The sequence below is a fragment of the Abrus precatorius genome, unplaced genomic scaffold (assembly GCF_003935025.1).
Source record: "Abrus precatorius isolate BTA unplaced genomic scaffold, Abrus_2018 Scaffold7, whole genome shotgun sequence".
NCBI lineage: Eukaryota > Viridiplantae > Streptophyta > Magnoliopsida > Fabales > Fabaceae > Abrus > Abrus precatorius.
Window position 1 is genome coordinate 27959050 of NW_020874417.1, and position 72089 is coordinate 28031138.

Consider the following 72089-nt stretch of genomic DNA (forward strand, 5'->3'; position numbering starts at 1 on the left):
TATCTCACCAATGGCGATTTTTGAAACGCCATATTCAAGTAAATTCACCAAAAATATCATATTTTCTGTATATTATTTATATTTTACTATATTTAAATTATTTTACCTGTTTATGAGGTACTGCTTCGGGATTTATGAAACAAGTGCAACGAAATTTTAATGAGGGTGGAAAAAAACAAGTTCAACTCTAGGAAATTTTGAAGATAAGTTTATTGATTTTTTAAAAATATTCTATATAAGATAATTTTTATTAATTAAATTACTAAAAATAGTATTTAAATAAGAATTAATAATAAATATTTTAAATAATAAATCATCTCAAATGTTTTAGCGTAATGTATTAAATACTTAAAAAAAATTGCCTCCAATAATAATCTAATCTATTTGAATAAGATTATAGTAGGTGAATAATTAAAAAAAAATTCAAATTTTAAATATAAAATGAAACATAATATTAAAACAATTCTCTGGCATCACGCTGTAGACCATCTAAACTTTCCATGAGGTCTCTAAATTTAAGTAGTTGTCAATACAACTCTTATTAATAATTTACTAAACTTTTGCAAATATAAATTTAAATAGAATTGATTTTACATAATTAATATTGCTTAAAATAAATTCAAACATTATAATTTATAATTTCTACTAAAACTTAAATTTAAAGGTTGTGAGTTCATGATCATTACAAATTTCAAACATTATAATTCAATAAAGCCAAATTCTATACCATAAAATCAGACCCAAAAAAGAAAAGTTGTGAGTTCATGATCAAATACCTTGCGAAACAGCAAGCGTGGCACACATAAGAAACTGACTGTGAAGACAACCTTCAAGAAATCAAATCAAATTGTCATTCAAATTGCAGAGCAAAAATTGAAATGTGAAGCTGTTTTGAGAACGTGAATTCCCGGCTTTCATAACCGTTCGCTAAAGTATATTTACAATTTTCAAGTTTTCCGCCGTTGCATGTGTCCGTTTTTTCAGCTTTTTTATTTAAATAATACATTTTTAAAAACAAATTCTTAAAATAAGGTTTTTGCTAAACTATTTCCGTGGCTGGGGCTTTTTTTTGCCAGGGTGGCAATAGTATCGCACATGCATAGACGATAGTAAATTTTTATTATTATTTAAATAGAGTATCGTTCCAAAATTACCGATACTATACTAGACTGCACGAGTATCGGACAAAGTGAAACGATAACATATTTTTATAATTATTTTAATATATTATCGTCGTCTAACATTCGAAACTCGTATTTTTTTAATCAATTTTAATACTATCGTTGCAGATTAACCGATACTCAATATTTCAAAACCAACGTAAAAGGACTTATAACTCAATTTTAGAGAACGGTTCAAATTGAACCGCTCTCATAAGTCACCTTTAGAGAGCGGTTCAGCTCTCATAAGTCATCTTTAGAGAGCGGTTCAAATTGAACCGCTCTCATAAGTCATTTTTTTTATTTAAATAATACTTTTTAAGGAACCGGTTGGCAGTGGTATCGGACTTTATAGGACGATAGTTTTGTCGCTGGTTATCGGTTTGAATGGAGCGATACTATCCCCCTATTTCTACCACCCACGCTCCCTTCAATTTCACTTTGTACATTTGTATTGGAGGAGCGGAAACAGAGAAGCAGGAAGCAAGGAGCAGGAAGCAAGAAGCAGGAAAAGCATATTCAAGGTTAGTAAATTTTGGTATTAGTTATATAAAATGTTTGTATTAATAATGTTAAAATTTTAGTATGAAATTATTAATTAAAATTAGTAAAATAGTAGAAGGATTTAAATATATTGAGTATCATGTTATTATATAAATTTATAGTATGAAATTTAAATTAATTTATTAATTAAAATTAGTAAAATAATGGAAAGATTTAAATATATTTAATATCATGTTTATGTAGATTTGTTGGAGAGTATGTATTTATATAATTTATTCTAATAAATTTATGGACAAAAATTAGGAAAAAATTGTGGTACACATGTAAAGTGTAAATTTTGTATTGAAAAATTTACTATATTGTAAATGTAGTTATTGTTGTAATTTTTAATTAAATTAAGAAATATTAATTTGATATTTAATACAATTTGAGAAGAATAAGTGTTAAAATTATGTAAATTAGGATGCACAAATAGGTAATAAGTCAATAAATATTATGTAGATTATATAAATATGAAAGTTTTAAAAATTTAAAAAGATGATTAATACAATAAAATGAAGTATAAGTGAATTATTAAAATATAGGAAAAAGTGTGAAATTTTGTAATTATAATTAGAATATGAATTAGGTTATTTACAATTAACATTTAAATTAATATATATGTTCTAATTGAGTATTATAATTTGTTGATGCAGGATGACTGATTTTGTGATAATTGTACATTGGAACGGTCGAATATTTTCAAGTAACGAATGTGTTACGTTTGAAGGAAATAATAAAATGATTAAGATTGAACGTGGAATAAGTTTGGAGACATTGAAAAGAAAAATTCATGCAAAACTGAAATTGTCTACTAGTCAGGTTATATCTAGGTTGATTTCACGATTTTTAGTAGACCCGATTGTTAGACAATACACAATGTTAGATATATGCGATAATGAAGATATTGATTGCATGTTAAGTGCTTTTCTTCAACAAAATCAGTGAAGTGCAATCGAAGTATATGCAGATATTGCGTCTGGTGAAAGTTCTTGTATTCAATTACAAGGTGTGGACTTAAATTTATCATGTTCACGTGAGAACATGTCTGAGGCAGATGCACTCCCTTTTGTATCAGGTGTTAGTAATTATATATTTTCTTATGACAATATATATATATATATATATATTTAATTTTATTGTATTTATGTTTACTTAACAATAATACTGTCATGGTTGTGTAGATTGTGAATATGAGAATGAGGATGATGATGACAATAACAGTGAATGGGGGGATCTTGAAAAAACTTCATCTGAATCTGATTTAGAGGGTGGATCTTATAGTAACTTGAATATAAGTGATAATGCAGGAGTCCAAGGTATTAAGTACATTTAAATGTTATAAAATACGTTTTCATATACATGTAAAATAAATTGGTGAATGATAATGCAATATGCAGGCTTGATTGAAACTCCTTTTTGGAATTCAAGTCCACATTATACCTATATTAACTGGGGTCATGCTGATGATGAAATGGAAAATATAGATGTTGATCCTGATCAAGCATGGAGGGAGGGTGATGCATTAGTTGTTGGTCAAATCTAAGTCAAATGCACAGTTTTTACATATACAAACTTTCACATTTTTCATTTCATACATATAATTACTAAAATCTGATACAAAATTTACAAAAAAAAGTTAAACTGCATTTGATATAGAATTTTAACCTTTAATGCCGGCAGCAACAACGACTATTCCAGTTCACCAATATCGGCTCCTAAATTACAGATTGAAATCGGTTATTATTTTTCAAATGAAACTCAATAAAATATCACAAATTCAACAAAATAATTTTTACCTTCCAATATTTCAGAGAATAATGCAAACGAAATGAAATTTTTACACAAGACTTTTGCAAACTCGCATAAAAAACCTTCAACGCCGGCGTTAATGGAGATTATGATGGAGGGGAAGAGAAGTAGAAGCTTGGGCGGCGTCAGTTCCAATATTCCAGGTGTCGTGGCCCCAACTAGTATCGCTCCAAAAGAAACGATAAGCCAGTCGACGTGTCAGAGACGATACACATACGATCTCGACACGTGGCACAATTTATCCCCGATCGTCCATCGCGAATGGTTATCGTCCCTATATTGTCGATACTACTTATTTAAGAGAGCGGTTCAGTTTGAACTGCTCTCTAAAGATGACTTATGAGAGCGGTTCAAATTTAACCGCTCTCTAAAGATGACTTATGAGAGCGGTTCAAAGTGAACCGCTCTCTAAATGTGACTTATGAGAGCGGTTCGAGAGCGGTTCAAAGTGAACCGCTCTCTAAAGGTGACTTATGAGAGCGGTTCAAAGTGAACTGCTCTCTAAAGGTGACTTACGAGAGCGGCTCAATTTGAACCGCTCTCTAAAATTGAGTTATAAGTCTTTTTACGTTGCTTTTGAAATATTGAGTAATCTGCAACGATAGTATTAAAATTGATTAAAAAAATATGAGTTTCGAATGCTGGACGACGATAATATATTAAAATAATTATAAAAATATGTTATCGTTTCACTTTGTTCGATACTCGTGCAGTCTAGTATAGTATCGGTAATTTTGGAACGATACTCTATTAAAATAATAATAAAAATTTACTATCGTCTATGCATGTGCGATACTACTGCCACCCTGGTAAAAAAAAGCTCCAGACACGGAAATAGTTTAGCAAAAACCTTATTTTAAGAATTTGTTTTTAAAAATGTATTATTTAAATAAAAAAGCCCTTTTTTCTTCTAACTAGGAATATTCATTATTAATGTTTTCAAAACTATAGCAGGGAAATTGTCGGTATATGATTTATTGGTTTAAATTTTTTTTTTATTAATGTTTGTGTACGATCATAATTTAATTATGGAAACAGATAATAATTAAATATATATTTTTAATATTATGTGATGCATTAAAACTTAGACTATTCTAAATTAATTAATATTTTTTTCTTCTTATAAATTAAGTAAAATTTAAAAGTAATGTAAAAAATCATAATTATCACTCTTATTTAAGTTATTTTTGTCTAAAATATCTTTTATTGTAATTATATTACTGTCTCTAGTATTTTTATAAGGCACATTCTAGAAATTTGTAATGATCCTGTTTCCATAAAATATTTATTATATATTTTTTCATTTGTCTTTAATAAATAGAGTATGTGATAACCTAAACTAAAATTAAGAAAGATAAAAGTTGGGACAAAATTTAGGTGTAGTTACTTATGTGTTGTTGGAGTATTACCTTAGTAATCAACAATAACATTAAAAATAAATATTTTATTAAAATAAAATTCTAATAGCAATAACGATTTATTTTAGTCGCTATCCTTTATTAATATTGGTAGCATCTAGAACGAATGAGTCATCGAGTGATACACAGATGTATCATAATTTTTTATCTTTTAAAATAAAAATAAACTAATGAATAGGATATAGGGAGTTGTCATGCATGAACATGGAGATGTGATTTATTGAAGCAATTGTCAATGAAAATTTTGACGAATTCGCAGTGTATTTGTAGAATGCTTGTTTGTTTGCAAAAGGAATAGTTGAGACGTAATGAAACTCTCAATTTGTTTTTAAAATTTAACGAGAAAAACAAATGGATATCTGTTTGCTGGATTTCTCGATCAATTTTTGTTACTTGGAATGGAAGTATCAAGTTTCTATTTATAGTTATTACTCTGTTTGTTTCTTATTTAGTTGTTGCAAATATTTTTTTTTAAAGAAAATGTATAGTTTTGATAAGAACTCTCAATTAAAATATATTTAATTAAATTAATAACTATATAATTTTTTATAATTTCTTTAAATTTAATTGATTCCATTTTTAAATATTACAGCTTAAAAAATAGTTTAAATATATTTAGTCGGTTACATTTTAAAATTAAAGTTCATGTGAATTTTTGTCATTTTAATGTGAAATATAAAGACAATGCAATGAATTTGAGAGAAAGATAATAAGATTAAGAGAAAAGTGAATGAAAAAAAAAATACTTACTTAAAATTACTGTTCATAAATTATGAATAATTAAGTTTCAAAAAAATTATTATAAATATTTAATAATTTGACATTTTTAACTGATAATATTATTGAGACTGGAAGACAACTATGATTAAGATCACTTAAACTTAAATCCTAATTAAAAGAGTACAGCGTAGTGCTTAGTGACTTACGACGTAAAGACAATGATAAAAATTTCAATTAAAGAGTAATACAAATACAGATATAAAAAACTAAAAAAAAAATTAAGTGGCATTGAAAGAATATCAAGTTCTAGGTATTAAAAAATGTTTTAGTAGATATTTTGCTTATTCATAAATAAGTCATGTAACATAATAATTCATGTTAGTTATCAATAGTAATAATTTTTTAGCTTATCCTTTAAAATTCATTTTATATCACAAAATTCTTTTTTTTTTTTTAAAGCCCAGAATATTAACAAGAAAACAACAAACTTATTTGGAAACATGTGTACTCTAACCTTAAAAAAGGACAAACTAAAGCGTTAGTAAAAAAGGGTTAAGCTAAGTATATGTGTTTTTCTTGGAAAACATTCCTCTTGAAATATTCCAAGTGTCTAACCTGATACAGTACTTGGTTACAATTTCCATCATTTGACGAATCAAACACCAAAACCAAATTGACCACTGCGACTCTCTTCTCTGCTTCTCCTGAACGTGCAACTCCATTACACACTCACAAAATGGGCTTCTCCTCCTTTCTGGGCCGTCTCCTTTTTGCTTCCCTCTTCATTCTCTCCGCATGGCAGATGTTAGTTCTCTCTCTCTCTCTTTCTCTCTCTAGATCCATTTTTTACATAACGTTTAGGTTGCTGCAAGAAACAAAAAAAACTCATTTTCCCATTATATTTTCGTTTTTGGGCATATGGGTTTTTATTCAGATTTGTATTTTCACTATAGAGACACGTAGATATAGTGTAAAGTGCAAACCCATGAATCCATGATGTTGTTTACTGGATATCTATCTGTTTTGATAATTGGGTTTTTTTAATGTAAATTATTGATTAATTAATTCTCTCAAGTTTGCCAGCATATGGGGATTCTTATGTTTTAAACATTGTTGACTGTTAGCAATAGCTACAGCCAATGCACTCCTGAAATTCGAAGTTGTACATCGAATATGGAATATGGGTTTAATGTTGTTTTTCCTTAAGTTGGTTTTTTCAAATCCTTGAGGATTTTCGTGTTTGTAATTAGTAATGAAAGTTTGATATCAAGTGAGGCACAGACTAAGAATTGATAGTTCAAATGACTCATTTAACATGGGTTGTGTAGAAGTCTGTGCTTAACATTATATAAAAGGAGCTACGAGACACTAAAATTGTGATGATTTGTTCTAAGTATTGGTAATTCTTTTGTTATTACTTGATATCGACAGTAATATTGATTTATCTTTTTCTACTTACTGTCCTTCTGAAAGTCCCCTTTTTTTGCTTATGGATTCTGTTTCCTTTAATGTCACATTTTGGCAAGATTGTGGGGGGGGGGGGGGGGGGGGGGGGGATGTGGAATGGGTGGATATTGAATATAAGGGCTTAATAGAAGCTTAGCTGTGTTAAGAAATCAACTGATAGAGTGAGACCCAGCTAGCTGGTTTTCCAATGTATTCGTAACATAAAAATTCAGGAATCCAAAACGTACCACATGCAATTTGTGCTGAGATTGCAACTTTATAAACTTTACATGGACCCAAAAGTACCAATTTCAATATGTCTTGGAGACTTATTGATTGGAATACATTTCTATAGTCAGCTGCAGCCTTTTATGCAGTTTTAACTCCAATTACTTCATTTTGTAACTAGCTTGGTGGTGGATTACCAGTTTGATGTTCATGAATGTGCTTAGCCTTTGTACCAAATACCTTGTTGATAAGATTTTAGCCAATCAAATGTCGAGTTGCTAAAGCAGTTTTAGTTTGCTAATAATACTATCGAATCAACATTTAGTACTTTTGTATTTATATAGAACGTATGTTGCTAGGTTTAATGAATTTGATGCCACTGGTGGACCCATTGCAAAGGAGTTGATTCCCAAGCTCAATGTTGTGAGGAGAAATTTATCCTTCAAACTGGGAGTAGAGATACCAGATATTAATGTAATGCCATCTTTTCTCATATTATCAGTTCTTTGGAATTGGAATTCAATTTCGACTTGCCTATGTCTTTCTGATCAAAATTTAAATACAGGTTCGGCAATTGATTACCACTATCATATTTCTAAAGGGGGTTGGAGGGATTCTATTTGTGTTTGGCAGCACATTTGGATCTTATCTTCTGGTAAGAGCGGTCTTCTCTCTTACCTTTGAAATGAATAGAAGTTGTCATTCTTAATTTATTTTATAAGTTTTAATCCTAAAACATTATAATCCAGTGTCCTAACTACCTTTTTCCCTCCTAGCTTTGGTATCTGGGGCTTACTACACCAATACTGTATGATTTCTATAACTATAGCCCTGATAAGCCTGAGTACAGTTTACTGCTAAATGATTTCATTCAGGTACGTGCTTCTGCAAACTATTGGTATTTCCTGTTTTTCTATTTAATGATTTTGTCTATGTGAGAACCTTATGTGTATTCACTTTTTTTTATGGCAGAGCACAGCACTTTTTGGTGCATTGTTATTTTTTATAGGGATGAAGTACTCGATTCCCAGAAAACAATTCAGGAAGAAGACCCCAAAAACAAAGACAGTTTAGAAATTAGGAAAAGAAAATGTATCTGTTTCCAGTGAAGAGTTTATTTAAATTGCATTGTTGCTGCGTTTTGGAATAGTTAAGTGAACCATTTTGCATATTGTTTTTGTAAGTTGGCACAGAATTTGATTATGAATAGTTTGAGCGTTCTTATTCAATTATGTTTTACTTGCTCTAAGAATAGCTATTAACAAAAACCTTTGGTTAGATTTGCTCGTCAATCAAGGTTTGATGGCTAAGATATTTTGGCACTAATTGTCTTCACAGATTAATTATCTCACAATTTTTAATCCAGTTGAAGTTGTTTTATTTTATTCTAAACTGGTATAATTCAAATACTATATAATATCCAAGATATAGTACATACAAAATATACACTTTCCAATTTGAGAGCCCTGGCACCTCAGTGAATGTTTGATTTTATTTATTTTAAAAATTTGTTTATTTATATTTTTTGAGAAAGTTTTTGAAAACTAAATAATTTAAACTTAATTGAACATGCTATTGACGTTGCCAAAACTTTGACAAGGCATGGAGTCCCTACTTTCTCGAGACACCACTTTTGGAATTAGTAGTCTCAAATATGAGAAAAACACGCCACATAAGCTTAACGGTTGACAGAAAACAAAAGAGTTTAATTGTTGTATGTAACCCTTACAATCATGTATGTGTTAATTAACTTAATCGCCCAGAATCAAATATTAAACAATTAGAGCAAAATAATTTTTATACATATTTAGCTTTGACTAACTTAAACAATATGGCTTAATTTGAGTACAGTCAAATTGATTCATACGTAAATTTACTTTTGTTTTTATCAGAGGAGAGTTATTTGTGCATTACTTATATGATTGAATATGTCGACTTTATTAAGCTATTCTACTTTTTAAGTGAAACCAATTTCATTGACCATTTGGTGGATAACTAGGTCCCTTAAATAAATATGTTGATAAAAGTTTTCATGCTTGACCGTGTGAATAAAAAAGGCTTTGTTGATAGAGATTATCCCACTTGGATGATCTTGCTGCCTCGAAGGGCCACATCATCCACCATCGATTGAAGAAAATCCATTACGTGCACGCAAAAATAAAATAAAAATTCATTGAAAAATAATTTGGCATCATATTGTGTTGCACTTCCTTTGTACTCTCCAATCCACTCTCTAAGTCTTTCTCTTCATCTCTACTTTTTTGCTGGTAAACGAAGGTGTAACAAGAAAGTGACGTTAAAAGAACTTTTTTCCAATTTCATTTGAGATATTACAACTGCCTTTTCTAGCAGCGACCTCCCCACCACATAAAGGTGTAATATCTTATTTTATGTCAACGTGTGTTTGGCAACATAATTCAGAAAAATAATCATTTATTTGTCAAGAAAAAGTTTCCTAGTTAACAAAAAAAGATATTTCTTAAAAATGAACTAATCCAAGCATGCACACTACTTATGCATTCCCTACCAACATGGTTCTCTTTTATTATAACTCAAAAAGTATAAAAGTTAGTGGAAGATACACACATGGAAGATATCTGCAGCCAAATGACTAATTAGCGACACCTTGTCCAAAGCCATAAAGATTGATACATAATATTTTATAAATGGCTTCCACGTAGAACAGGTAGACCAATTAGAGAGTGAAAGACAAATTTCACTAAATACAAGGATAGAAAAACTAGAGAGGAAAAAGAGAAGGGTACATTACAAAATGAAGAAAAAAGTGTAGGTAAAAATATTTCTAGTTTAGGAAGTATTAATTACTCAACCAGTTAATGATGTTCAAAAAGTGGTAAAAGTAATCATAATTGATCTGATTAACCACTTGAGCAGTTAACTATTCCTAAATTGAAAGTAGAAAAAATTTTGCTTCCTCCAAGTAGAAATTCTTCCTTCACCCGGGTGTTACATGACAAGTAAGTTTTATTCAATAAATGGATTAAACAATGAAGGGTAGATTCACACTTCAAATAACTTGTTCACGCAGCATAAAGTCCAGTCTGAATCATCCCTTGAAGCAACTAGACCACCTCCATCAGTGCTTATGAACTCAGCACCTGAACATGACATTAAAGCTGGAAAATTTTCTTTGCCAAAGCCATCAATTTCCAGTTCATTATCCTCACTTTCAGTGATTCCAGCATCATTGTTCAATTTTTTACCACCATCTATTTCAACATTGACTTGAGGACCTGACAAACTATTGATACCACGGTCATTGGTGATGTCTTCTTCATCTGACAAACACCTACAGCAATCAAACTCATCCAGTTCATAAAGTTGGCTCATTAACCCTTCCCTCCATGATATCCTCATTTGGGATTGCGAGGCATTCTCCGTTGTAGAACTAGATAACCAAGGATCCTGATCATCCAAAAGTCTTGGAAGTTTGCTGAGATCAATGGATTCAAAAGGCACAGTTAAACAATCAAACTGGAAACTTGAATTAACAGAATCCTCCAGTGGCATAGAATTATTGAGAAGGAAGTTCTCGTATAGAACTTTGCTGGATGAGGTAAGGTCAGGGTTAGAATTATCTTCCTTTCGATTGTCTGCATGCACCAATGACAATCCAACATGTAAATCCGAACTGGAATCTGACTTTGGAGTTTGAATAACATTTCCACTACTAAATGAATTCAGGGAGAAGGGAGAATTCTCATCAATGAGATTGTACTGATCATTGTTTCCTTTTCGTGAGCTACCTGTCCTACAAATAGACATGGAATTGGGAGAAAACAATAAGGATGGATAAGGCAATAATATGGAATCAGAAGGTGCTTGAAATTCAGCAAGTTTGCTTGGAGAATTTGAAGATCTCCTGATATCATTAGCACCACCAGACAAATCACTGCTATCACTTACATTCCAAAATGCTTTAGAACTGGATGATGGTGAAATACTGGAAACGAAAGTTGTGGATTCCGCCAATCCGTGAGTTTGATTTAACCCATTTTCATACTTCTGACTTGGAATTTTCTTTCCCTTGCTACGTGGAGAAGAAAGCCATTGCACTACGGCTTCAGTTGGCAAAGGTAACAAGGAAGTACTAGCGTTGTTATTAATATCCACTATTTTTTTCTCATCATCATCAAAACTATTAGCAGTTACTTTATCAAAGCCTGAATAGTTCTCTTCTACAGTGAGAATCCCTCTAGGCCTACATTTCCTCTTGTCAGCAACACCAGAAACAACATAGCCGGCACCATAACAAGCAGGTGTTGGTGTTTTGGGAACCAAAGAAGACCCACCACATTGTATCTCTGGGGAAACAGAGTTGTGAATTGGAGGTGTTCTACCGGTGCTTGTGCTTGGGTTCTCCACATCCTCATAAAATCTAATATCTTCCAAATCTGACCCAGTAACCTTTTTACTACTCAAAGGAGTCAAACTTGCATCAGTTTGACACGACGTCACGAGGGCATGCTCCCCAGCATTATCATTTATCCCTCCCTGGGTATCCTTCTTTTGCTTTAACTCCTCTGATGCAGATGGCAATCTAGATAAAAACTTGCCATGTTCATTCAAAGAAGAACAAGGCTTAGACTTTTGGCCAGTCCTGGAACCAGATTTCTTCCCAGACTGCCACTGGTAGAGGCATGGGGGATTCTTCCTATGCGCCCGGCCCTTATCCGACCCGAGTTTTTTCGTTTGCAGCCCAACATTACCCTTTGGAAGGTTCTCCTTGGAGGACTTAGATTTAGATTGTTTCAATGCTAGTGCATGAGGGACTGAGTTGGGAGTTTTGGTAAGATTCTTGGGTCTATAGACAGGGGTTTTAAAAGAAGAGGAAGACAAGAACTTCAGGCAGCCCTTTGAGGCTTCAGTGGACACACTAGAGGAAGCATAACTACTGTTGCTGCTACTGGAAATGCGGTTGATATCCTGCAAAGGGCTTCTAGGACTTTGATTCTTCTTTGCGCATGATGATGCAACTGTGATTGGTGTCGGTGGTGGGGGCAAAGAGGAAGATTTCTTTGATGCAAATCCTCTACTCATTTCGAGGCTTGCAGGATCTACATCACATTGAACTGATCTCAATACATTAATTAACATGACATTCAGCGTAAGAACAATAGTTTTTCAAAAACACGAGGAACCCCATGAAGGTAGATTAATCTTTAATTCTACCCAGCACACAAATATGATCCTACCAGTAAAAAGGAAGAATTTTTCCACGGACGGAAAATTTAATTTCTAAAAATGGGACATTCTTAAAAATTGCTTCGGAAACAGAAATTGGAAATGTGGTGAAAGATCAGAAAGCCAAAATAAACAGACAAATATAGGGAAAGTGGTGATTTTGACGTTACCTGTGAAATCAAAAGATGGGTGTGATAGATCTGAAGTACGATGTTGGAGTTGAGCAGTGTTTTTGAGCAAGAAAGAGTCTGAAACAAAAAATGAGATCAATTTCAACTGGAACAAACCAGCAATTGTGTGTGTGTGACTCGTTTACTTGCTTTCGTTGCATTTAAACTTTTCACTTTAAACTTTAAAATTAAAACAATTAAATGCATTATATAATTTGCTCTTTAAAGTTTAAACTTAAAATAAAGTTAAGAATAATGATGTTCATCGGTCAACTCCACGACTGTCGAACCATTTCAAATAAATAAATAACGTAAAACGAATGTTACAAGATAATTAATAATTATTTTGACATTCATAATTTGAACCAATAAAGGTTACGATATATTTAGTTACATGAGTTTTTTTTTTTTTCATCTGACAGAGTTAAGAGAATAATTTTTTTTCAAAATATTTATTTTATTAAAAATACTCATTTTTTTAAAATTTTTCTAAGTAACTAAAGATATATTTTATATTTTTTAAGTTTTAATAATTGTTAAAAATAATATTTATTATTCATAATGAATATTTTATCATGTTAAAATAATTAATTTAAAGGGATCAAGAAATACGTTATAAAAATTTGAATTAAAAGTAAATTTTATATAATAAAAATACTAAATACTAAATACTAAATATTAAAAAATTACATGACATAAAAAAATCATCCTTAAAAATTCTTACTGACAATAACTCTTTAAAAAGTTTTTAATAATAATAAAGACCCATATTTAATATATAATAATATTTAAAGTTTAACGTATTTTATTTTAAAAAAGAATTAAAGTACTTGAGTAAAATTGTTTAACTTTTGAATACGTTTGTTTTCTCTTCAAATAACAACAAACATATTTAAACAGAATTTATTTTTTTATTATTGAAATGTAATTTAAGTTATAAAAAAAATGCTTCAACTCTTGTAAAATAAGATCTAAAAGAAAAACTCTAGACTCTAGTAAAATAAGAAGTTAAGAATTTAAATATAAAGAATTGTTTTATTGATCTAAAATAGCATTTAGTTATATAATTAAAATGAAAAATATTTTAAATTAGTTTAAGCGATACACAATATGAACATAATTTTACTATTATCTATAACTATAATTTTTCCTAATTTTATTAACTATTTTTTTTTTCTGTTTCGATGCTTCATATCATCATCATCATTATAAGTAAACCAACAGTGTAATAATCCAAGAAATTGTTAGTCAATAATTGAATATCATAATAATTAATTAGTTAATATAGAAGATTTGAGAATAAAAACCTTTATCAAAGAAATTTGTGAGAGAAAGCATTTTTCCAGTTCCAAGTTCAAACTACGAAGAAACGCAGCAGAATAGGAACCTTTCTGACTCTAATCACTGCAACAACATCTTCTCTTTCAATGGTACAATTAATCTCTCTTTTTTTGTTACCGTTAATCTGTCCACAGTTTTGTTCTCATATGCATACGGTAATGCTCTCATGTCACAGGATTACCTTAAATCAGCGCTTCCTTCCCAAATAATGTCAGAACGAGGCTCCAATTTGGTTGTTATCAACCCTGGTATGCAAAATTTCCAATTTTGAGTACCACCCATTTGCTATCTTCTTCCCATGATCATTTAACTCGGTGTATAAACAACACCAGACACATAAATATTGTAACTTTGTTGATACCATACTCATTATTACTCAGGTTCTGCAAATATTAGGATTGGTTTGGCTTCACAAAATAACCCCCTTAATATTCCCCATTGTGTTGCTCGCCATACCAAACAAGTTCCTAAGAGGAATGTCATAGATCAGGTTTTTGTGATGATTTCATAATTTACTTCATATTACCCCCTTCTGCAGGCATGCATGATTTACTTCAGTTGTTGTTTGTTTTTGTTTTCTGCATTTAGATGCTCAATAGTCAGGTCACGACTGTACAGCACATGGAAAGGGAAAAGTCTTATGATGTTGTAAGTGATGACACATTGTGAAATTGTAAGTAGCATTCACTTTACAGTATGCTAATGTCGACTTTTTTTCCCCTTATGCGAAAAAAAAAAAAAAAGATTGCATCACTATTGAAGATACCATTTCTAGATGAAGAAGCTCCCAGTAACTCTTTCCCTCGTAAGGTACATGGAATGTTTTATTCAGTTTTCAAATGAACTCATCACTTTTGTTTGAATACATGTGCTTATCTTCTTGGTTGTGTTACTGTAGTTTTGTGATGTAAATAATGTTCGAACCTGCCTGGATTTTCTTTGGTACTAGTATTCTCCTTTCAAAACATTGTGTTTTAAGTAGTGTGGAATTCCTGGCAATTTTGTTGTACTTGCTATCATAAGGATTTTGATCTGAATATAAGTGATGAACTATAGAGCAAAAACAAGCTGCAAACAAATATATTATTCATGAAGGAAAGGACATTGTAATTTTATTGACCATTATGGGCATTTTTCTGTAAAGGTTATTTGGCCTTAATAAAAATAGAGCGTGTGATTTATATGCTTAACTGAGATTTTATATATTATATTATTTATATTTATACATGTATGATTTGAAGATATGTTAACTTCACATCCTTATAATCTCATTTCTGAAGTTTGTCACTTCGCCCATGCCAAACAAAAATTGCAAAATAACAGGTTATGTAGTGAGAGAATATGGCAATAGATCTGTTTTGCGGATCGTTGTTGTAGCAGATTATTCAATTAGTCTATGAACATTTTAACAAGGATGAATTTAAGATTTCTGAAAAATAACTTTTCTACTCTCAGGATCTGGTATAATGGAAATTATCTATTTGGAAAATTCTGTTAAGTATTTGGGCAGTTAATTGGTTTTTCCTTTCTAGGATTCCTACATCACCATAAAACTGCATTGTAAAAAACGTTTTTTTTTTAATTGATATTCATATTATGAATTTCAAAATACTCATCACTTAATGTGCAGATGGGACGTGTTGATGGACATAATCCACATATTCTCAGGAAAGATTTGCCGTTCACTTGGACTAACGTCTATGAGGAGGCCACTAATTCATCTTTGTCACTAGGTAAGAGAAAATTAACCTCATTGCATTTTACCTAGTACTTTCCTGAGCTCTTCAGTTGCATTTTTGGCTTTGGATGTGTTTATGACATTTTGCTTAGTATTTGATTTATCTCTGAGTCTCTTTTAACAATTACCTAATAGGATCTGGAAGTACCTTTTGTGAGTATTATGTTGAACAAAGGAATCCTAGAGCTGATGCCTTACCTATCTTGTTATGAAGTATTGCAATTATGTGAAAGGGCCTGGAGAGTCAGTTTAAGATAAATTTTTGTTCTTCTATTTTTGGTTGTATTTAATCGAAACATATTGTTGTCCTTTATTTTTGTTATTCTTATCTTATTTTTGTCATTTTTGTCGTTCTCAGCTTATTGTTACCCACAAAGAAAGAAACTAAAGAAATAGCTGTACTGCTAGAAGTTCTATGGAACAGCTGGCTGTTACTGATTGTTAAAAGGGAATATGTTTCACATAAACATGAACTGGGGTTGTGCTGAATTTTGCTAAAGCTTAATCTGACTTCAATCAATTTGTTGTGTGAAAGCTTTCTGATTCTTTGTCATCCATTATTAGCATTGTAGACTTACTTGAGATGAGAACATATGGAATTTAATTTTGCTTTTATTTTAAATTCTGTTACTTATATTAAGTAGCACTATATTATGTATTGTATACAAATTTGCACTTGTAGAGACTTCAAGTAAAGATGAACCTAGTGATTCTTTGGATCCAAAAGAAGGTACAGATTCAAAGGAACCTAATGCAAGTGAACAAAAATTCAGAGAGTTCATTTGTGGTGAGGAAGCATTAAGAATATCACCAACTGAACCATATTGTTTATGTCGTCCAATCCGCAGAGGACACCTGAATATTTCTCAACATTATTCCATGCAGCAGGTAATTTTCACTTTCACCAGAATTCAATCAGTGTAAGTTAGTAATTTTAGTTAGATGCCTACCATATACTTAATTAAGAAATCATATTATACCATAAAGTTAGTTGTTGCATCATAATGTTATGTCAAAACTTAAAGGTTGCTTTTAATTATGTATTATTTATGAATGCAGCATAACAATAATTTTCTTTTTTTTTAAATATTTTGTAACCTGCCTGCATTTTTCTTACAAAGTTATAACAGATGTTTTACTTTATAAAGCAATGAATTTGTATGCTTTGAATTTTTTGGAAATACATGATCTACTGGCTTCAATGAAAACAAGTAATTTGTGTTTGTATTATGTAAAGGCTTGTGTCTGTTTTCTCTTAAAAAGATTAATCACAGAAGAAACTAAAAGAGAAAAAGGTACTTGTAAAGCCTCTTGAGTCCTGATCACCTACTGCAGAATGAGGCAGTTTTAAATAAAGCCAATGTTAAAAGTTGTTGATGCTCCAATTGAGAAAATCAACAATATTGATTGCCACCTTTGGAGCTTTTAGACTTTGCAGACTGCAAGAATCTTGTAGCATTGAAATTTGGAAAAATCCCAATTTGTTGTTGGTTTTGCTTCTTCCTTCATCATGGCATCACCTATGGGCTTCTTTGCTGTGGTGATAAATTCATATTTTGATATATTTTATACTATTTACACTAATTATGCTATTAATTGTTGCAATTTAGCTAGAAGTTGTTATCAGTGCATTATAGAAATATTTTGAATAAAAATTAGATAATTTTAGCCCTTAGCCGTGCCATGTGAATCTGAGTTTGAATTTTGAATTTAAAATTTAAATTTAGATATGAAGATTTGAAGTAGTTTTCAGTTAAGATTCTGATTGTAAATAAAACCGATTTAAAAAGATAAAAACTCAACCGACCAGGAACTCAAGGCACATCCTATATAAAGAGGTTTTATGTTTTACACTTAACATTTCTCTACTTCATTCTACACTTTTTTATACCATTCTGTACACCTTTCTCTTTTTTAGTTTTGACTTACTTCATCGTTGAGAGTTATCGGAGATCATTAGTAAAGACGATAAACCCCTTCGGAGTTGGAGCAAGTGATTGAGCACCTCCTTGGAGAACGAGAATTTTTTTCATCTTTGTCCCTTTTGAGTTTCTCTTGTTTGCATTCTCCTTTGTGTTTTATAAATTGGTTCATTATGTTTTTCATTGTGTATTTCTTTATGAGTAACTAAATTCATAGTTAAAATTATGAGAGATCCTATTGCATAATTTGTGTGATTTTTACTTTTACTATCAGTATTAGTTTTTTTTTAATTTTTGGCTTTTATTCTATTGAATCATATTGTATATGTTAACAATTGATCACCCTTAGCATATCATAATTAGTTGCATTATAGGCTAACGTACCACGTGTAATTAATGGAACTATGGTTAGATTAATCACACTTAATTCCTCTCTTTCAACCGTTATTAAATTAACAAACTCATAGGATTTTTATGTTTTCTCAGTCATTTGTCTTGCATGATTATTAGGGATAATTGTTCAAAAAAAAAAATATTAACATTACATGATCAACTATAGGATAAAACAAGATAAAAAGTTAGGTTAATCACACTTAATTCCTCTCCTTCAACCATTATTGAATTAACAAACTCATAGGGTTTTTATGCTTTCTCAACTATTTGCCTTGTATGATTATTAAGAGTGATTGTTCAGGAAAAAGAATATTAACATTAAGTGATCATTAAGTGTTAATAGAACTAATATGAGTGGTTGTCAAATATTCAGATACCAATACTGAAGTTAAAATAATTAGAACATAAAGAAGTGTAATAAGTAAAATCATAAATCCTAGACTCATCTCATTCGATTTCTCTCATATGTTGCATTATTGTTCTCTTCAATTAATTGTTAACATTAAGTCTTGTTTTTAATTCATCACACTTCCTTTGCATTTAAACAATTGAATCAAGGTATTCTTGGTACTTGAAAATAATTTATGTGGGATGATAACTTAGAAACTCTTTTTAAAAATCTTTTTATTACTTTTCGACGGTACACTTGCCTATGAATGTTGCCTGTTGCATTTATAGGCTAGTTCCTCATTTTAAAAAATCAACAATAGGTATTCTTCATAATGGAAATTGGAAAAAAATGAAGAAGTGGAGGATGATATGTTCAATTATTAAAAAAATATTAGTTTATGATGTAATTGCGAATTGGTGGTTTAGGAAATTATCGTCAGTAATTTGGGAAATTATGGTTTGGCTGTTTGAGTTTGTTGCTATCTAATCCTTATTGAATTATATATTTATTTTGTTTTTTAGATTGGGATAACTTGGGTTTAAAGCTTGGGTTGCTTGTCCCAATAATTTAGATCCCATTGAGTTGCTTATATAAGCCATGTCTTGGAGATGTTTTATTCTTGCCTATTTTGCAGGTACTTGAGGATCTACATACTATTTGGGAGTGGATTTTAGTAGAGAAACTGCATATCCCTCGCAATGAAAGAAACATGTACTCTGCTATTCTTGTGATGCCAGAAACATTTGATAATCGTGGTATGTAGAATTTAGTTCATTTGAACTGTGGGATGTTTCACCTTTTTCTTGTAAGACATGTGATAAATAATTTGAAAACTATCATCCATTTATTTTGCATGTTGGAATTCCTTTAAATTTCTTATTATCACACCCCTGCTATATTCATTTTATGTTTTTCCTTTGCCATAAGCAGAAATAAAGGAAGTACTATCTTTAGTACTGAAAGAACTCTGCTTTGGCTCAGCAGTGGTTCACCAGGTATGACCTTTTATCTCACTATTAAGTTTGTACGATGAGTGCAGGTATAAATGAATCCAGTGAACTAAAGGCTATAGATGAATACCGGTATCATCAGCAAGCTCTAATAAGGGATCATAATCCTGATGGGTGGTGAAATTTAATTGTAGAATGCGGGTGGTGGATCAAACACTAGAGCGTTTGTTCCAATGGACTTTTAATGCATAAAGGAAAATTATTTTTCAGGATTTCTCCCTAGTTTCTGAATTTCATATGGAATTGTTTGAACAGGAAGGTCTTGCTGCTGTTTTCGGAAGTGGACTATCAACCGCATGTGTTGTGAATATTGGGGCTCAAGTGACATCACTTTTATGCATAGAGGTAAATGAAAATTCTGGATCTTTTATTTTACAATTGTTATTTTTATTATTTTTCAACACATCTTATTAGCACTTAATTTGGAATTTTCTTTTATGATATCTTGGAAGTTGGAATAACAAAACTATGTAACAGATTGTCATTGGATTTACTTTTCAACTTTAGTTAAACAGCTTGTATGCCAAAACAGCATCTAGTCTACTATGGTTTTGACACTAGTATAATTATTCTGAATGTAATTTTGCTTCTAGCTATAAATAGAGTCACTAATATAGGCAGCTAACTGCTTTTTTTGTTGTTCAGGACGGAGGTGCTCTGCCTTCAACTGGAAAGACATTACCTTTTGGTGGTGAGGTACAGAACAGCTTCATAATTCTACCCATTACTGATGTTTGGAAATAGTTTAAACTTTAAAGCTTAGAAAATATGCAGTTACTGACCTGGTTGTGCTTGGTATACTTATTATTAATTTTTTTACTGACCAAGCTTTTCTATGCTTTACGTTGGTTACTATGTCATTTTTTTTTTCACTTATACGTCATGTATAAAGCATAGTGGTCCAAAGAAATGGATTAATTAATTCTATGTACCATGTAGTTTATTGGTCCAAACAGAAGTCTTCAGCTAGCCTTGGCATTCAAAAAGACCTAAATGTTGAAAAACAAAAAATGGGCAAAATGGGTTAATAGTTATAATTCAAAAAAGGATTTACAGGTTTAAGAACTTGGGTTGACAGCGAAACACTGTCATCAGTGGCTAATATATTTAAAGAAAATAGTGCTTGTCAATTTGTGTATTGATTCTCTGTTGTGCAATATCACCATTTTTTATTTGTTTCTTGTCAAGATTTTCATATTATAATTCTTATAATTATTTAGCTGACCATATTTTGTGTTACAAATTTTATGATTTTGTGGTAGTATTTGATGTCATTGTCCAAATAACAACTTCATAATTTCAGGATATATCAAGGAGCCTTCTCTGGACCCAAAGGCATCACCAGACTTGGCCGCAAATTCGTACAGATGTTTTAACGAAGCCTATTGATATGTTAATGTTAAATCAACTGAAAGAGACATATTGTGAAATCAAAGTGAGTTCTACTCCTTTATCTCATTGCTGAAATGTTATTTGTTGTTACTTGTACTCTATTTCTAAGTTTGCAGACATTTCCTTAAGTTAGAGCTCAAGGTGGGGGTTACAAGTACACTGTGCACTGTACTTTACCTTGTTAAGTATATGGTATGTGGAGGTATATGTAGTTCGTATACCATTTGGGTTAGTGGTACATTTCAAATGTTAACAGGCATCATGTTATATTTTTAATATAACTTTTCAAAGAAAATTGAAAAATTACTTAAAATAATAAAATTTTAAGAAAAGCTAAGTTATGATATTTAAAATGATGTAAACATGAAAAATTCTAACACAAAACCAGCTTTAACATATCTAGTTTTTCTACATTCTTTTTTATGAGTTTTGTATTTCTCTAATAAGATTGTCTAACATTAATTTTATATATATATATAGAGACAAGATCTTCTCACACTAGTTTAAGTTTAGAAATTCTTATACTCGATTTAAATCTTTCATTTAATTTACATCTAATGATCAGTAAAGTAATAAATTATAACCTGTTAGATATAAGTTAAATGAAAGGCACAAATTGAGTACAAGAATTTTTAGACTTATTCTAGTATAAAAAGATTCTTCTCCATATATATATATATATAACTGCCCTTAAATGTACAAATAAGCCATAGCATATTGAACATGTGTGTGAATTTTCAAAAATGCATCTCATCACACACGAATAGTGCTGCTCCTTTAAGTATACATTTTTCCAAACTTGGATTCATTTTTGAATTATCTATTGTCCTGTCTATAGGATGGGGAACTTGATGCTGTTGCAGTAGTTCACTCATACGAGGACAGGGTACCAGCTGGATCTCATAAGACAAGGCTTACTGCTCTTAATGTATGTATCTTCTGTTGAATTCCTTCTTCATTGCTTGCATTTTGCCTTTGGACGATGCTATACTCGGACAGTGATAATGATTGTTTTATAGGTTCCTCCTATGGGATTGTTCTATCCAATGCTTTTAGTTCCTGATGTGTATCCTCCTCCACCTCGCACTTGGTTAGTGAATTCATAAATTTCTCCCTGTGGTGTGAGCTTATTTGTGATTTATATATTTACGCAACCCTGTTGGTTTCCATTGCTAGGTTCCATGACTATGAGGATATGCTTGAAGATACATGGCATATTGACTTTTCCCGGAAGTCTGACATGTCAGATACATTCTATCCCAATGTTAATGGGGGATTACCCATGTGGGAAAGCTATCCAGTTTTTTCAACTAAGCCAAAAAAGGAAGAAAAAGTTGGCCTTGCAGAAGCTATTACTAACTGCATTCTCTCAACTGGTCATTGTTTGTCCTTTTTTCTATTTTATATGCATGGTTCTGAACACGTGTGTAACTATTTGATGCTACATTCACAGGTCGCATAGACATCCAGAGAAAATTATTTTGTAGCATACAATTGGTGAGTTTTAAATGTTGAGCTCAGTGTATAATTTGTTAATATTACATGTTTATCAGAATGAATTGACACATTTATCTGGAATAGACTGGCGGGGTGGCATTGACAAATGGTTTAGTCGCTGCAGTCGAGGAAAGGTTTGTGTCAATTTTGATTTATCATATTTACCTACTTAACAAGAAGCTAATTGGCTTTTTCATTTTTCCTCACCTGTCATGAGTGATTTTGTTTATTATTTCATGATATTAAGCTCCTGGATTAATCCCGCTATTCTTTTTATGTCTCAGGGTTTTACATGCCATTCCTCCAAATGAAGCAATTGACACTGTGGAGGTTAGTTTTTAACCCTATAATTCAACTGTAGATATGTGCAAAATTTGCTCCAAGTGGCATTCTTGGCCATTAGGACGCAATATGATTGTCATATTGCTGTGTGAATAAGACATCCATAAACATTGATTAATAAAATGATTGGAAAAACGTTGAACCAATTAGGTGCCCAGTCCACTCAAACAACAAAGCAAAGAATAAAATCCAAAACTAGTGAAACCGGTGATAATTTGTCAATCTTTTTCTTTTTTAGTTAAACCAAAATCTTATCCTTAACATTCATCTTTATATATGTTGGAAGTTTGTATGTTCCGTTCACCATCCTATATGGGACTTGCAAGTGGAGTCTCCTCGTAACTTATATAGGCTGTATGTTTCGTTGATTCATTCACTGTCCAATGTGGACTTTGAAGCACTAAGCTACATGTAGATTATCCTTTTTGGATTTACTCAATTTGGCATTTGCTGGATGATTATCAAATAGCCTCTTATTCAGTTTGTTATCGTACTTAATATATTGTATAATATTAAAAAAAAAATTATATATATATATAATTATCACTACTTTAACCGCTGTTCAACCTAGGTCAGATCATTGAACTACAATAAACCAATACTATTGCCATTTTAATGACTACTGACTAGTCTAGTTTTGAAGTCATTGTCCATAAAATATATATCTTTCTGTTGTACTTATCTATATGTATATGTATGTTGTACTTGTTAAAACATCTATTGTCGGTTTAAGAAAGTTGTTGAGAAGATATATGTCGTCTGTGTGTGTGTGACCTACTATGCTTTTTGCTTGTTAATTGCTTGTTTTCTATTATTTTGTTTGTGATATCTTTTTTTACATGGTTCTTCAGGTTCTACAATCAAGGACAAATCCAACATTTGTGTCTTGGAAAGGCGGGGCGGTATGTTGAAGCACTTGTGACTATAACGCTTAACTTCTTACTTCATGAATTTCTTCTTCTTGATTATTATATGGTTCCTTTTGTCACTAATTATATTTTCCCATTCTGAGGATGTTATTGTTGAGTCTTTTGACGTGAACTCGATGGAAGATGTGGCATCAATTATTGGAAAAATGATTTTGTTACTTTCAAAATCATAAAACTCATGAATTTAGGGGTTAAAAGGGAAAATGAGGATGAGCTTGGGGAAGATTAATAAAAACGTTATCATTATGTTTAGTGCAATTTCAGATTCAGTGTTCACTGTTCCAGTTAGCTTGTGGACCTTTACTATTGAAATTATAATGGATAACAATTGTGGGTCCACTGCGATGCTACTTTAGATCAATTTAGTAATTTGCTGATTGCGAAAGCACACTTTTTGTGCATCAAGCAAGTGCTTGGGTTGGCAACAATCCTTTTTCTCATATTTTAATTAAGATAACAAAGAAGAATATATATATAGTCTGTTACACATATATATAGTCTGTCACATCCCTTGACTGGTGCTATCGTAACTTAGCTCACTTGCCTTTGCAGATTCTTGGAGTACTCGATTTAGGGAGGGATGCATGGATAAATCGGGAGGATTGGATTCACAACGGAGTTCACGTTGGGAGTAACAAAAAATACAAGGATTCGTATTATCTTCAAGCTCAAGCTATGTGTTACATGAATTCTTGAAAGGCTTGTGAGACACTACATTGAAAATAGAGAACGAGTGTGTTAAAAATGTATGAAATAGTTGCATTATTCGCTGACCCTGTTATGTTTTTGTTGTGCCATAGGACAAAGTTAATTCAAGTGGGTTTAAGCAGTTGTCTAGAATCTGAATGAAATTACTTGAAACTGTTGAGATTAATTAATCCTAGTGAGCGGGAATGAATGAACTTTGTAAATACATCCTGAAATGCATTCGTTTATGCTAAGTGTTGCATAGTAGTAGAGCCCACATCGAAGAGGTGAAGTAGAAGGAATGCCAATGAGCTCTTATAGATACAGCAGGAGAGCGGCTATGCAGATTTAAAAAGGGTCAGTTGGCTAAATATGCCACGTTCACCCTCGTTGGTGAATGCTGTATGGCTATCAAGACATATGGCTGACATAATTTCTGGAAACGAATAGGGTTGGCTCGCTTGGCCGACCCTCCATTTACACCTTCAACTCTTTTCTAATTATTCATTATTTTTTCTTTCTATGTATATTATTATCTGTGTCTTACTCTGATCTCTTATTTTACAATCGTTGTAACTTTCCCTTTTATGCATCTCAGGTGTTTTATTAAGAGTTGTGTTGAGTTAAATTATTTGCAAATAAATTTTTTGTATTAACGGTAAAATAAAATTTACTATTAATTATTTATTTTTTATTAATTCTAATCAGTAGATTCGGTGCAATTTGATAAATTTATTTATAATTTCTCTACTTTATATTTTAGGTATATATTAAAAAATTGACTAGTCTTTAAAATTTTGACGTCTAACTTTTAAATAATTATATATATAATAAAATAATTTTTAAAAATATTTTAATAATAAAAAATTATAAATATAATTATTAAGTATTTTTTTCTTTAAATTTAAGATAGAATTAACAAAATAATGGATATAAATAAACCAGTTACTGGAAGAGAGGGTAATTTATATATTATTTTTAATTAATTTTAATTTTAAATGAAAGAGAGTTCGATTAAAATTTTCATGTCTTAAATATTTTCATTTACAACATAAAGATTGATAAGTTTAATTTAATTTATATGGCAATAACGATTAAAATGAATTAATGTTAAGAGCTTAGACTCTGTAGGTATCTTCTGTTTTTAATTTTCTTTTAAGAGTACGAGTTTAAAGGAAAGGAAAAGTAACGGTAAGAAAAGATTGTTTTTTAAATAAAATATTAATTTATATAGTTTTAATAATGAAATATTAATTTAAACTGAAAAATTAGCATTCCCTCATCACTTTCTTCCAACCCGTCTATATATTTCCTTCTCTTTTTCATCAAAATACTCGGACAAATTTTTCGTACTAAAGCATTGCTTTCTTCTTTCTTCTTCTTTTTTTTTTTTTTCAAAAGCAACCCGTTCATATTGACCTCTTTTTATCGAGCAAAAAATGGTGTAACTTGAACTGCAAATAACAATTGATCACCACATACATAACAATAAGATGTACTTTGTGATTTGGATTTTAAAATATGGTTTGAGTGAAACATTTTTACCGTTTAACAGCTAAATGCTGTTAACATATAAGAATGGATTGCTTTTCTATCGGTGACAACTCTTGTCAATACAAAAATTACCTCACGTTGATATTGAGAAGATCCGGAAAGAAGATTCAATTGTTAAAATTATTTAAAAGTTTTCAAGTTGAAAATGCATTCACTGCAAAGTCACAGTCAATATAACAACCACGTAAACTGGAATTATTTTAATATCGATATATTAATCTTATTGTAAAGAATATCTAGAAGCCATGGTTGAATTTTGCAGTTGTTATTGGAACAATGATGACAATGTTGGGTTAGACTCCTAACTATGTGTCCAAAAGTCTAAATTTTCAAGCTCATTTTCTACACACTTAATTGAGGGGAGTGAGAAGTCAGTGGAGTAGGTGAGAGAAGTCCATTTTCGCAGCCTAGTGTGAGCATTTTCGGTGAGAGACATCAAAAAGAGAGAAGGGAAGTGAGGGAAGAAAAGAAGCTCCAGACCAGCTGCTTCATTTCTCTGATATCCAATTAGTTCACCGTTGGATCGGGCTGAAAATTTTACAGCAGATTCGTAACACGGTGCTCTTTGTTCTGACCGTTCGAATTGTCAATTGGAGGTCTGAAGTTGGAGATACTGTCTTCGCACAGAAGCCCTGTTTTTGGTGACTCTGCACAGACCAGCTGCTGAGAAATTGTTATTTCTCCTTAGTTAACCGTTGGATTGAGCTGAAACTTTGACAGTAGTTCCCAGACGTATATTTCTTCATTCTGACCGCTGGGATCGTCGATTGGAGGTTTTGGATGAGAGAAATCGTGTATGAACAGAAGCTCTGTTTTGTGAGATTTTCTCTCTTTGGTTAGGCTTTATTGCTTGGTTGTATTAGCTGATTATTTGCACGAATTTGTGCAGTATTTTGAGACTCTCTTGTAACCTCATTTGATTATAGTGGAGCTTGATTGATTGGCTTGAGCCCGTGGGTTTTTACTTCTCACATTGAGAAGGTTTTCTCACGTAAATAATTCTCTGTGTCCTTGTGTTTGTTGCTGCCATTTGTTATTGTTGTTGCTCCTCACAGGTTCTTGCAAGTTTGGGGAATTATTTTCGCTGCTCACTTTAGATAATTGTGTTCTTGTGTTTGGTTTTCCCAACAGAGTGGTATCAGAGCTCTTTGGGCTCTGGTTTTGAGATTATTTGACTTGCTTGAATGATGGAGGCAAATACAAAAATGGTAGCTTTGAATGGTACTAATTATCATTTGTGGAAGGGCAAGATGAAAGACTTGTTGTTTGTGAAGAAATTGCATCTTCCAGTCTTTACTACTCAGAAGCCGGAAAATATGTCTGATGAAGAATGGACTTTTGAGCATCAGCAGGTATGTGGTTTTATTAGGCAATTTGTAGAAGATAATGTATATAATCACATTGCTAATGAGACACATGCTAGAACTTTGTGGGAGAAGATTGAGTCCTTGTATGCTTCTAAGTCAGGGAACAATAAATTGTATTTGTTGAATTGTCTGATGAATTTGAGGTACAGGGAGAGTTCTTCTATTTCAGATCACTTGAATGAATTTCAAGGGCTCCTAGATCAACTGTCTGGAATGGGTATCAACTTTGATGATGAGGTTTTGGGACTATGGCTATTGAATACTCTACCTGAGTCTTGAGAGACATTTCGGGTTTCAATTATAAACTCAGCTCCTAATGGTGTTGTTTCTTTGCAAATGGCAAAGAGTGGCGCTCTTAATGAAGGGATGAGAAGGAAGGCACAGGGTTCTTCATCTCAGTCCGAGGTATTTTTCACAGAAAATAGGGGGAGAAGTAAGAAAAAGGAACCGAAGGGTGGTAGAGAAAAGAGCAGGAGTAAGTCCAAGTCAAGATACAAGAATGTGGAGTGCTATTACTGTCACAAAACAGGGCACATCCAAAAGAACTGTTTTCTTTGGAAAAAGGAGAACAAAGGCAAGAAGGGCAAGCAGAAAAAGAAGGATCATGATGATGATGATCGTGTCACTACTACTAGAGGTGATGATCTTGTTCTTCTTCGTGACTATGAGTCTGTTAATCTTGTATCTGATGAGAGCATGTGGATAGTTGATAGTGGTGCTACACTGCATGTTACACCAAGGAAGGAGTTCTTCACATCTTACACTTCTGGTGATTTTAGAGTGTTAAAGATGGGTAATGATGGTGTGTCTAAGGTGATTGGTGTTGGTGATGTTTGCTTGCAAACCAACATGGGAGTGCAATTATTACTTAGAGGAGTCAAACATGCTCCTGATGTTCGCTTTAATCTGATATCTGTGCCTTTGCTTGATGATTGTGGTTATGACAGTCACTTTGGTTCTGGAAAGTGGAAACTCACCAAAGGTAACTTGGTTGTGGCCAGAGGGGAGAAACATTCTACATTGTATTGGACTAAAGCTTTGCTTGCTAAAGAGAGTGTGAATGCTATGTACATGGAGTCATCTTTGTGGCACCGAAGGCTTGGTCATATCAGTGAAAAGGGGCTTAATTGCTTAGCTAAAAGGGATGCTCTTTCGGGATTAAAGAATGCAGAGTTGGAGAAATGTTCTCATTGCATGGCTGGTAAACAAACCAGAGTATCCTTCAAGAAGCATCCTCCCTCCAGGAAGTCAGAGTTGCTTGAATTGGTACATTCTGATGTTTGTGGCCCATTAAAGGTAAAGTCATTTAGTGGTGCATTTTACTTTGTTACTTTTATTGATGATTGTTCCAGGAAGCTATGGGTCTATGTATTGCAGAGAAAAGACCAAGTGCTTGAAAAATTCAAAGAATTTCATGCTTTGGTTGAGAGGCAGTCTGGCAAGAAGCTGAAATGCATTCGTACTGACAATGGTGGTGAGTACTGTGGACCCTTTGATGTTTATTGCAGGCAGCAGGGTATTAGACATGAAAAGACTCCTCCTAAAACTCCTCAGCTGAATGGTTTAGTTGAAAGGATGAACAGGACCTTGGTTGAAAGAGTTAGGTGTATGCTTTCTGAAGCAAAGTTGCCTAATCATTTCTGGGGTGAGGCTCTGCTTACGGCAGTGCATGTTATTAATCTTAGTCCTGCAGTTGCCTTGAAGACTGAGGTGCCAGACAAAATTTGGTTTGGCAAGAATGTGAGCTATGATCATTTGCATGTCTTCGGTTGCAAGGCCTATGTTCATGTTCCAAAGGATGAAAGATTCAAGTTGGATGCGAAGACAAGGCAATGTATCTTCGTTGGTTATGGTCAGGATGAATTTGGCTACAAGTTATATGATCCTATTGAAAAAAAGATTGTTAGAAGCCGTGATGTGCAGTTCATGGAAGATCAAACCATTGAAGATATTGACAAAGTGGAAAAGACTACACCCAAGAAAGATAATAATCTGACTGATGGTAATCCAATATGGTTGCTTGTTCACAATCTGGATCATGCTGAGACTAATTCTCAGAATGAAGAGCAACATGGTGATGTTGATGACCAGCAGGTTGGAGATGGATTAGAGGTTCCGATTGATGGTGATCAAGGGGAACATGATGATGATCTTGATGATGCACCAGAACAACCACTAGTTCCACCCAGAAGGTCTAACAGGCCGAAACAACCATCTAAAAGGTATGATCTTAAAGATTATGTGTTGTTGACTGATGATGGAGAACCTGAGTGTTTTGAAGAGGCTATTGAGAGTGAAGAAAAGAAAAAGTGGCTGGATGCAATGCAGGATGAGATGAAATCCTTGCATGATAATCACACTTATGACTTGATGAAGTTGCCTAAGGGCAAGAGGGCCTTAGAGAACAAGTGGATTTTCAAGGTGAAACAAGATAGTAATTCTACATCTCCGAGGTACAAAGTCAGATTAGTAGTGAAAGGTTTCAGACAGAGAAAAGGTGTTGATTTTAATGAGATTTTCTCACCTGTGGTGAAGATGTCATCCATCAGAACAGTGCTAAGTTTAACTGCTACTTTTGATTTGGAGGTTGAACAAATGGATGTGAAGACAGCTTTCCTTCATGGTAATTTGGAGGAAGAGATCTATATGAAGCAACCTGATGGTTTTCTTGTTAAAGGCAAGGAAGACTATGTGTGCAGGTTGAGAAAGAGTTTATATGGTTTAAAGCAGGCTCCAAGACAATGGTATAAAAAGTTTGAGTCCTTTATGCTTGATCAAGGCTACAAGAAGACTACTTCTGACCATTGTGTCTTTGTTCAGAAGTTTCCTGATGATGACTTCATTATCCTGTTATTGTATGTTGATGACATGCTTATTATTGGGAAAAATGTTTCCAGGATTGACAGGTTAAAGAAGCAACTAGGCGAGTCATTTGCCATGAAAGACATGGGAGCTGCTAAAAAGATTCTTGGTATAAGAACCACTCGTGATAGGAAAGAGAAGAAACTTTGGCTATCACAGGAGCACTACATTGAGAAGGTGTTACAAAGATTCCAAATGAAAAATGCTAAAGCTGTGAGCACTCCTCTTGCGGCTCATTTTAAGCTGAGTGTTAAACAGAGTCCTTCAAATGAAGCTGAGAAGACAGACATGAGCAGAGTTCCTTATGCATCTGCAGTGGGTAGTCTGATGTATGCAATGGTATGTACAAGACCAGATATTGCACATGCTGTTGGTACAGTCAGTAGATTTCTGTCAAATCCAAGTAGAGAGCATTGGAATGCTGTGAAATGGATTTTGAGGTATCTTCGTGGTACTAGTAGTTTGAGGCTTTGTTTTGGAGGTGATAAACCTACTTTGGTAGGTTACTCAGACTAAGATATGGCTGGAGACGTTGATTCCAGGAGGTCTACTTCAGGCTATATTATTAAATTTGCAGGGGGAGCTATAGCTTGGCAGTCAAGGCTGCAAAAGTGTGTAGCGTTGTCTACCACAGAGGCAGAGTTCATTGCACTTACTGAAGCGTGCAAGGAGTTGCTATGGGCGAAGAAATTCTTGCAAGAGCTTGGTTTTGTGCAGGACAAATACTTGTTGCTCTATGACAATCAAAGTGCTATCCATCTTGGTAAGAATCCAACTTTCCATTCTAGATCCAAACATATTGATGTAAGGTATCATTGGATATGTGATGTTTTGGATGCTAAGCTGTTAGAGTTGGCTAAAGTTCATACTGATGATAATGGTGCTGATATGATGACTAAGGCACTACCAAGAGGGAAGTTTGAGTACTGTTGTGAGATCGTCGGATTGACGGTCACCTCCACATAGTTGTGAGGGGGGAGAATTGTTGGGTTGGACTCCCAACTATGTGTCCAAAAGTCCAAATTTTCAAGCTCATTTTCTACACACTTAATTGAGGAGAGTGAGAAGTCAGTGGAGTGGGTGAGAGAAGTCCATTTTCGCAGCCTAGTGTGAGCATTTTCAGTGAGAGGCATCAAAAAGAGAGAAGGGAAGTGAGGGAAGAAAAGAAGCTCCAGACCAGCTGCTTCATTTCTCTGATATCCAATTAGTTCACCGTTGGATCGGGCTGAAAATTTTACAGCAGATTCGTAACACGGTGCTCTTTGTTCTGACCGTTCGAATTGTCAATTGGAGGTCTGAAGTTGGAGATACTGTCTTCGCACAGAAGCCCTGTTTTTGGTGACTCTGCACAGACCAGCTGCTGAGAAATTGTTATTTCTCCTTAGTTAACCGTTGGATTGAGCTGAAACTTTGACAGTAGTTCCCAGACGTATATTTCTTCATTCTGACTGCTGGGATCGTCGATTGGAGGTTTTGGCTGAGAGAAATCGTGTATGAACAACAGCTCTGTTTTGTGAGATTTTCTCTCTTTGGTTAGGCTTTATTGCTTGGTTGTATTAGCTGATTGTTTGCACGAATTTGTGCAGTATTTTGAGACTCTCTTGTAACCTCATTTGATTATAGTGGAGCTTGATTGACTGGCTTGAGCCCGTGGGTTTTTACTTCTCACATTGAGAGAGTTTTCCCACGTAAATAATTCTCTGTGTCCTTGTGTTTGTTGCTGCCATTTGTTATTGTTGTTGCTCCTCACAGGTTCTTGCAAGTTTGGGAAATTGTTTCCGGTGCTCACTTTAGATAATTGTGTTCTTGTGTTTGGTTTTCCCAACAATTCATCTTATAGGCCGAAAGCAAAGTGTTATTGTTGAAAGAGGAATCATCGTCAAGGTTTGCTACTGCCAAATGCATTGTCTAGAAGTGTTACCGAATGCAATCCTGTTATTCTTCCCTTCTTCAAAACCCATACACCAAAAACAAAGTGCATACAGTACAGCCGACCTTATAGTAGTCAAAATATTCTATATTGACTTGGATTCTTCAAAGATCACCCACGTGGACTTCCCATCTTTGCCTAACTGTGTGGATTCATTTTTGCATAAATATTATTCTTTTTATTATTGTTGTTGTTGTTGTTTTCCTATCAAACAACATGGGTGGCCCCTTTTGATTATTCATGTCATCCTGCTTTGCGTAACGTTGCTGAATCAACAACTATAGTTCTTTCTTTCAACAGTCAAATATTGTTCATTTGTTTACTTCATGGGTTTGATCTCTCACTCACTACTTATGTTAGGTGGCATAAATAATCTAGAAAAGGTCTTTTACCACGATGACCACTTTTTTCCATATAATATTGAACGATTCTCTTATTTTTCTTGAAACCTCAAAGATCATGGGAGGAAAAGTTACTATATTTCAAAGTTTAAGGCTTGTTACAAGCTTATGCGAGGCTAGTAGCTACATCTTATTTATATTCAGGTTATATCAAAAGATGTTGTTGTTAATATGATATGTCTCCTGTTTTTAGGTTCGATGTCTAGTTTTGGTGTACGAGAATGTCCCTAAAAAGCTTTTAATCTTCATCTGGTTCGGAGTGATTCTTATGCAATATTTATGGACAATTTGGGTAAACTTTTAAATAAGTTTTATAGGGAAAAAATCAGTATAAAAAATTATTAGAATTTCTTAAAAAGTTGTCCAAACTGAGCCTTAATCTATACAAAATACCATAAACTCTAATATATATTTATCTGAATCATTAAACAAAATAATTTAAAGAGATATCAATACCCATGCAAATGAATAAATAAAAACATGTTGATATAATATCCATGTCATGGTGATATCTACTGAGAGTTGGACTTATTTTTAACTGTTTATATAGAAGTTTTTAAGGATTTGCAAGGAATGGAAAAATGGATTCAGTATGAGATAATTTTGATGAGTTTATATCATCATCATCAGTCGTCATCATATAAAAGCTTGTATTATTTTGATTTATATTATACACACACAATAAAATAAAATAAAAAATATTGCTTCCAATACTCATTGATACATTTAAGATTTATTTGATAAAAGTAGCTAATAAGTTAATTAAAAATTTTAAAAATCATGTTTGTCTAAAAGTTAAAAAAATCTTAATTTTTTTTTTATCAAATTAGAACTATTCAGTATAATCAATTGTTGAATAAGTTAAAGAATATAAAGTGACATGCTTATGGATGTATACGTATAATATATTAATTTTTTTATAATTTTTAATTAATTATGATTTTAAGTTTTTAGTTAATTTTGAACTGTTTTTTTTCTTCTTATAGATCAAATATTTTACTTAAGAAAACGTAATATTAAGAGGAATGATGGCGGTGAAGATTCATGGACATGCCTTTGAAAGAGATGGCTATTTTGAAGATGAGGAGTGAGATTTTTTTTCCTAAACTAAGAGTGAGTCAAAGTAAAATTGTTTTAGAATATTAAAAATAATATAAAAAATTAGAAATCCTAACACATTCAAATAATATATAAATTGAACAAATAAGCTAGTATGTCAATGATTTATATTTAAAGAAATGTTTAGATACAAATTCTAAACACATATATCTTAATATTTTTTTATAAAAAATCAATTAATTAAATATTTTCAAATTTATATCTTAAGATATATAGTGCATTTGGTTTGAAGGGGATTTCAAGGATGCTCTCCAACTTATTTTGAAAGTTCGTTCCAAGACACATTATTTATTTTCTTTAATTTCTGATATTAGATTGCTGTTAAAGACAATTTAGTTTTGTTAAATTTAACTTTGCTTATAGAGAAGTCAATCAATGTGCTGATTAGTTGACAAAATTTGAAACTTAAAATTGTAATCCTTGTATTTAGTTAGATTAACCTCCCTCCCTTTTATTGCCTTTTCTTTGTTTGGATGCTTCTAGCACCTGGGTTGCTAGACCTTAGTTCTGTTTTCTTGGGCTTTTAGCCCCTTCGTTTAGCAAAAAGAAAAATATATATACACACATATATATATATATATACATAAAATAAATTAACAAAAGAAAAAATATTTGTTTATATATGAATTAGTCGAATGAAAAATATAAATCCATCATCACTAGTGGTTCTGTGCAATACGAGGTAACACGTGAGCATTAGGAGTTGGAGAAAATTTAAAAACTGATTTATAAGTACTTAAATTTTCTTTTAATAAAATATTTATATTTTGGGCCTTTGCTTTGTTCATCATAAAAAATAAATTATTTATATTAAATATTATTATTATAAATCATTAAAATAAAATAACTTAATTTAAAATGAATAAATAATTAAGTAGTATACAACAGAGTTAACACGTTTAAATTATTAGATATATTTTAAAAAAATTTAATAGTTCTCTTTATTTAATAATATCATTTTTCATATTTTTTTTATTTAATTTTCTGTAAAAATTTATAAATTACTCTTTGGACTTTCAAAATTTATTGTTTTATATTTTTATAGAATTGTATTAATAGTCATTTTTTTTATCTTTTTCACATTAATCTTATATGCATTTTATATCTAGGTAGTAATTTTAAGAATTATAATTTTCACATACAAATTCACTTATGCAATTTCAATTTAAAATAAAAAAACTTTTAAATATATAGAATGTTGAATGTCATTTTATATCTTTAAAATTTTCTGCTAATATTTATATATGTAATTTATGATTTTTAGAATTAAAATTTTTACGTCAACTCTCGCAGTCTCAATTTATCAAGAAAATTAACTCTTTATATTAATAGATTGTTTAATGTCATTTTAAATCTTCTCTATACCTTTTGTGCATACTAGTTGCATCTACTTAATATATACAAAATTTGCTTAAGTCATTTTAACCTTACTTTAAGCAAAAGTTATAGAAACAAAAATTGCTCACTGGATAAATATTATTTAAGCGGTAATGAATTCTAGGCAGAAATATTATTGTATACAAACCTATTTTTATTTGATATTTTGCCTTAAATATACTTTTCAGATTTTTAACTTTAAATTTCAAACAACTACTAAATTTATCAAACTATATGTTAGAAACCAAAAAAAAAAAAAAAAAGTTTGAACTAACTTTAGAAACAAAAATAAAAAAAATATTAAAAAAGGTGAGTTTTTGAGAATAGAATTTAGTTTTATATAAATGAAAAATAAATTTATCATTGAAATTGTTATAATTATATTTTTAAAATATATTTACTATTAAAAATCTCTTTATTCATAGGTTTTATGTTGAAAAAGGGAGGATAAGAAAAGAGAGAAGTCAATCATCACTCGAATTGAGAAGTTAACTAAATATAAAGAAAATGGTTATGATATTTTTTTAAATCTCTCGTAACTTTATTTTTTGGAATTATCTTATTTCAAGAGATTTTAGTAACTCATACATTAAGGTTTATCATTTATATTTATATTGTTTAGATTAAATATTTAGTATGATCTAGAGTTAGAATAGCAAGAAAATAAAAAAAAAATATTTCAAAAAGTGTTAGCTTTTAGAGTGATTTTTTTTAAAAAAATATAAAAATAGAAATAAAAAATTTAAAAATAATAATTTTAAAGAGAAAAAATATTTAATTTTTGTAGCTTTTGAAAAAAATAAAAATATATGAATAAAAAATATAAAAAAGTAATAATGTCGCTTACATGTTAAACCTTAATTATTTTTCTATTTCAATATTAAACATCTAAACAAATGAAGAGTTTAACCCTTCTTTCCCTTCTTTTTTCTTCCCTTCTAAGCTCTTTAAATTCTTTATTTCCCTCCCTTTCCTTTGACCTCCTAAATAAAAGGACCTACTTTTAAATATATAATATTTTAATATCCTTAATTTTAAAAAATTATTAAAAATTAAAATAAAATATTATAAATTTTAAAACTTATTATAATAAATCATCTTACTAATTTATTTATAAGTTATATATAGAGATGTAAATAGGTTAAGATAGACTAAACTTTGCATAAATAGTCTAAACCTATTTAATATTTTTTAAGTATAAGTCTAATTTATTATTTATTACAAGCTTTTTATTAAACTTAACTTGACATTTTTAAAAATTTATTTTGATCTATTAGTCTTTTTGATGACCTAAATTTGTATTGAGACATTCAATATATTATTAAGCTTCTTTGTAAATATGTTATTAAATTGTCTAAATAAGTATGTCTTTATAAAGGCCATAAAATTTATATCAAATAAACTATAAAAAAATAGTTCAACATTTCAAATATTTGTAATAAAATTACATATTTCTATTTCATCAAAATATGTTCAAATAATTTATGTTTTATATCTCTTCCTTTTGATGACTACATTCTTACTCTCTTATGTGTTAGATTGCAATTGACTTGAATTTAATGATTATTTAAATTTAATAATAATTAATAATTCACATGTGTAAGTGCAATTAGAATAAATAAAGTTATTTTATTATTCTTAATTAGAAAAGTCATTTTGTAATATAAATAAGTATACAAAAAGATGATGGATGAGATAAACAAATAATAGATGTAATCGATATAGCACAAATGCAATTAAGAACTCTCTCTTTCTTAAAAGGTACGTAGTAAAAATATTATTTAACTCCAAAAAAAAAATTAAAATTTATAAGACATATCAAATAAAAATAATAGTAATGCAAAAGATTTCAACAAACAAGTTTGTCTCTCATAAGATATGTAGCAAAGTCATTATTCAAGTCTAAATGATTAAGATTTATAATTTAAATTTTATTAATTTTAAAATTTAATTTATTTAATATAGTATTATATTACAATTTTGAAATAAAATTATTTAATATATTATTATAAATTTTTAAAATTTTAAATAGACCAATCTAATAATTTTTTTAAACTTTGATCTATTTAATTAATTTAATTTTTTTTAAAAATTAAATTAAGTTTATTATTTAAACAAGTCAAGTTATACTTTAAAAAAATCAGCTATAAGCACTGTTGCTAAAAAATAGTTTATCTATTTACATGTCTAGTTATATAATACCTTAACTATAACCAAATAAAACTGTAAAATTACATTTAAACAATTATATCTAAATTTTGTCGTTCCGAATTATGGTTGATGATATGACAACGTTACCTACACATTCACCGTGGGATTCAAAGAGATTCGTGGCGATCGGATTCATAGTTAGGTTTGCGATTAAATCCTGACAGGGAATGTGACAATGACACCACGCAACCGCCTTAAAAGAGCGGTGATTTTACTGAGTGTTAGTTTACTAGGTAATTTAATAATAAGGATTTATTATTGAAGTTTCTAATTTTATAAAAAATTATTTTAATTTTTAATTTTACAGAATGACATTCATTTTAATTATTTTTTATATAAAATGACATAAAATTTAAAGTAAAATAATCAAGATTTATAATTTGATAAATTAAAATTTGTATTTACTAAATAAAAAATAGTTATAGAATTTATCACTTTCTTAATATCAATGTTTAGAATTAATTTTAAATAATTATCAATAAATTTTCTAAAAAACAATTATTATATTAAAAACATCAAAAGCAAATTTTTAAGACTTTCAAAAATTAATCATAATCAATCATAAAAATAGATATTAATAAAATTAATTATCTATATAATGATAGTTTATAATCTATCTAACAATTGAGTTAGATACGTCAAATTCAAATTTAAATTTAATTATTATGCAATTGCATATGGAGTTAATTCATCTAAAATATAAATATTTAACATTGTTGAATAAAGAAAGAAAACGTATTCAAAATATTATTTTATAACAATAATTACAGATAATTGCTATACGAGGCTCAGGTTTAGGTTGGCACAATTTTTTTATGGGATTCTAGGAAGGAAAACGAGGATGAGGAACGATGTTTTTTACACTATACGGGGTATATATGTCATTATAGCTTTAACCTATCATCAAGGGATAGGTGGATTCTTTGCGGTGATTTTAAATCCTATTCCTTTAATATATGTTATTGATATAATATATTTTATTTTAAATAAAAAATTTTAAAAATTAAATAGTGAGATTGAGAGAATTAATGGTATCCAATTTTTTTTTACACATGAAAGCATCTGAATCCGATTCCCACACCCTATTTATTAAGATTGAGTGACATGGTTGGGCAAGCTTGTCATATTGCATCTAATTCATTTACTTCTCAAACATATTTTTCTCATATTAATGCCTTTTTAAATAATTGTTTTCAAATCTATTACAAGTATTCATGAATAAGAAAATAATGTATCACATGTTCTCATATCTTAAATTAGGAATTTTATGATATTTTTATGCTGGAGTCTTCCATTTTATGAGTTATTAAGAAAAATAAGATGTTAGCAATATTATTTTTAGTATATTCTTAATTATTGTTAAAATTTATTAATAAAATTTAAAATTTTATAAGTCTCATTCTTAATTTAATATTTTTACTCCTAAATTAATTATATTTTGTACTTTTATAATTCAATAAATTTTTACAAATAATTAATATTATATTTAAAAAATATGTTAAATAGTATATTTTTAACACTCTCCTAAACAAAATTATGATAAACTAATCAAGTAGTAGCTCACTCATAATTAAGCTCTATAAATAAGTTAAGGAGAATATTCAAGATAAACGAGTCATTCTAAGTTCATTTGTAAATACATCTACTAGAAACCTCTTCATTAATAGAAGAAAAAAAATTATTGATAGTTAAAAAATCTATAATTTCAGTCATTTATACTGTGTTATGTGTTAAAAATTTACAATTTACAAAAAAAAAAAAATATACATATCACAATTTGAGTGATTTTAACTACATAATTTTAAATCATAAAAGAAAATTCATTAACAAATTTAGAGATGAGTAATTAAAATGGCAATAAATAGTAAATATGAGTTAAATAATATAAACTATTTCATAATATTTATAATTATAAACTCCTATATATTATTAATTATAAATTTTGATGCTTATTTTTAAATAAAATATTTAAATATAATTATTTTTATTAAATTTTATAATTTTTAGACTTAAATATGTTTTAACTATATCTAAATAGAACTTATTTTAAATTATTATCTATTATTTTTTTATTTTAATAGCTAGCTATTTTTTTTTTTAATTTTGTACCTGATTAAATTGAATCTTAATTTTTTTAAAATAAAATACTGATATAAATTTGTGACTAGAAAATTTAAGAGTAAAGTATAAGAGTGAGATGAAGTGACGTGACAAACGGTAAACTATGTTACTATTTAACTTACTTAAGTTATCTTTAAAAAAAATTTAGTTAAACATTAAAATTAAAAAAGTTAATAAGTAATTTAAAATAAATCTTAATTAAAAGTAGTTAAAATAAAGTCTAATTTTTATATTAAATAATTTTATATTTTTATTCATAATTGTTTTATTTTTCCTCGTACATTACAAATTTTGCTATTATGTAATATGTTTTGGTTTAAATAATTTATTTTCTTTTTTTTTAATGTCATTCTCTTTAATTATTGAGTGCTTAAATATGTTGACAAAAATCTCTTTTAACTAATAATATTATTTCACGTTCTTAACCAATAATCTTAAATTTAACTTTTTAAAAATACGACTATATATACTTTTGTATATACATCACGTTACTTCTTCTATTGCAAGCATTTTTTTAATTAAATAATATCATTTAAATTTATTTTATCTCTACCAACAAATAGTTAGTTAAAACGGTACCTATTTAATACCCCTCAAACAAGGTAAGCAAGAACTAGCCTCACAATTATTCTTGTAATACTAATATATGCGACCAATTACCCAGATATTTTAAAGTTTACATTTACACAAAATAATTTGAAAACAAGTTTGATTATTTGGTTATTTAGTTATGATAATCAAATCAGCTGTGGTTCATTTTGAGATATAAAATAATGACAGATTAGTGTAAGAGTGCTAGATTAGGCAAGTAATTAGTTTAAATGGTTTGAAATAATTTATACAAAGAATTGGGAGAAGAGAGAGTGGTTTGGTTTGTAGTGGTGATGTGATGTGACGTGGAGAGTGGGGGACCCATCAAGTAGGATTATTATTTGATGATAATAGAAAAACGTCAAAACAAAACAAACAAAGGATGCATTATCATATATTTCTCTATCTATCTTCCCCTCAAGCCCTGTCTTGTCTTAGATTACAATATCACCACACTCTCACTACTATTACTTCTCTATCATTCATTCAACCTTTGACTCTGAATTCTCATCCCCTTTTCCTGCCTTTCTTTCTCTTCCAAATACAATTAATTAAGTTGCCTACTGCCGCAACCACTCGGCTTCGCTTTGCCTTTCCATCTCTCTTTTCTTCTATTAATTCAATTTAGAAGTTAATAAATAATATTTTAAATTACAATATATTCATTTATGTGATTTTAAAAGTACCTTAATACATTTTTAATAAAAAATATTGTTTTATTATTAAGTCATTAATATTATTAGTTTTTAATATTTTTGGTCTTGTTTTTTACAAGTTAAAAGCCATGTTTTTGGCAAAAATTACACCATAATTTTATGATTCCAAACACAAGACTAAACATGTCTTATTGGGTTGCAGTAAGTGTTAGAGTTTTTTAATCACATGATAGGATCAATAATATAAAGACACAAAATTATATCATATTTCATATATAGTTTTTATAAGAGATCAAGTAAAAAAATTGTGTGCATAACATGACCAATTGATCCATTTTTGTTCTTGAGGAAGAGTTAAAAAAATTAGAGTAATTACTCTTTATCTGACAAGAGAATGAGTGTGTACGTTACATACTTCTATAAAATATGTAATACTTTTTTTTTCTTCAAATGCTATAGTCTAAAACGTCATTATTTATTATAACAGATTCTAATTTATATAAGATGTTCACTAATGTTTTAAAGATATTTGTTAAAAAAAACTGTAAGTAATTTTTTTATTAACAAATATAACAATATGCTTTTTTTTACAATTTTTAATGCATTGTTTATTAAAAAATTATTTTTTAACCAGTAGTTTTAAAATATAAACTAAGAAAATCCTTTAAATATTTATCATTACAATGATATTTTGTTAATAGAATATATTATATCACGCCGAAATAAAGATATTTTAATAAAATAAATGCCAATCAATATTATGTTAAACCTTTTTATTAATTATTTAACTCAGTATAACTTATCGTTAATATTTATCAATTAATCAAAATCCTAAAAATTTAAAGATATACTATATAATTTAAAAAGATGTTCTTTTTACACTCATTAATTTATACGTCAAAATCTTTGAAGGCATCACTCATTTTATTTCAAATTAGTTAGTTTATATGAAAATTTAACCCTAACGTCAATCGTTTAATCTTAGTAAAACGTAACCGCATGCATGAAATAATTTTTATTCACTAATATTTTTCTTATTTTACTCAACAAAAATATTAAATAATAAAGATAAAATAAGCAAACAACTAATATTCCTTTAAATATATAAACTAGTAAAATATAAACAAATAATAAAAATTTAACAATTATATTAAATAATTTATATACTTTAAATTTCTTAAATAGGAACGAGAAGAACACATTAGGAAAACAGAAAACCTTTATAGAAAGAGAATAATGAGACATGGAGCTTAGAAGGGGAGTACCAGCTAAGCCGAGCTGTATAACAGGTAGGTCGAGCCGACTTCGATGACCCTTTCAGCTTCCGAACGTGCGGTGTGCTGTGAACCTCACGCTCCCCATTCCCTTCCTTTATATATCTTACTATAAAATTAGCCACCATTTCCCTCAATTCATCATAATCATCACTCTTCTCCTATCGCCGGGAATTTATTTTCCGATGTCTGATCCACAAAGAAACGATAACCGCCACCAGCCAAGCCGCTTGCAGAGGAGAGCCCCCTCCTCCTTGCAGATTAACCGCGCCGTTCACTGGAACGTCGCCATCCCCCTCCTCTCGCCGTTGGCCTCGTCTCCGCCGCCGCTCGACCTAAAACCGCCGCAAGAGACGCCGCAGCGCGAACCGGAGAAGGTGACCGTGTCCTTCAAGAAGTGGCAGCACCCCGCCGCTCCGTTCTGTTACGAGCCGGCTCAGATGGTGCCGCCCTTTGTTCCTGTCTAGATATATACCTATAATAATAAGCAATGAAAACAAAGAAGATCCAGAGTTTGATAGGATATGATCTAATGGCGCATGATTAGTCAGAATGAAGATCTAACGGCCTGTGTTACGCTTTTTCTTTTTTTTTTGGTTGGGGAAAGGCTTTATCTTTTTTCGCATACGGGGAATATGATATGATGAATATATCAACGTATTCCCGTGTATGTTTCTTTTTTCCTTTTATTGTTTTAGCATTTCCCCCTTTTTTCCCCCTTATTCTGGGCCTTAAATTAAACTATTTCACACAAATATGTCTTTTTTTTTCTTTTTAATTTTCGGCCTTTGGACAATCTGTTTCTGTTTATTGGATTGTACATATAATTTCGATTCCGAGTTAACAAGCATATAGTTCTTATTAATTTTGTATGGATTTCTGCGTGGGTGCAACAATTTGAGGTACCCTAAACAATCCTCAACTCCCTATTCCCTTGTCTCTGCGGAGTCCCAAGTTGATCTAGTAATTGTGAAAAAAAAATCTCCATTTTCCCTTCTTTTGACTTGAAAGTGAGGCCAATCAAATGTAAAGAATAATGGATACTAAAAAATTAAGCTTAACTTCACGTTTAAAAATTAACTGATAAGATGAAAATTATTCAAATGTTTTTTAGATATGGCAACAATTGAAGAATCTGGATGGATATTAAAGGCTGCAGATCGAGAGTAACTTGAAAATGTTTTTGATTTCCTTAACAATGGGAAGGGAGGGACACATTTGATCGGGAACAGCTGAGCAGCAAAGCATATTTACGTGATGTTCTTTGTGCAAACAGCACATGTGGTGTATGATACAGTAAATATCAAATCCACATGGAGAGAAGTAGGGATGGTAGTGGGTAAAGTACCCAATTGGCACCCACAAAATTTACTTATAATGGGTAGGATATTTACCCGCTATACGGGTATGGGTATGGGTGTGGGTAAAAACCCGCAAATTTTAATGGGGATGGGTGCAGGTATGGGTATCTAAGTACCTACCCCACTCCATACCCGCATATATATATATATATGCTTGAACTTTATTTTACAATTATGCATTGAATTTTTGTATTATTATATTACTTATGTGAAGTTATATAAAATTAATATAAAAATATATTTAATAATAAAGTAAACCAAAAAAATTATTTTGGTTTATATTTTTAATAAAAAAAATTTATTTACTATTTTATATCATTTAATTAGGCTAACACAATTTAATTATTATATAGTTAATATAAGATTGACTTTTTTTAAAATATTATTAATATATGACACACAAAATATTTTTTACACAAATATTTTTGTTAATAAAATCATATTGATGTTTAAATCATAAAGTGAATGATAAATAATAAATATATTATAAATATTTTATAAATTTTACAATTACTTACTATTACTGTAAACTTATTATTTATTAATAATATTTAAAATTTATTTTTATATTTTAATTTAAAATAATATTTTTCTATATAACATATGTATTACAAGCACAACTATAATTTATTAAATCTAAATAATATTATTCTTACTATTTATTCACATTCAAAGAAGTTTTTGAAAAGATATAAATATAAAAAAAAATTGTTAATTTTTTTAAGATAAAAAAGTATAATTTTTTTAATATACACGTATATTTCTTTATTATAAAATTTTATTGTAACTATTTATCTTTTATTCAAATTCTTTTTTTTAAATTTATATACATTATAAATATTTAATTCACTAAAATAATTTTTTAAAAATTTATATTTTTGATAAAATACTTTCGTATAGTATATGAGTTAAAAAATACTAATATTAATATATATATATATATATATATTAATTATATTATATTATTTTAATTAAATCTATTATTTTTCTTACAATTTCAAATTCAAAAGTTAAAAAAAATATTTTATGTATCAACTTTCTGTTATTAGTATTGAACTTCTCTACTTTAACTCTATTCTCATTCTCAATGTTTGTCTCACTAAAACTTAATAACTATGAAATGTTATTCATTGGGTCACAAGAGGTTACTAAGTGATCCCACACAAAGAAATAACCATTGTATAGATCTATTTCGTTGTCGTTTTGACATTACCAACAATCAAATCTCACACAAGATAGAATTATCACTGACAAATAACTTGTGTGTTTAGTTTTTGCTTATTGTTTCTAAGAATTTTAGTTTAGAAAATTATTATATTAAGATACATTTAACATTTATGATCTTTGAATATTTAGTTTTTATCTATATTTGTACCTTGTTCGACAACTACATATTGAATTTTTGTATTATTATGTTACTTATGTGAAGTTATATAAACATATTTTTCTTTATAAATATTTTTTTCTCAAATAAGCGCGGGTCATGGGTACAAGACGGGTATGCGAGTACCCAGAGGGTACGAGTATGGGGATTAATGTTCATATCCATGCAGGTATGGGGCTGAGTATGGGTATTTTTTTAAAACGCGGGTATGGGGATGGGTACCGTAGTACCCTACCCATACCCTACCCATAGAGAGAAGAGGATCACAGGACACAAAATATGGTAATGCTACCCACATAATTCTTGCTCCTATCATCACAACTAAGCATGATTTTACATACTGACCATTTTTATTATTTTAATATGAATTATTGTATTTTCAAAGATGGGAGGATATATTTCTCTTTAGTTCATAATAGATTTTTTATTATCGGTGATAAGCATTTTATTGGATTAAAAAGAATTTATAAAGCAATAATAAAAGTAAATATAATAGAATTGGTAAAGTGTTGAAAAAAAATTTGAAAAAACGTAAGAATATGCTTACGTTGATGCTTCTTATCACTACTTTTTCTAGAGGAGTTATAGTTTTTAATATTATTAAACCTACAAAACGGAAATTAAAAGATAGGCTTTTATTTTTTTTTAATTATGTGTAATTTTGGTTTTTCAAATTTTTCTATAATTAAATCTTTTTCTTTTAAAATTTCGTAAATTTGATCCAATCAATAGTTTCTTACCTAAGACTTCAAAATTATTGTTTTTTACTTAGAGTACTTATGAATAAATGGATAACTTGATTAACACCAATCAAAATATATAATTTAATAAAAAGTATATATCAAACTTTTTAATTCATATCCTAACATCACATCTTATAATAATCCTTTAAATTTTATCAAGTTCTAACCAAAATTTCTTGCTTCTAAATTTTAAAAATTATTTTATTTTTCAATTCCATACTAGCTTCCTAAGAAATTTGATAAAATAAATAAATTTGAGGGTTTTATGTAAAGAAAATGAACATAGAAACTAAATTTGTATAATTTTAAAATAAAAAATCAAATTAAATTTAAGAAAAATAAGAGATCAAAATTGCACATAATTAAAAGTAGAGAAAGTAAAAGTGTCATTAAATCTAAAAGTTAATAAATTTAGGAATCCAGAGCTGAGGGAAGATGAGATGCGAATCTTCTATAAAATGCTATACTTCAATTTGCAAGAAAAATAGAAAATATTGGTTGAAATATCGTTCTGCAGAAAAAAAAACAATTCATGATTTAAGAAATAAATGAAGTATATGTAATTTATTATCTTTTTCAATATAATAAATCCCAGATAGCAAATCAAATTCAACTTTGCATTTGTTTAAGAATACACACTATTCAAGTCTTGGAAGTAATTTCCATCGCTCTCTCTACCTAATTAAGATTCTGTGACAAGAATAGCAATTGGAACAATGAAGAGGAAAAGGAGGAAGTTAGAGATCATGAAAAGTTACTGCAACTGTTAATGAAACTCTTCAAGTTTCCGTTCAGTCAAAGACAAAGACCCGGCGCCGACATAAGTCACAGGCATGCGAAAATTAATCCCATTTGTGTGGCCAAACTCAGATGCTAAAAAGAAACTGAACAAGCAAGGCAATGGGAAAAAGTGATACCGCAAATATAGAAATGCTTGTTGCTGATACGCAAAGCAATATTCCATGCCTTTCCTTTTCTCTTTTGTCCTCTTCTATGTCCACGCTGCATCCAAACAATAGTGCTTTTTAATTTTTTGCCCATTTTTCATTTCATGCATTATCCTATCTCTGTCAGGTAACCACTTTGGTGAGTAATTTAGAACATATAGAGTCGTGACCACTTGTATAATTCATTAACACACCCTTCATCAGATATAAGATCCATAAAGTTTGTAAAACTCGATATGTGGCTTAGCATTCAAGCTCTTATGTCATAAAAAGATAATATTATTATAACTTTCGTATATGTATGAATTCTTGGAGGGAGAATTGTTCTTCTTCCGGGGATACACGTCCCACCATTAAATACATATATGCTTTCATAAAGTATATGCGGGTCCCTATGTTAGCCAAAGCAGATAGTGCATTTCGGAAGTAAAAAAAACTTGGAAACATGAACGAATTTGTGGGTGTAAGCTAGAAAAAAGGCTTTATAAACTATAATTTCCTTTTGTATGTACTTTTTGTTGTTGATTCCTGGCACGTTACTTTCATGGCACTCAAAGGATTCATGTTTGCACTGTTCCGAGGAAAAAGGTGCTATTATGCGCGTGCATGTGGGTGAAACACCTTCAGGCTGGAGATCCACATAAAAGCTGGGGCCAGATAGCGAACAATACTGCATAAAAACCAAGTTGATTAAGATTAAGATTCATATTTAGAAATATTAACAAATTAAGGGTCAAATATTCGGTGTTGGAAAGTTAAAAGAATATTAGTATATTCTACACACTACATTTAAAATTATTGTCACATTTAGACTAATAATTAGCCAATCAATTTGGCATTCAAAAAGCTTGATCAGGTAGGTTTTTTCTGTCACAGTGGATGTGACTGCGTCCTAGTCCTACCATGTGTGCTAACTTTTAGTACATCTTATAGGGACAAATGAACTGTTATTTAGCCAATTAACTTAAATGCCTGTTTTGGGGCCAAATTTGTTTTGCGAATGGACACAACGCAAGCATGATCAGACGCTGTAGCTTTTCTGAGCATGACCCAACCTTAATGGGTCAATGACCTGTGCTAGAAAGGAGCAAAGCGTATTGTTGACAAACATGACGATATTACAGACAATATATTTGTTAAGATTTTTTTTATAAACTTTAGCTATTAAATAAATTTTTTTAATATATCAAGTAGATTTTGTTTGATATTTTTATATTAAGCATTAAGAGAATTGTATATTAAGATAATGCTAATATATGAAAATATAACGGAAGTTACTCGAACAAGGGGCAAAAATATTGGGAGAGAAAGTAATAAATTTATCCCAAGATCTCTTGCCATGACAAGAATAGTTAATCCTTCAACAAAAGTTCAAAATATCATTCCGAATCATCACGTGAAAACAAGTTGATTCTTGGACTGAACAAGAAACTTGATCCAACAAGTGATTTAGCATAAGAAAGTTTCAATTATAGTTAAATAATTTTTATTATCAATATTGTTGTAATTAAGAAAATTTAAGATAAAGAGTGATTTTTTAAAAGTAATTTAAGGTTTAAAGTTGAGACATTCACGATTTGATAGGAAAAAGAATTTAGAATATTTCGTATAATAATTGAACAATCATTTTTTTAATTAATTTTTAAGAGTAAATTAGACTCAATTTATTTCAAATATAATTTTAATATTGAGGTATTTATAGATATTCAGTTTTATCAAAATTTATATACATGGAAAGGTATGTTAAAATGTTTTATATCAGGTGAAGCTCAAAAAAACTAAAAGTTATTTAAATCTTTATAATGATACCAAAGTCTAATCCTTGTAGGCAATGCAAATATGAAAATCAAGCCACTTTTTAACCCCTCCTCCCTCTCTCTCTCTCTCTTTCTCAAAAAATTCATTCTAAAATGTTATAGGAATAGAGATTACATTATAATTTTCATAATATTTTATGTAAAAAAAAAAACCAGCTATCCAATTCAATAAATTAAAACACATTAAGATTTAAAATATTATCAATCCAACCAACAAATTTAAAACAAAAAATATCATCAAAATATAATTTTCACTATTTAAATGTAACAAAATAACATTCAAATATTATTGTTTACCATGCAACAAACTAAACAATCACTAGAAATATCTTTATTAATTTTTTTCGTCCTTAAAAATGCTTTATATATTCAAATACTATGGTCTCTCTTTGTTCATCATCATCGTCCTTATCCTCGTTATCATAATTTAAATCAAATATAAAATCAATCACATTCATAGAGATAGGACATGCACATTGAAAAACGCTTGAAAGTAAATGAGAAATATGTAAACAAATATAAAATAATATTTTTGGTCGAGAAGTAATTTATTAGTTGAATTGTTATTCTTCGAATTCCATTGCAGCCCACAAAATTAGTTTATTTGAGTGGGCTCTTTTCAAAAGTGACATACCCAAAGCCCAAAACCATTGCGAATTTAACCTGCAAGCAGCTAGTTTATTATTGGGTTAATTTCCCCATCTCTTTTTTTTACGCCACAATAATTTTTTTATGTTTTTTTTTTACTAAAATATCAATAATAATAATTTAAATGATTAACAATAAAAAAAATATTATTTGAAATTAAATAAATTTTAAATTTTTTATTTTATTTAAATTTTATATTACTGTTTTAAAAATATTACTATTCAATTTTATTATATTTTGTTCTTTCTCTTTATTATTTTAATTTTTTTGTTCGTTTATCATATTTTTTTAAAGTATATTTTAAGTATTTTTACTTTCTATATACGTTAATTGTATAGATGTATAATAAAATACTTAATTTGTTATTAAAAACATAACGTTTTTGTTTATCTTTGTCAACTTAATACTTTTTTAAGAGTAAATTTTTATATTTTAAAAAATAAATTTGAAAATTATATTTTTCATGTTTTAAAAAGTTAATTTTGAAAACTATTAATATTTTAAAAATAAATTTCTAAAATTAAAATTTTAAACTTTCAAAAACAAAATTTTAAAATTAAATTAACTTCTAAATTTATGTTTTACATTTTCATAATTAATTTTTGGAATTATTAATTATTTTCATAAATAAAAATTTTTAATTAAAATTTTATATTTTTAAAACAAGTTTTTAAAATTTTACATTTTCAAAATTTAATTTTTCATACTTCAAAAAATAAATTTATGAAATTATTAAATATTTTAAAAATAATAATTTTTACCTATCTTTCCAAACTTAAGTTTTTGAAAACATTTTTCTATATAAAATTTCACTCGGAAATCAACTTACATATTTTTAAACTTTAAATTTCATACTGAAATTAAAATAAAAAAATAAATTAAAATTTATTATTATTATTATTATTATGAAGGATATTTTAGAAAAAAAGTTATAAAAAAATATTGTCCGAAAAAAATAACGCTGTTTTCGGTTACACCCTCTTAAGCCCAATAAACAAGTAACAATCATTTATTGGATCCTAAAAAAAGAGTAAAGAGCGTAATAGCCGGTACAAATTATGATCACCATTCCTTACTTTTTCTTATCAAAAGAATCTACCAATTCCGTATCACAAAAAAATTATCAAACTCTTTGCAAATTCTGTTTGATTTCGGAAGCTTATGCATCAAATAAAGACTACCCTTGTCTTAATTTTTTTTAATAACAAATAACCATGGATCCCGTTCAAGGCTCCAACTTTTCATATTATTATTTAGGATAAATTTTTTTTTATATTAATATAAGTTTAAAAAATTTTACATTTAATTTGAGTTTTTTATTTAACTAAAATTTAATAATTAGTAAAGTTAATAAATTATAATCTATTAAATTTAAATTAAATAAAAGACTTATATTAGATTTAAAAAATTTTAGACTTACACTAATGTAAAAGGATTCTGCCACTATTATTATTATTATTGTTAATTTATATATAAATATTTGTGCAACAGTGTCCAGTGACAAAAAATGGAGCAATTCTCCTCTCAAGTCCCCTCATATGAATTATTGTTTTCAAAGTAAGCAAAATTTTCTTATTCTGATGCATGGCCTCTTGATTTTAGTGTTATAAACAAAGTTAAAGTGAAAATTCACACCAAACACACAACTAAAGTAGAGGGAAATGTTTTTGTTGTTATCGAGTCATTTAATAATTTATCAATGAGTGCAAGCAATACGTGTTAAATTAATATTTTTAAGTAATTATAAAAAATAAAATTTTTGGGAAGACTTTATTTTCCTAAAAGCAATTACCTGAATGATGAATTTGAAAGAAAAATTAGAATAAGATTGAATGTAAAAACAGAAAAGGAAAAGGAGTTGGGTAGATATGACACATGTTCCATGTAGTTCTTCTTCTTATCCTTCATCTTCTTTAGATAAATTAAAGAAAATGGTCCAAGCTAGTATACCTTTCTCTTATTCTTTTTTTTATTCCTATTCTAAATTGATATTGGATGTTTGGGACATGAGAAAGCCAAAAGCATATGTTACTCAGGAAAAGCATATAATCTAGATGTATTAGTTCCAACTTTCCCAGCTTTATCACTGCTTCCTCTTTATTTTTTTAATGTGAATATAAAGTATGTTAGGTTCTTTTTCCAATTGAACACCAAAAGAATATTATCTTCAAGTGATTCAAATATTAATACTTATGTCTGCATTTGTCACTTAGTTGATAAAAATATAAAATAATAGAAAGAGACTGATATAAAAGAAAATTAATTATGATTAGTTATATGATTCATTAACTTTTTTATTTTCTTTATATAATAGAACCATACCATTTTTAAGAATAGAAAAAGATTTACATTTCTACTAAATTCGTTTTTTAAAAGGACAAATATAACAGTTTACAGTATTTTGAAAAAAAAATGGTAGTAAATTGGTCTGTTACCAGGGAAACCCGTAAATAAACGTATCCTTTAATGTTAGTTATAGTTCTTGAAGAGGTTTAAAGTATTTTTATATTATAAACTTAAATGTTCATTTTAATATGTAAGGATCTTTTATATTATATTATTTTTAGTGACATATGATTTCATTATTATTCAATATTTTTTATTTTTCAAGAAATATTAAATTATTAATTATTTTAAATTTTTATATTTTCTCTCTTGAATCTTAATTATAATTTTTAAAATTTTCTATGTTAATTTTTTTCTTTTCATCTCAAATCTTATAATTTATTTACACTCTTGTCTCCCAAAATTTAAGTTACTTATATTTTATTTAATTAATTACACATGATTTTGTTATATAATAATATTTTAGCAAATATTTATCAGTGTCCTAAGAAATGGTTAAAAAATTAAAGGATGATTTTTTTATTAAATATTAATAATATATTTTTATCATATCTTTATATGTTTAATATGATTAATTTATTTATTGATTTCCAATTAGTATTTTTAACTAAGACTTTGATTGATAAGCCTCAAATATTATAAAATTTTATATAAATTGAAAGCATAGCCGTATAATTTGGTCCTTACTAATCATATTGGGAATGGACCTAATTTCGCAACATTGGCTGCTTTGTCTTCTCCGCCAACTTGTAACACTGGTTGTTTAGAACCTCAAATTTAAAGGATAAAATTATTATTGCATTATTACAGTTATTATTGTATTACTTTTAATTAAAATTAAAATTTATTTTAATTTTCAATTAATATTGAATAAAATTTAGGATTCTTTAATTTTCTTAATAAAAATTTGGTGATGTGTGTAATTTAACTCTTAATATCAATTATTACGTGAATAATTAAGATAAAAATTGATTTTAATTAAAAATTATAATTTTTTATAGTATTATATTTAAATATTGTTTATAAATTAATATAGCATTATGACATGTTAAACTAAGTAAAAAATTCAATTAATCAAATTTTTTAAAAATAATTTTAATTTTTATATATTTTTAAACACATTGAAAAAATTAAACACCATTTTTAATTTAAAAATAATTAAAAAATATTTTATATTTATTTTATTAAATAATAAAAAATAAAATAAAATAATACAATTTTTTCTCAACATTAATTATTTATTTTTCATTGTTTTGGGTCGAAATATGGGGTTTTTTTTTACATAAATAAAATAAAAAGAATTTGATATTACATATATACACTAAAATAAATTTTTTTTACATAAATGTCTTAATTTAAATTACATAAAAGTCAATTTTAATCAACTTTGGTTAAAATTTTGAATGGTGTTGGAACAGAAGTTGACTTCAATCAACTTGTATTGATTTGATTTTACTTTAGTACAGAAGTCGATTACTTTCACTAAAATGTTACACATTTTAGTTATATACAGAAGTTGATTCAAATAGATTTCAATTTTATATAAAAGTTGATTCAAGTAGATTTCAGTTCAATACAAAAGTAGATTTTAGTAAAATGTAGAAGTCGGTTTAAGTATATTTTAGTTTAAAAGTCAAATTGAGTGCGAAAATTTTAGTAAAATGGGAGAGAATGATATTCATGTGCTTATATATTATAATAGTGAGATTATAAATATAGTGGAGGGAGAGACATTTCGTAACAACAATCAGGCTTGGTTAGTTGTTCGTCCACCAATTACTTTGCTACAGTTGGAGAGCCGAATACTGGAGGAGTATGAGGGAAACAATATACAAGTCTCAAAAAATTTCTACAGGATGTCAGTTAATATTGGGTCAAATGGTATTTGATATAAAAAGTAGTGAATTCGAAAATATGAGCACATTGATCACATGTTTAGTTATTTTAATTCATTTGCTAAAGCTCGTACAATAGAGTTTTTTGTCTAATTACAAGGTGATCATTTTAGCTATGGAGGTTCAGTCCTAAATCCATCATCTTCTCTATCAAATGCAGACCCATTAGTTGAGATGTCTCATCATAACGTGCACAATTCACATGATGAGGTAGGTTCTCTAAGTTTCGAGCACTTTGTTAAACACATTGAAAATCCATTATCACTTAATCCACAGGAAATGAGACAAGTTAGCTTGGTCAGAGATTTTGATTTTATTGTGACACAATAGGATGATAAAAATGATGAAGAGGAGGACATTGATGATGAAGAAGACGAACATTTGTTTGATGTGCAGAATTTGGATGAAGATTTGAGATCGCGATCTCAATTCCAATCCCAATCTCAAGCTCGACAGCGTCCTAGTCACTACTCAACAATTGATTTAGATGCAATGCATTGTAATGTGAGTGTGTCTGGTTCAAGTTCAAGCATAGAAGGAGAGAATAATTTGTCACTTGGTTAAGTATTTTGCACCAAAGATAAAGTGATGTTTGTTATTAAATATTACAGCATCCAAAAAGGTGTTTAGTATAAAGTTTATGAATTTGACCACATAAAATTTCATTGCAAGTGTGTGAAGTTTGACATTAACTGTAATTAGAGTATACGTGTCACTTTTTGCCAAAACTTGCAGTTATGGGAAGTGCGAAAATTGACAGGACCATACACGTGTCTTTCTAGAGTCTATGAATCAATATGCTCAAATAGATTATAATATTATCTGTGCCCCCACATATACCCTATGATACAAGCAGATCCGACGATAAAAATCAAATCTCTACAAACATCATTAGAGTCACAGTTGAGGTACAAGATAACATATAGAAAAGTGTGGTTCGCCAAACAGAAAGTTATCGCTATGATATATGGCAATTGGGAAGAATCGTATAATGAACTTCCAAGATGGTTGAGTGGCTTACAGTCTTATATGCCAGGTACTATTGTCTAAATGCAAATTGGATCATACTATGTTGGTGATATTGTAGATTATGGTTGCTTTATATTCCATTGTCTTTTCTAGACTTATCCACCATGTATAGAGGCATTCAAGTATTGCAAAAAATTGATTTTAATTGATAGAACACACTTGTATGGCAAGTATTGTAATACCTTAAATTTAATTTCAAAATATTAATTTCGCAAAATGAGAATGATAAATTTCATTTTTAAATAAGTTTTTCCAACCTGCAGTTCAACAAAATATTTCGAATAATAAGTGTTTACAAATTTAGATCAAGGAAATTGTTATAGGATTAATTCAAATACATTAGAATTTCAAAATAAAATTGAAGCCCTATAGCAGTCTCATCCATTCCTTCACCGAGTCTGGTGCTGATCGTCTTGGTCACCCGAAAAATAAATATAAGGGTAAGTACTCTACACTATCCATCACATAAGCAATCTAGAGACTCACCTTGCACACACACATGTACTCCTACATATTCTACTTAAAGATTAACAATCACAAGCAACATCTTCAAGCATTTCATTTCAGTTCACAATCAATGCACTAACGACACCAAAACATTTCATACAGGCGTGCACTTACTGCACATAGCCATGCTCACTGTGGCACTGTAATCACAATTTCACGCCATTGATGGTCGTCAGTTACCCCCGCTTCATGGATACCAAGTGGGCAATCACAAGTTACTCGATAAAGGTAGTGGTCAGATGTCTAGTAAGGAGGAGATTGTGTGACCTGTGGTGCACCCACGCTCACTGTTGGTGTCACTACCACTCTCTCTTCCTCAAGATATTTCTACCGTTCCCATCTTTCACACCTCTAGTATATCGTTAAACCATTCATAGCATCATTATAATGACATTCAACATGCCTCACTCACACGCACTTTCATTACATACAATATTTATTCACAGTACACAGCACAATGCACATAGTCATTCACATTACACAGCACATAGGCTCACATTCATTTACAATACTCGGCACGTATGTCCTTATTCCATCACAAATCATTTTCAACAAAATTTACATTTACATTCAACATGTCATCTACACTCATTTCTAACCATTTACGTTATTCAATCATCAATCATTGACATACACACGCACACATTCACTCATATTCTCAATTAAGGGTATGTCAACCCCACAATCAAACCACATTGTAGTCAAACACATTATAATTTCCATCAATCATACACTTTCTTTCCTATATCTTAGCTACATTGCAATGTTTAGCAATATAAACGGTAAACAAGATACAATGAGATAGGGTAGAGTTCCTCTTACCTCAAATTGAAGAATCACGCACAACAATGGTAGAAAACATTCTCCACATGAGTTTCATCCCTATAACACATGGAAAACTCCATGAGAACTCAAAGGGAACCCAGAAAATAGAGAAGATGGATGAAAACCGAAACCCTAACCATTAAAACTCATCTCCAAGCGTTCCAAACACGAATTCAATATTTAATCTAGCTCACAAATAGTTTTGAAGGTAATTTAATTGGTGAAATAGGGTTTTTGGTCAAGAGAATTGAAGAAATTTTGAAGAGGAAAGATGAGAAATGAATCTCCTCAACCTTAACCCCTTCAAATACCCCTTTGCTCGTGACACTCTTACTACAACGAGACACTCTCAATGCAGCAACGTTCCCTGTTGCTACAGCAAAAATATTAGATAAAAATGTACCTTGATTTCTGCATATTTTCACTACAGCGAGACTGCACCCAGAATTTCACCCTAAATTGTTGCTTTGTCGCTGTAGTTGCACCCTAAATTGTTGCTTTGTCGCTGTAGCGAAGGACCTCTCGCTACAGCGGTGACAGTTTCACGCCTTCTTTTCAGTGCCCTTTCGTTACAGCGAGACATCTTACGTTACAACGATAACACCCTGCACCAGACACTAAGCTAAAATTTCAGTCCAATTTCAATTATCCACTACAATTCTAATTCCACTATAATCAGTACATATACTTATATCAGCCTACACCATCACATATACGTATATTCTCATTACAACGCATAATATATATATATATATATATATATATATATATATATATAAAGTACACAACACATGAAAATCCTCATACGCCCTCATATTAATAATCAAATAATATTACAAAATTTGAAGCATTACAAGTATAGTGTGACATTGTTGATGGCTATTGCCTAAAATGACAACTCAAATATTTTGTCAGTTGCATTTGCAGTGGTGGAGGGAGAGACAAAAGAAGTATGATCATTTTTTTTAGAAATGTTCGTCAGCATGTGACACCACAAGAGGGCATTCTTGTTATATCTGATAGGTATTATACTATCAAAGCAGCTTTAGGAGCTACAGGGAGTGGGTGACATCTCCCTGCAGCTTATCATACATACTGTTCATAACACATTACGTCAAATTTTACTGTTAAATTCAAGAAGAAAAGTGCAAAGTGATTGTTAATGAATGCAGCATATGCAAAGACTGAGCATAATTTTCTGTACTGGTTTAGAGCATTGGGTGATATGAATCCTGCGATGTGTGCATGGGCTAACAACATACCGTGTGCAATGTGGGCTCAATATGTTGTCGAGGGTCTTTGCTTTAGGCACATGACTACTAATCTATATGAGTGTATGAATGCGGCATGAAAGGCACTCACAATCTTCCCATTACAGCCATAGTTAAGTCAACATATTATCGTCTTATTGAGTTGTTTGTATAAAAAGGGACAAAGGTAAAGACGCAACTTGCTAGTGGCAAAATTTTTTCACAAACCTGTTAAATGCAATTGAGGAGCATAGGAAACACTTTGGGAATATGAGTAGTACTTGAGTGACCAACGATGCCTGTTTTTACTTAGTGTTTGAAAGAGACAACATGGGAAGTCGTGGTCGACAGGAATTCTGGGTGCATTTAACCGAGTGATAGTGTGACTATGAAAAATTTCAAAAATTACATTATCCATGTCGTCATGCACTCGCTACGTGCTCTGACGCTCGAAGAGATTGAACCTCTTTTGTACGCGATGTTTCCACCATGGAGTTCGTGTTTAGTGTGTATAAAGCACAATTTTCTTCAATTCTTGATGAAGATATGTGGCCACCATACACTAGCCTTCCTATACGACCAAATCCTGCATTTAAGTAAAGTCTTGAGGGTCGTCCGGTTTCGATGAAGTTTCACAATGAAATGGATAAGATTGATTTGAGTTAGGAAAAACGATGTGGATTGAATAGAAGTATCGATCATACTAGACAGACATGCCCACATGCTCCATCCTCTAGCCAACATTATTGATTCAGTGTGTTATGTAGTAAAACTATTATTATTAAGTTTAATTTGTTGTAGTATATCTATTGTTTATCACCTTATTTCCTTGTGTACTAAAAGTAATATTGTCAAGCTTATGTAACTACTTTCTTAACGAATATTTATTTTCTATCGCCTTATTATCTACCATCATTTGATGTATTTAGCCAAGCTAAACTAAAATATATAATTGATATATTTCAAATTACATAACATCTAAAGTCGATTAAATATAAATGTCTTACACCACCATACTTGAATAATAAAAAGACCAAAGTCCATAAATTTAAAAGAAAAAGCACTTAATATTAAAAGTTGTAAACCAACATGTTTTCATAATTAAAACTATTACATCAACCAAATTAAAAGTCTACCATACATATTGATATGAAACATTATAGGCCACGCCTATTGCATCTGGGGCAGGCAATGTGACTCATTGTTGCACAGTGACAATGTACAATCTGTTGCACTGGTCTATGATGTACATGCTCTTCCTCCTGTTCCTCCTCTTGCTTATCCGCTTCTTCATCCTAGTCATCCTCTTCCTCCTCCTGATGTGAGCCTTGAAAAGAGGGAGTTCAGATATGCGTTTAGCGATGGTTGATAGAAATGATCTGATGGTTAAACCTCTTGAACTGGTGCACATGTATTAGATTAATGTAGCCATGATATAACCTCAACATCTGACATGAAAGGTGGACTGAAAGATATATGTTGTGCAATATCACCCTAAGCTAGACCTGTGACAAAATATTGCATAGGACTGACAGTAAAAAAAGAATCTGGCATAAACTACTGGATGAGAGCCATACATGGTTGGCTAGGGTCCAGCATGAACTCGTGCTGAGAAGGGCCAGACATGTATTGTTGTTGGCTAAGTCTTGACATGAAATGCTCGCTGGGTGTTGAGTGGTATACATGGTGTGATGTAGGCTGTACAATGGAATTTGCATCAGGTTGTACATTGTGTGCTGGAGCGTTAGTTGATATATATGTCTCATCAGATAGCTCTACATCCTATGGAGCTCCATCCAATGGCAAAAATCTATTAGCGATTGACAAGTACCACTGGAAATACTTGATAGAGAGACGATCATCATCAGCTAGAGGATATTGAACTCGTCGCTCCCTATGTACCTCCCATGTAGCATGCCATGTCACATGATAATTAGGCCATCATATATCTAGATCACCCCGCTCATCCTTAGCATGCAATCAATCAATATTTATCGGGCTGTTTGATATGTGTTGTGCTCCACCAAATTGTCGAACCACGCGATTAACAGGGTATCATTCAATTACAGTAAACTGTATAAGAGTAGTCACAAATGCCCAAACATCAACCTCATCATACACGAAAGGAGGTGCAATGTTCTTGACCTCATTGTTGTTGTAGGGCGTCCATCTAAATTGAAATAATTAATAACAAATATTAGACCAAAAAATAAAATTATTTAAAATAAAAGTTAGTAGCATACACCCTGTTTAAACTTATCCCAGTAATACCAATTAAATTAATGATTCTTCTATATCACAATAACTTATCCGTATTTGATCTCCTTGATGACCTAAAACTTTTTTTACTTGAAATGAGCATAATTAGTTTTTACTTGAAAATTTAACTTATATAAATAACAAAAATTAATATATTGATAAATAAATGTACCTCAATGCTAGTAAAAAAGTGAGAGGATGATAGTGCCTAGGGATTAACTGAGGTATTCTGTATCATACCCAAGACTATAGAAGAGGTAAACAACCTACAATTTTAGTGACATTATATTTCATCGCACGACAAAGCTCACGATAAAGGGATGCTAGAACAACAAAACTCCAACTATAGTTGAAATCTCAATAAAATTAGTTAAAAAAGGTAACTACTTCATATGAACTCTAAATCTTGATTTATCTATAAATAATACCTCACCAAATAGAACCATTATATATGCTCTAGTGTAACGGATAATAGTTTGTCATCAGCATTGTGAGGTAATGCTCCAAATATATCTGTGAACCACTGTAGATTTACGAAAAATCTTTTATGTTTCTTTCATCAGGAACTGCTCCAAGTTAATCTTCACACAATGCCCATAAATTTGGATCATAAAATTTCTCCCACGCTTCAATGCAACCACTCACAAGGACTCCATCCACACGTAAGCCTAGTTGAAACACAATATCCTCAAAAGTGATTGTACATTCTTCGTATGGAAGATGAAATGTGTGTGATTCAGGCCTCCAACGTTCTACAAGTGCACTTATAAGTGCCCTATCGTTATCAAATATTAGGATCATCTGTGCAACATGCCAAAAATTAGTTTATCTAAAAAATGGTTCCATTCTTAAATCTGGAACAACTATCATATTATAACGCCTACTTTTATTATGTACAATAATAAAATAGTATATACAAGATTTAAATGAAAACATTATAACAATATTATTATAATTACAAATTACTAGAATACAAAACTAAATTATCATAATAATTAAAAATATATAATAGAATTTTATTTGCATTCCTCAATATAATAATTATAATTATAAAAAACAATTAAAATTAATTTACAATATAATAATTATTAACATTTACACATCTTTCTAAACATATAATTACAAAATTAATAATATATTAAATTAAATACATAAATAATTAATTATAATTTAACTAAATATATTTAAAAATTAATTTACTTGTGTTAACAACTTGCTTGTAATATGATCAATAAAATTAAACTGATATAGATCATTATATATCTTCCTCTGTCGTCTCTACTGTCTCCGTTGTTCTCTGATCTCGCTCTCTCTGGTCTCCTTTCTCTCTCTCTAGTCTCAGTTCTCTCTCTAGTCTCTTCTCTCTCTCATTTGAGATATACATAAATAATTAATTATAATTTAACTAAATATATTTAAAAATTAATTTACTTGTGTTAACAGCTTGCTTGCAATATGATCAATAAAATTAAGCTGATATAGATCATTATCTATCTTTCTCTGTCGTCTCCACTGTCTCTGTTGTTCTCTGATCTCACTCTCTCTGGTCTCCTTTCTCTCTCTCTAGTCTCGGCTCTCTCTCATTTGAAATATATAGTAGTCGATTATAATTGTCTTCAAAATGACACTGAAGTCAATTTTAATCATTTTACCCTTACTATGCAAGTTGACTTAAATCGATTTCTTTGTAGCAGTAAAGTCGACTTTGATCAACTTCTTTGGAGCACGATGGACAAAACCAAAGTTGACTTAATATTGTTCTGCAATGAAGAGAAATTATTTTTAATCAATTTTAGTGACCTACTTTTAGGATATTTACGTAAAAAAATAAGTTTTCAAGACACATGCGTAATTTTGTATTTAAAAAGTTATATTTTTGTAAAAAAAAAAACCCAAAATATTAGACTAGCATTGCTACATGAAATATTAGACAAGAGAGTATTAATAACATAGTTTTTAACAAATTTTTTTATTATTAACTAAAATTTATTAAAAATTATAATATTATAAATAAATTTATTAAGTAAAAAGTATAATTCATATAATTTTACAGAATTTATTAAAAAAATTATAATACTAACTTTTCTATTATCACCACTTTAACAAGAAACTGCCAATAACACCGAAACTAGTTATTAAAAAATTGTTTAAGTTAATAGTAACATTTGAATTCGAGTTAAAATATAGCTGTGTCAACACTTAAATAAAATAATTTTTTCAATATGGGCCTAAAAGTATATAATAAAAATAAATAAATAATATTTTTATTAATAATGATAGCATTAATATTATTAATATATTAAATTTTATAATATATTTATTTTTAATAAAATTTACTATATATGTATATATCATTTATTCTTTGATTAACATTTTCGATACACATATACTGCAAACCTATTTATCAAGACTTCAAAATGGATTTCAGGGAAAATAAAAAAATATCTGTTATCATCTGACTATCTTATGTCACATATATTTTTTATCATTGATTTCGCTAATTCTGTTTATTAAATATTTATTGGAGTCACGTCTTTGGGCAGGCAACTGAAAGTTTCAACATGGTGCTTTGAATGGAAGCAACCCAGTCATGTAGTTAACCTCAAAATTGTGACACCCGATTCTACTTTTCAAAATTCTGACATCCTTTTTGAAAACTCGGGTAGATACCTTCGAAACAGCAATCAACTCAGAAGGCGAATAACCTTCCCTCTTTCTCTTTCCTCCTTACCCTACCCTACCCAAATACATTTTTTTCCTCTGTTTTTTAGCTCCTTCTTTCCCTCCACTTTCCCATGGTTGTCATTGCACCTTCCATTTTATTACACCCAAATTCTCGCATACTATGCATGACCCACCAACAATTCCATTGCCAGAAACATAATTCAGCGTCAAAGTTTGCGCCTTTAACAGCTTATTAGTGCCACTGGGTCATATCGTGCGGTTTCTCTCACAAACCCTGACCTTCATGCTTGAGTTCTGGTATTCATAGAGAGTTTTGGGAACCTTTTGTTTTTTTGGTGAAAGTGGTCAGTATGGTTGCTGAAGCTTGGATTGTAAAGATGGGTAACCAGGTAAGTGCCAATCTCAAGCAAGCTCTTCTTCTTGAAGTTTCTGCGAAGAGCAAACAGAATATTAAAAGGGAAGAGAGCAAAGTAATGATAGGGATTCTTTCATTTGAAGTAGCAAATGTGATGTCCAAAACTGTTCACCTTCACAAATCTTTGTCAGAGTCTGAGATAGTAAAGCTCAGGAATGAAATCTCCAACTCAGAGGGTGTTCAAAACTTGGTTTCCTCTGAAGAGGCTTACCTCCTCCAGCTAGCAAAAGCAGAGAAGCTTGAGGAGTTGAACCGTGTTGCTAGTGTGGTTTCTAGGTTGGGGAATAAGTGCTCTGTGCCTGCTTTGCAAGGTTTTGAGCATGTGTATGGGGACATTGTTAGTGGGGTTATAGATGTGAAGGAACTGGGGTTCTTGGTTAAGCATATGGAAGGAATGGTGAGGAAGATGGATAGGTATGTTAGTGCCACCCGGAGTTTGTACTGTGAAATGGGGGTTTTGAATGAGTTGGAGCTAGCAGTGAAGAAGTCTCAGCAAAACCAGCATGAGGAGAGTAGAAGAGCGTTTGCGCAAAAACTCACATGGCAAAAGCAAGATGTGAGGCGTCTAAAGGAGATTTCACTGTGGAATCAGACCTTTGATAAGGTTGTTGAGTTGTTGGCCCGGACAGTTTGTACCATTTATGCTAGGATTTGTATGATCTTTGGCGATTCTAATGTGAGGAGGAATAGCCTTGGTCTTAGTGGGGGCTCATCACCTGTGCAAAATGAATGTGGGTTAGTGTCTGGCCAGATTAGTGTTCCTAAGAGTTCAGAGAAGTTGAAAAACAATCATGGCAAGAGAAATGGTTGTCATTTGGGTTTGACTGGGAGAATTGCTGTGGAGACGAAGGGAACTGTTAGTAGGCCTCGCATGGACACAAGGAGAGGTGAATTAGCATATCTTCAAGTTGAAGATATTGGTTTTCCTTGTGGAACAAGTCCGGGGAGACTTTTCATGGATTGTCTAAGTTTAAGCAGCTCAGTTTCAAAATTTGATGATGATGAAGATTATGTTATTGAACATGAGGACCAATACAATCACACATCAAGCTGTCATAGTGTTGGGATTGAGAGTAATATCAAGAAAAGGGTGCACTTTTGCCATTCTTCTGGTGGTCAAAATCACGCTCAAAGTGGTGTTCCTTTCATTGGAGATCTAAGGCAAGTCCAATTTGGTGTTCAAAATTGCTCAACCTTTGGTCCCAAGAGCAGATTAGCTGTTTATGCTCCTCCTTCTACTCTTGGAGGCTGTGCTCTGGCATTGCACTATGCCAATGTCATAATTGTCATAGAGAAACTCCTCAGCTATCCACATTTAGTTGGTGAGGAAGCTAGGGATGATCTATATCAGATGCTACCAGCGAGCTTAAGGTTATCTCTGAAAGGCAAACTTAAGACCTATGTCAAAAACTTGGCCATATATGATGCCCCTCTTGCCCATGATTGGAAGGTGACTCTTGATGGGATACTTAAGTGGCTTGCTCCACTTGCCCATAATATGATCAGATGGCAAGGTGAGAGGAATTTTGAGCAACACCAAATTGTTAGCAGGACAAATGTGCTGCTATTTCAGACATTATACTTCGCTGATAAGGACAAGACAGAGGACACTATATGCCAGCTTCTCATAGGACTGAATTACATATGCCGTTACGAACAACAACAAAACGCGTTATTGGGTTGTGCAAGCAGTTTTGATTTTGAAGATTGCATGGAATGGCAATTGCAATGTGGCGCTTTTCCCAGTTGAATACATTCTGAATATTGAAATCCTCAATATGGTGAACATTTCCTTGATTTATCACAAAATACAAAGACATCATGTGATACAACATGAAATTTTGAACTTTGTACATTGAGGACTAATCTTGTTGAACGCTTGAAAAGTACAGTAGAATTGAATTGTAATTCTAATTCGACTTACAAAGTATATAGGCGGTCTTATTTTTGTAATGGGCAGAAAAGTTCATAGTGTGCTTGTAAATAAGTTTATGTGCAGCTTGCTTGTTGCTTACAGTATGTATTATTATTTGGGTGCATTGCTTACCGTTTGCTTTGTTAAAAGTACTGTTATGAATAGCAGAAACTAGTAATGATATTGATATCTTATTCCTTCAGTTGATCGGTATTATGAATTTATGATCAAGTCATATTGTCTAAGCTTCTTGTCTGCACGTTCATGCTCCCATTGACCTGTTTCGGTGGTTCATAGAGGGCATGTTTTTGTAATTTGAAATTGTGAAACTTGTACTTAGAATGAAGGAGATGAACTTCGAAAAACAGGAGGGAAGGTTCGAATTTCAAACATAATATCCCACTCAAGCTTTAAATATTTCGGCTGATGTCTCAATTGCGCTACAAAATCTCATTAAACCTTGAGTTACTCATATTGGGTTTCAAGGATCTTTAATTCTTTTCATTTTGAAATTTTATTTATTTGAACTCCTCAAGCCTTCTTTGGATGTCATTCTAGCTAGATTACACTTCACGTTAGTAGAGAAATATAATCTATGTTTGGAAACAAGTTTGGAAGCATGGAAACGTGAATTCGTACAAAAGTTATTATTACAACTAACAATACTGAAGTAATGTAAATCGATATATATTCAAACATGAAAACAAAAGTAATTATATAAAGATATCAAAATTTCTGTAATATCAGGATAGAAGATACTGTCAACCTAAAAAGTTAAGAGATAGTGGGCGTCTAAATTTTAGGGCTGTTGAACTACCTAGTCCCCAAGGTGCTTTCATAGCATCATTTTTTGATAGCATTTTTGAATAACAATTGAAGTTAATGTTTTGTTTTTGTATTTTGAACATGTTAATATTGTATGAAAACATTAAAAGATATACTAAAAAGACTGTAGGAAGCATTATTCAAAATTGTGAATAGTACATATGTTTCGGCTCCCCCGGCCCCACATTGCTCAAAGATTGTTTCACGGGGGTAGACAGACCAGGCTGTATTGCAGCAGAGCCTCACCATGTTGTATTTAATCTTTTTATAGCTTCTTCACCTGCGGCATTACATGGTGTCAGTGCACTGTTTCATTTTCAGTACAAACTTAGGAAAATGACAAAATTCGCATAATATTATTATAAGTATTTTTATTAATTTTTAATTGAAATTTAATTTTACTTTATTTCTCCATTCTTTTTATTCCTCGGTCCTTTAAATCCTTTCTTTTTGTTTTTGTCATTTTTAAAAACTTGAAATAATATTAACTATTAATTGTAAACAAGGTAGTTAGTTAATAAGAAAGATGGATAAAAGGATATAATAAGGAATTAAATATTTTACAAATATAATAAGCTGCCTTATTTTTTAATTGTTGTGACAAAACTTTAAAGTGACAGATAAAAATAATAATAATTTAGACAATAAAAGTAAACATGAAACGTCAACACAAATCATTAAAATATTTTATTTATAACATTATAAGTTGTGCGTGATCTTCCCCTTTTTTTCGTATACCGTATACGGGCCGCAATGCCAATCAGGACAGGTTAACTCAGTGAGTGAATTTAGTTGCTATTTTGAAAACTAACCTGTTTCTACGTTTCGACTAAGTTTTCTTATTTATATTTATACAATGACTTTATTGATGAGTGCATACTGGTTAAGAAATTTTAAAATTGTATAATATATAAGAAAGAAGCATTTGATATCTTATGAAGTGGAAAATTATTGACTTAAATAAGGTTTTGCTCCTCCTAAAATATAGCAAATATCTTATATTATTTTTTATTTTCTATTTTTTTAAAATAAGTCTCATTTTTTTTTCTATGTTGTTCTTCTATTGGTAATTCATTACTTTTTTCTAGTATATATCTATATAACATTCGATTTAACTCATAATATGGCATGTAGTTAATGTGAGTGATAACTTGTCATCTATGCTTTCATTTTCTTTATGTTTTTAAATTTTAATTTTAAAAATTCTAACTTTATAAGCTAAAATTTTATTTGAAAATTTAAAAGATGTAATGTTATTAATAATGCATCTTGCTTATGTTAGTCTCAATTAATGAATAATTCTATTTTTAATAAAATATTTCAATTTATCAGATAAAATATTAAATATGTATTTTGCATGTGTGTTAAAAGAAAAAAAATGTATTCATATATTATATATGTTAAAAGAAAAAGAAAAAAGGCTCTATTTGCTTCCCGCTCTCCACTTCTCTTCCCAATTCTGATTGAGACGGCCCATTATCAGATTTGTCAATGCTTCAAGTTGAGGACTCATTTCTAGTGACTACAAGCCAAATCCATTATTGGGTCTGGGCATGTTTTTAATGTATAAACAGTGAAGTGATTTAGTTGTGCTTGCTTAAAGCTACCTCTTTTATTTGGATTAATTAAAGGTTTGAATGTATTTGCTGAGACTTGTTTTCAGATTAGAATTTGCAGAGTTTTTGCGGAGTCTCAGGTGATAAAGAATACAAATTTTTAGTATAAAGTTTGTGTAAAAAAGAGAAAAAAAAAAGAATATAACAAAATTAAATAAATAAATAATAGCGTAGGAAGTTTATTGGCATTTGAGTGCAGTAAATTGGAAGTATAGTTGGTCGAGACATGCGCAGATAAAGATGGCTCTAAGCCAATTAGATTTCATGATATTGGGATATGACAAAGTCGGCATTAAAGTATGGGATGTCTGACTGCATATTTAGTGTGTTATCAGTGCCATTCTTACTATGTGTTTTTTCAGATGAAAATTATTTTTTAGAGAGTTTTGTTTATCTCTGTACAAGTTTAAATATGTATAAATAAAAAAAATTTATAATAAAATATACAATTATTATATTAAATTTATAAAAATATAATAAATAATTTTGCTGCAGAACAATTCCAAAATGTTATCTACCAAACAAATTAAATCACATGATTCATTTCAAATAACCATAAAGTATTATCCTATTATGTGCGGTCAGATGCAACAATAACAAAACATCATTGAATTTTATTGAAAATTAAAATCTCAAAAGTGGTATTTATTATATTTTCAAAATATTAGTTGTCACATATAATTTATTTCTGAGAAGAATCTTATTTTGAAATTAAGACCATGCCAAATCATTATCTAATTTTGTTTCTCCTTACCTAATTTAACCAAAGTACAAAATTGATGGTAATGATAAACAAATTTGAGGAAGGGAAATATTAAATCCAAGTCAACAATACACATAGTACCAAACCCAGCCTAAAATAAATATACACAAACTTTGATAGATACAAGTATGGATATGAACACTACATTGTTTATATTTGTATTCATTTACTTCTACTAATATATATAAAATAAATATATATAAACACACACATAAATAGATAAATAATTTTGATACATATATTATATTGTAATTTAGTATTTTATTTTAATGTAGATTAATAATCTTATTTGTAACTGTGTTTTTTTGTTTAAAGTATTTTTAAAACATGTTCTTGTTTTATAAAAATTTGAATGTTTTATTAATTTTATTTTTTAAAAATTATTTGTTAATTAATAAAATGTGGATAATTAATAGGAAAATGAAAATTTAGATAATCAACGACTATGAAAAGAAATATAAAAAATATTATCCAACAAATATAAAAGTATATGCGTGTATTTTTTAAAATATAAATATAGATACTGTAATATCTTAGCAATATTACTGTCTCTAGAGTAACTAAAGATAACTGATATAGGAAAAGCTAACTAAGTAAAGAGGTATTTCTCCACTTTAATTTCCAATCCAGATTTCAATATCCCAAAATGAAACAGAACATCCATTGGTTATTCTTTTCTACAACCCACCCAAAAACCAAGTTCGACCTCTACATTCATTCACCTATCGATCAACATATCTCTTTTTGAGTTAAAGTTTATTGAAGTTACATTAGCCAGTAGGATTTAAGGGGCTCAAAATTGATTTACCGTACCTTGATTTCAAAGTTTTAAATTAACCAAAGATTTTTCTTTTCCTTCATCACCATTTACCAAGAAGGCTTAAATGGAATTATTCTACTTTTTTATCTCCAAGTTGATTCCCTTTGCTCGATCTTAGGTTGACAAACATCAGTCTACTTTATCTAAGATATCTTTTTTTTATTTATTTTTTAGCCTCACCTTAAAGAAAACTCCTCTAAATTTGAATGAAACATTAACATATTTTCTGTGCCTTTGAGAGTAGAGATGACAATGGGTAGGATATTGCAGAATTTATCTTTATATCTGCATTTTAAAAAAATATTTGTACTTAGTCCTATATTTACGTGGGTAGTAATTTTAATCGACATGTCCATACCCTCTTAGTACCCACATACCCATACCTGTCTTTATTATTTGCACTTATTTAAGGAAAAAAAAACACTTTAAAAAGATATGTTTATATAATTTTACATAAGTAACATAATAATACAAAAATTAATATGGAACTACCAAACAAAGTTTAAGTATAAATAAAAAATAAGATTTCTTTTAGATTTTTCTGTGAATATGCTCTAAACTCCAAATGGTTCACCAGACAAAATGGATACTCATAAATTATCATCATAAAAGCAAGATCTCTTCTAGATTTTTTTAGATCAAAGTGATGATTACTCAAATAAGTGGATGATCTGTTTATTTTTTTTTTTTGTTCTCTCAATAAGATTGATTGTCTTATATTCTTATATGGCCTACTCTTACAAATTTGAAAGTATTTATGCAAATGATTTATTCCATCTGATTTTCTATCTATTAGTTCCTTGTTGCAATAATTGAATATAGTTTTTTCTTCTCCATTAATAATTTTTTTTAAAGTGATTCCATACAACTGATATCTTTCTTTCTTTTTCTATCATCAGTTGCATCACAATCATTTCTATCCACTGAAATAGGAAGTGTATCAGATTGGGATTGGGATTGGAATTGACATGTAATATCGTAATTGTCACCCGATCTAGAATCAGTAAATACACTTTTAGGAGTATTTTTATGTTGTGTGGGAGTAATAGAAATAATTAGAGAAGAGATACTATCAGATTAAGTTACTTCACATACATTTCTCATTTGTTATTATCTATAACAAAGCAAAAGCTTAAATAAAATTTTTTATTTAACCTAAGTTAATATAATATCACATAATTTTAATCACTAAATTTTTAAATATTTAGTATGTGTCATATATAAATATTTTTAAAAAAAAATCAATCTCATATCAACCATATAATAATTAAATTGTATCAGCCTAGTTAAACGATATAAAATATTAAATAAATTTTTCTATTAAGAATATAAAAAAATATTTTTATGGTTTACTTTATTGGTAAATATATTTTTATGTTAATCTTATAAACAAATTTAATTAGATAAATTTTTATATCTTTAAATATGCATTCTTTTATTTGAGTAATGTAAATATTTATATTAAATTTTTTAACCTTTTATTTTACATAGAAAAAATTTTAAAAATAGATAATTATAAGTTGAAAGACAATATTACTCAAAAATTTAAAATAGAAAATTTGTCTATTCAAAACAATAAAATAATAATGATTTATAAAAGAACTTTGAACTGAGTAAAAAACATAAGATATAAAATTACATAAAATAAATAATGAAATCTTTATCTTGACTAAAATTTTACAAAAGTATCCACAAAAACTTTTTAAAAATTAAAAATGAGTTAGATAAGTACCATATATTTACATGCGGGTATGGGGCAGAGTGAGTACTTAGATGCCCATACTCGCATGTATTCCCATTGAAATTTGTAGGTATTTCTTTATACGTATACCCATACTTTTTTAACAAATAAATATCTTACATGCTGAGAGTAAATTTTGCAGATACTCATTGAATACTTTACCCATTGTCATCCTTGTTTGAGAGAAGATAAAATAAATAAATAAAAAAGTTGTTCAAAACAAAATTAAATAATGAAATGCCATCACCCAATTATAAATATATTTTTTCAAGATAAAAGTCTCTTCCATTACGAATCTAACAGCTTGGCGCCCAAGTAGTTTTTTTTTTTTTTTATTATTATTATTAGCACCTATACACAGTTCAAGATATCTAAAAGCTAAACATCCAATTTTACATTTTAAAATTTTTGAAGCAGAATGAAAGATAAGAATCCTCGACATTCAATCCTATTAAGCTGCTTGCATGGTAATTAACTTTTAATCCTGATGCCAACAAAACACTTGGACAGCCCACAAATTCTCCACAGTAGCCATTACGGACCAAAGGGCATATTTAGGTAAATGCTTTAATTAAACTCTTATTAATAAATTATTATTAGATGAGGGATTACTCATAATATTAATTGTGGAGTTATTTGACATACATAAGCTAAAAAACTTTTAAAAAGTTAGAAATCACCTAGTTTTACTAACCTAAACAAACTTTTTCAAATACTCTCTAAGGAGGAGATGGCATCACAACATATTATAAGGAGAGATGGCTATAAGAAATCAGTTGGTTTCTAGAAATGTTTGCTATGATCTTTTATCTCTTCTCGATTACTCTTGGAAGTAGCTTTTAGCTATATCTAGGAGATCTCTTTGTTTGTTTTTGAATGGTGAGTAAATTCTAAGGCCTGGATTGCTCGTGTTCATGTTTGTAAATGTTTTCTGGCCGTTTTTTAAGTATATATTGTTTGAATGTGAATTTGGATGTGTACAAGAGTGCATTATAGTACTCCTAATATTCTATTTAATAAAGTTGCATTTTACTTATAAAAGAGTATTACAAAGTGATTTATTAAAAAAACATCAAATGATTACTATTTACATAACCACAAATGATAATGTTTTTGAATGTCAAAAGCTAAATAAAAGCCACGGATATTAGAAATGGAAGTAGAAAGAACTAACCAAAATAAAAGAATGAAAACGACGAACCGGGCAGTAACATTTATTTAGCATGGACAGTGCCTATATATATATATAGAAGTAGGAAGAATCTTGTAATCTTGTAAGTCTAAAATTTTTTATACTAAATTTAAATTTTTTATTTAATTTATATCTAACCAGGATTAAATGTAAAAGCTTTTAGACTTTTAAAAAAAATTCTTCCCCATATTTATACATGGCTTCTTCTTCTTCTCCTTCTTCTTGCTAGAATTAATCTATCTCTCACTCATGACTCGTTCTCTCCATTGGTAACGTTGGTAAGTATCGGGCCCCGAGAAAACGACGTGCTCCCCACCTGGCCACGCGCACGCGACCCCACAAAACCCTAATTTCCAAGACCCTCTAAAAGCAGTGCTTATTGTTCGTTCCCATTTTATAATACGAGAAGTAACAACCAAAGATTGGTAAGAAATAAAAATAAAGTAAGAGAGAAAATATATTAGCTCCCCAAATAACAACACAGCTCACGCCAAGAAAGAAAACAAATCAAAAACATTTCTGCTCCTTTGTTCTTGCCAAAGAGTTTTGTGTTCTTTCTCTTTCTATATCTTATTGTTAGATAGTATTGTCTCCTCTTTTGGTCTTGTTAATTCTCTCTCTCTCTTTCTTTTCTCTGTTTCTGCCCTCGTATTTGCTCCTTGTGCTTGATTCTGTGAAAGGTTTCGCATCTGTTCCGTCTTGTGTCCACTTAGATCACTTCTTCATTCATAAGTAGCCAAAGAATAAACAAACATATTAAAAAGAGAGAGAGAGAGTACTTGTTGATCGTCTGATCTTGAATTCTTCTTTCCACCTCTTGAAACAATTATTTTGATCAACTCTTTAATTCCCTTTACTTGATTCCTTTTGAGTATTTGAATCTAATTCTCTCCTCTAAGCACCTCTCATTCCTTTACCCTCTTTCTGGCCTCTCATCCATGAGAGCAAGCTAACATCATGTGTTAGGTCTTAGAGAGAAAATCAAGAGCAAGAGAAGCCCTTTGTTTCTTATGAACTTCGAGGGTTTGACTTTTTTCTCCCCTCTCCTACGGTTACAATAGGTGCAGAAAAACTAGGGACACAAACCTAAAACCAAAACCAATCCTTTGCAATAAGAAGGTATATATCTCAAAGGTCAATTTTGCGTTTTCTGCTAAAAGCAATTGAGCTTAATTGCTTTGTGGGTCTGAAGTCTGAACTGCTACATATATTTTTCTTTACCTTAACCTGAATTAATCTCTGCAGAGATCGATAGCTATAGCAAGTTGCAACACTGGCAAATCCTTGGTGGACAGGTCA

At 30.0% G+C, this 72089-nt stretch overlaps 6 protein-coding genes and 1 non-coding gene across 8 annotated transcripts in view; 6 read left to right on the forward strand and 1 right to left on the reverse strand.

Annotated features, from left to right (window-relative positions):
• The first annotated feature begins 6280 nt into the window (after positions 1–6280).
• On the forward strand, positions 6281–8408 carry LOC113872868. The gene is made up of 5 exons (XM_027510737.1): positions 6281–6457; positions 7687–7801; positions 7893–7982; positions 8104–8202; positions 8300–8408. Exons 1-5 carry the CDS (start codon positions 6390–6392, stop codon positions 8399–8401), a joined length of 474 nt encoding a protein of 157 aa, XP_027366538.1. The 5' UTR covers positions 6281–6389; the 3' UTR covers positions 8402–8408.
• A 1557-nt stretch (positions 8409–9965) lies between these two features.
• Positions 9966–12840, reverse strand: LOC113873016. The gene is made up of 2 exons (XM_027510958.1): positions 12703–12840; positions 9966–12420 (listed from the first exon to the last, which is right to left on the reverse strand). The coding sequence occupies exon 2, from the start codon at positions 12386–12388 to the stop codon at positions 10349–10351; it is 2040 nt and encodes a 679-aa protein (XP_027366759.1). The 5' UTR covers positions 12389–12420; positions 12703–12840; the 3' UTR covers positions 9966–10348.
• Positions 12841–13992: 1152 nt separating this feature from the next.
• LOC113871982 (actin-related protein 9) lies at positions 13993–24948 on the forward strand. Of its 2 annotated transcripts, none has more exons than XM_027509099.1 (20): positions 13993–14132; positions 14219–14291; positions 14424–14533; positions 14632–14691; positions 14788–14853; positions 15674–15776; positions 16464–16669; positions 19122–19242; positions 19418–19482; positions 19753–19842; positions 20143–20193; positions 20801–20932; positions 21728–21817; positions 21909–21979; positions 22066–22265; positions 22343–22386; positions 22471–22520; positions 22671–22716; positions 23580–23630; positions 24210–24948. In XM_027509099.1, the coding sequence occupies exons 1-20, from the start codon at positions 14130–14132 to the stop codon at positions 24351–24353; spliced, it is 1776 nt and encodes a 591-aa protein (XP_027364900.1). In that variant the 5' UTR covers positions 13993–14129; the 3' UTR covers positions 24354–24948. The 2 variants fall into 2 exon arrangements, 1 of the variants encoding a protein (XP_027364900.1); XR_003505818.1 differs by having other exon boundaries at positions 14018–14132; positions 22443–22520; positions 24210–24300.
• LOC113873968 lies at positions 24695–24820 on the forward strand. Its single transcript, XR_003506032.1, has one exon. It is a non-coding gene; the product is annotated as a U11 spliceosomal RNA (small nuclear RNA).
• A 16991-nt stretch (positions 24949–41939) lies between the features above and the next one.
• Positions 41940–42666, forward strand: LOC113873297 (uncharacterized protein At4g14450, chloroplastic-like). Its single transcript, XM_027511357.1, has one exon. It carries the CDS (start codon positions 41993–41995, stop codon positions 42272–42274), a length of 282 nt encoding a protein of 93 aa, XP_027367158.1. The 5' UTR covers positions 41940–41992; the 3' UTR covers positions 42275–42666.
• Positions 42667–61853: 19187 nt separating this feature from the next.
• LOC113871712 lies at positions 61854–63668 on the forward strand. The gene has a single exon (XM_027508810.1). The coding sequence runs from the start codon at positions 61854–61856 to the stop codon at positions 63666–63668; it is 1815 nt and encodes a 604-aa protein (XP_027364611.1).
• A 2846-nt stretch (positions 63669–66514) lies between these two features.
• The window catches only part of LOC113871714 (AT-hook motif nuclear-localized protein 20-like), a 6410-nt gene continuing 835 nt past the window's right edge, over positions 66515–72089 (forward strand). The window contains exons 1-2 of the mRNA XM_027508811.1: positions 66515–66571; positions 72052–72089. The exon at positions 72052–72089 is cut by the window's right edge and continues 835 nt beyond it. Of these exons, the coding sequence (XP_027364612.1) occupies positions 66515–66571; positions 72052–72089 (95 nt within the window). The remainder of the gene's footprint in view (positions 66572–72051) is intronic.

Coding starts and splice junctions, on each gene's coding strand:
- LOC113873297 (XM_027511357.1), top strand. CDS start 41,993: ATGTCTGATCCACAAAGAAACGATAACCGCCACCAGCCAAGCCGCTTG.
- LOC113871712 (XM_027508810.1), top strand. CDS start 61,854: ATGGTTGCTGAAGCTTGGATTGTAAAGATGGGTAACCAGGTAAGTGCC.
- LOC113871982 (XM_027509099.1), top strand. Junction 14,692..14,787: donor GGGAAAAGTCTTATGATGTT/GTAAGTGATGAC, acceptor AAAAAAAAAAAG/ATTGCATCACTATTGAAGAT. Junction 21,818..21,908: donor CAAGGCTTACTGCTCTTAAT/GTATGTATCTTC, acceptor ATTGTTTTATAG/GTTCCTCCTATGGGATTGTT.
- LOC113873016 (XM_027510958.1), bottom strand. CDS start 12,388: ATGAGTAGAGGATTTGCATCAAAGAAATCTTCCTCTTTGCCCCCACCA.
- LOC113872868 (XM_027510737.1), top strand. CDS start 6,390: ATGGGCTTCTCCTCCTTTCTGGGCCGTCTCCTTTTTGCTTCCCTCTTC. Junction 6,458..7,686: donor ATTCTCTCCGCATGGCAGAT/GTTAGTTCTCTC, acceptor GTATGTTGCTAG/GTTTAATGAATTTGATGCCA. Junction 7,983..8,103: donor CATTTGGATCTTATCTTCTG/GTAAGAGCGGTC, acceptor TTTCCCTCCTAG/CTTTGGTATCTGGGGCTTAC.